Source organism: Balaenoptera musculus, chromosome 10 (assembly GCF_009873245.2).
Source record: "Balaenoptera musculus isolate JJ_BM4_2016_0621 chromosome 10, mBalMus1.pri.v3, whole genome shotgun sequence".
In the NCBI taxonomy this organism is placed as follows: Eukaryota; Metazoa; Chordata; class Mammalia; order Artiodactyla; family Balaenopteridae; genus Balaenoptera; species Balaenoptera musculus.
Window position 1 is genome coordinate 56580210 of NC_045794.1, and position 65640 is coordinate 56645849.

General features: G+C 36.9%; 1 protein-coding gene across 5 annotated transcripts; it reads left to right on the forward strand.

Moving 5' to 3' along the window:
* Positions 1-9784: 9784 nt before the first annotated feature.
* Positions 9785-58055, forward strand: LOC118902507 (RAB3A interacting protein). 5 transcript variants are annotated; one of them, XM_036866923.1, is made up of 11 exons: positions 9785-9933; positions 22259-22534; positions 23241-23499; positions 36743-36838; positions 42629-42706; positions 43385-43588; positions 47551-47679; positions 48929-49041; positions 52936-53035; positions 53404-53473; positions 57695-58055. In XM_036866923.1, the coding sequence occupies exons 2-11, from the start codon at positions 22284-22286 to the stop codon at positions 57775-57777; spliced, it is 1383 nt and encodes a 460-aa protein (XP_036722818.1). In that variant the 5' UTR covers positions 9785-9933; positions 22259-22283; the 3' UTR covers positions 57778-58055. The 5 variants fall into 5 exon arrangements, with proteins under 5 accessions (XP_036722818.1, XP_036722820.1, XP_036722821.1 ...); XM_036866925.1 differs by lacking the exon at positions 9785-9933 and adding an exon at positions 9949-10045; XM_036866926.1 differs by lacking the exon at positions 9785-9933 and adding an exon at positions 10411-10500.
* The last annotated feature ends 7585 nt before the right edge of the window (positions 58056-65640 follow it).

Below are 65640 nucleotides of genomic sequence, written 5' to 3' on the forward strand. Positions count from 1 at the left end.
TTCTCTAGTTGTGGTGAGCAGGGGCTACTTTTCATGGCGGTGCGCGGGCTTCTCATTGAGGTGGCTTCTCTTGTTGCAGAGCACGGGCTCTAAGCACACGGACTTCAGTGGTTGTGGCACGCGGGCTTAGTTGCTCCGCGGCATGTGGGATCTTCCCGGACCAGGGCTCAAACCCATGTCCCCTGCGTTGGCAGGTGGATTCTTAACCACTGCGCCACCAGGGAAGCCCGAATTTCCTGTAATTCTTGCTTTATGAATTTGAATGCTATGTTATTTGGTGCATGTGTGTTCCTACGTGTGACATCTTAATTTTTCAGCTTACACTTTATTGTTATAAATAAATAATCTTTGTCTTTGGCTCATTTATTGCTTTTTCCCTGAATTAAGCTTTGTTTGAGATATAATTTTGATCTTGGCTTCATTTGCTTGGTACCCCTTTGTCTATTTTATTTTGGTTTTAAATCACTTTGTTTTCATTATCTTACGTATATAGCACATAGCTGGGGCTTGGTTTGATATTCCATCTGAGAAAAGTTTTCAATTCATTGGTAAATTTAATCTTTTTATATTTATCGAAATAAAAATTATGTTTTATTTTAGTCTACTTGTCATTTTTTGTTATGATTTTGTTTTATATAACTCATTTAATTTTTTGTCAGTATATGGCCAGTATATTCTCTGTATATGCATGTTTCTTGAACTTGAAAGGCATGTATTTTTGCTCTAGTGGATAGCTTAATAACTTTATAACTATTACTATTTTTAGATATTATTCAAAGCAGAGAGCAGTATATTTCCTGTTCCTCCCCTCCCCATTCACTAACTATACATTTTTTTGTAATGTTTACCTTATTTCTTTTCTCTTTCATCTTCTGTTGGTTGTTTCATTGCTATATTGTCAGGATTTTTAAAAATTTACTCTCTCTTCTCTGACCATAATTCTCACGTTTGCTTTAGACTTAATTCTGCAGATAATTGGATTTGAGGATCACTGCCAGCTTTTAAAATTTTTTTCTAAATTCATGGTTGGCTAAATTTCATCCTCTACTAATGTCCTATACAAGGGCCCATGAAAACCATATTGCTTGCATTTTCAAAAATGTTGTCTATTACATTTATACTTGAACAAGTTTCTCCAGTATCAAATTCTTGGATATAAAATCCTTTGGTTCAGATTTTGATTTTTTTCCCACCTTATAGAGATCTTGATCATTTTTAACTAGCTATCCAAAAGATTTTCATTAGCTTTGAAATCCATTAACTTTACTAGATTATGTCTAGTTTGACTATTCTGTGCCATTTTTTTCTTTGGGATACTATATGCCCCTTCTATCTATAGATTTAGGTCTTCTTATATTTCTGGAAAGTCACTCAAAATATTTATGTAAGCTTTTTTTTCTGTCTCAATATCTAGATTATTTTCTTGGTTTTCTTTCTTAATTATGCATATATTGAATTTCTTTTGTCTCTCTAACATTTACATAATTTTCTTTCTAATCCTTTAAAACTGTTTATTTCCATTTCATTTTACTTGCTTTTCTCAATATGGTATTCCATGACTCTTTAAAAATATTTTATTTTGTTTTTGTTGTTTTCCTTAATAAGTGTTTATTCTCCTTTGTGCTATTTCTAAGTCTGCCTTCATTTTTGAGATAGTTTAATTTTGTTTCCTCCCACTTCTTTCAATTCATATTTGAATTCCTTTTGTGGTTTTGCTTTATTTTTAAAAATTTCAAGTTAAGAGAGTTAGGAAAGTTGAGTTAATCATAATTGTCAGTGCTTGCCACATTAACAGTTGACTCATGCAAGTTCAGTCTTATTTATTTCTTCCTTTTTATTCATATTCCTATACCCCCATAGGCAATCATTCACATATGTTAAATGTGCATCTTTCAATGTGTTTTTGTTAAATGTGTATTGTTTTTATGTATATACTTTTTTAATGAACATACATGGTAATGATCATATATCTTTTTTTTCACTTAGCATTATGTTTTTAAGATCCATCCATGTTGCTTTGTGGCCCTCTAATCAGTTGCTTCTAATGTGGCATAAAACTCCATGATGTGCATTTACTACTTTTTACTTATTCACTCTCCTGGTGATAGTTACCAGAGTGCTTCCAACTCCCTGCCACCACAAATAACCCTGCTGTCTTAACCCATTCGGGTTGCTATAACAAAATACCATAGAATGGGTAGCTCATAAACAGCAGAAATTCATTTCAAAGATCCTCTTCCAAGTTGCACCCTTAACTTTTAAAATTTATGGCTGTACGTTTGGTTAAAATTTTCTTTTGCTTAATGGCAACATTTTTTAATGAGAATTTTAATTTGCCATTTTTTTCCTATTCTCATCTTTTTTTCTTATGGTATCTTTGTATGCTGGTTCCTTTTTGATTGACTACTCATCTTTGAAGGAAAAGTTTTTCAAAATATGCAACTTACCAAAGATTTATGCTGAGGAGGGGCCTCCCCAACCATGTTCCAGCCCAATAGGAATTCTCCTCATGACACAAAGTTTATGTGGATGAGTTCCTTTAGCTTCTACTTCTAAGAGAAACTGGTGGTTGCAGGGCTGCTCACATTGCAGAGTCCATCTTTTCCATCTTGTCTCAGCAACAGAACGCTTCCTGCATACACGGCATGTCTGAATGATTCCTCTTCCAACTGTGCCTTACCTCCTTCTCTTTCATAATAAATCAAATTGAGAGGAGGCATTGCTGCCAATACACATACTTGATTCCCTTGTTTCAGATGAAGGATTTTTGGGTTTGCCCCTAAGTTAAGTCAATTGTTGAAGTGTATTTTGCTGATGTTTTCTGAGATCTGTAGCCATCGACATTTTTTATCAGTCTTCCTGTCCTTCACTGTACCTCTGCACATATTGTAGTTCAGGGTTTCAGGTGTCTCCTGTTTTCAGTGAAAATGGATTTTGCATTTTTGTGTGTCATTATCTTTGCTACTGGGTAATTTCTGAGAGTAGAAGGACTTGTAGAAGATGCTATATTTACTCCACCATTTTAATTCTGGAAGTTTCTCCATAATACATTTTAAAAGTCACTGTTTTATGTACATATTATGTTATCTCAACTAGATCGTAGTTTGGGGACTTTTTTGTATCCTTTTACTTTCCTCATATCCTTCACTGTTGATTCTTAAAGTTTAGCATTATAAGAATTGCTTCCGATGTTTGTTAAAAATTTCAGTAATTAGGCCCAGTCCTCAAAGATTCTGATTCATAGGCCTGGGCTAAACAAACACCTCAGGTGATTCTGATGCTGGTGGTTCACCAACCGCATTCTGTAGGCCCCTCAATAGTATTAACTGACTGAATTACAAGGGCATTTGCATGAGAACTCTTGGTATATGTAGTAGAAAAGATATTGTTTTTATAAATAAGACTGGCTGAGATAACATATGTAGCGCTAGAGAAGTACTGAGGCAGGGATGTTTTCTTTAGAGAATGGAGAAACATTTTTTTTTCCTACCTCAGAAATACTATGTGATCCATTCAATTGAGTGGTATTTAGCACACTAATTATATGCAATAAATATTGATGAATGGCAACATCAAAATAAGGCATAGTTTAATAGGTAGAAAGTCTCAGGCTCCCCAAAAGTGACCCAAGAAATACAAGTTATCTATAGTTTATGTGACCAACCAGGCAAGTACTCCCTTAGGGTCAACTTAACCATATGGTGGATTATCTGTTAATTTGTGGACGTGTTAGATACAGTCCATGTAACTTCGCCCCTCTTCCTCCCCCCAGTATTCTTTGTGGCAGACTGCTAGTTCTCCATTTTTCCTGGGCAGATGACTTTCAATGTAAAGACTACATTTCCCAGCCTTCCTTATAGCCATGTTTGGCCATGTGACCAAGTTCTCATGAACTAATGAGTCCTCCTTTATTTTTCTTCATAGCGTGGCTCATTACCTAACATGTTATTATATATCTATTCCTGTATTGACTGTCTCCTGCACTAGAATGTAAGAGCCATAAAGGCCAAGACATTGTCTTACTCTCTGTCATATTCCCAGCATCTAAATTAGCATTTGGCATGTAAGGGACACTCAGTAAATAAGGGAATGAAGGCATAAAAGAATTACTGCAAAGATATAAGGATTATTAGATATTACAGGTCATGTGGCTTCCCAGTATTCCTATAATGAGGATGACTAATAGGCCTCATAAAGGATATACTTTATGGATATACTTTAAAGGATATACTTTATTCTGCTTTGGATTACCAGTTGAGTTTGAATAATCACTCTCCCTGTGTACACTTATATTCAAATTCATATTTTCAAAGAGAAGGGAATTGACTGGGTTTATCTCATTCAACAGAATGAAGGATCCCTGATGTGGATCCCTGTTGTTGAAGGTTGACCTTCCTCATATCCATTCTAAACACACAGGGTTGCTTTTGGCTCAGGTAACTCTACAGGTCCAGTTATAAATGGTCAACACAGCATGGTTGGTGTCTCTTAATTGTATACTGGCATGAGTCACAGCAACCTTATGCAGAAAGACCATCTATCCTCACAAGAATGTGGTGAATATTGCTGGCACGCCCAGGCTTTCAAATGTTGCTTCATGGGAAGTTGTTTGCGTCGTATTACATGTGTTTTAAATGTATTTGAAAGCATTTTTTAGATGTCCTGTTCTGAAGTGTCAGAATGATACAATGATAATATACAGACTATTATTCCAAAGACCTGGGTTCAAGACCAGCACATATTAGCTCTGTGACTTTGAATACATCACCTCATCTTTCTGAGTCTCAGTTTCCTCATTTGTGAAAACAGGTGATGAGGTGACATGACTTAAAGGTCTCCTCCAGCTCCAATATTTTATGACTCTGTAAGTACTTTTAGAGATTTCATAGCATAATTGTGAACATTCCCAACTATATCAAACATCCTCTCTTTGAATGTAGATTTGATTTTTTGGACCAGATAAAATTTATCAGAGCCAAATCTTTTAATACTATGTATGACAAAGGTAGATGGTACTGCTTTTAAGGCTTGGAATTATCATGCTTGCCTTTATTTCTGTATATTCATTCACAAGTGGCAGAAAACGCAACACAAATTGGCTTAAGCTAAGAGATAATTACTGGCTCATATAACTAAAAAGTTCAGGGTCTCCAGCTTCAGTCACAGCTTGATCCCGGAAGTGAAATAATGTCCTCAGGACCCACACTTGGTTTTCTTATCTCTCAGTTCTGCCTTCTCCCTGTTAGTTCCATTCTCAGGCATGTTCTCCATTGGGTGGCAAGATCACTGCCAGCAGCCTCAGGCTTACATTTAATCTTCTCAGCAATCCTCATAGAAAGAGAGATTCACTTTTCCCAACAATTTCCCATAAGTCCCAGAATTGATTTTTAACAGCCATGCTTGTGTCATTTGCTTATCATGAACTAATCACAAAGACCAGGAGGATTCTCTGACTGGTTAAGCCTGGGTCACATGCTTACCCCTGAAGTGGCGGGAATTCAGTTCTACTTGAGTCACATGTACTGAACATGGTAGGAGGGTACTTCCCCAAGTAAAATCACTGTACCCCTGCCATCCCAAGTACATTCTAGGCATTGCCACCATGTTATTCTTCCTAAAGCATTGGTTCGATCATTTCACTCTCCAGCTCAAAATCTTTCAGGAACTCTCTTCTGACTACTGTACCGGATTCCATATTCTTCAGTCTGGCATTTAAATCTTCCACAATCTGGCTCCCACATATTTCCAGGCTTATCTATCTACCTATGCTTGTCCCAGGTGCACTGTTCACCATCATGTTGTCCTTACAATGCCTTTGCTCTATTTGTACGTTCTACCCTATCACCATTTCTCCCATCCTAAGTCTGATATCAGATGATGAGCCAGATACTGCAGGTTGTTTCCAATATCTGTTCTCCCCTTTTTCTTTAGTATTAGAACCATTGATTTCTAGCTGGACACGTGGCCACTCAATAGAGACTACATGTTTCAACATCACTTATAGTTAAGTGTTGACCAATGTGGTGTAAGTGCAGTGATGTACACAACTTCTGCAAGTGTTTTAAAATAGAGGGATGTTCTTTTCTGCCCCTATCACCTTTCTGCTGCCTGGAATAAGGATGTGATGGCTGGAGCTTGAGCAGCCTGCTTGATGGTAGAAGCTGCATCTTCAGGATGGTGAAGACACAAGATAGAAGGAGGCTGTGTCCATGATGATCAGAGAGCCACCATATCAACCCTGCACTGCCTACACTTACATGAGAGGGATACACTTTATTTTGTTTAAGTTAATGTTATTTTGAGTTTTTAACTGCAACAGAAACAAATCTTTCCATGAAAACATGTTATTTAGGAAAATTTTCTGGTGGCCAATAACAGGAATCCATTCAAAGCAGAATGGGGGAATTATTTTAAGGATATAAGGATTGTTTTCAGAACCCATGGGCAGGAATGAAAGAAGACTCAGGAATAGACCGGAACCTGGGACTGAAACATTGTGGGGAAGCTAGGAGGTCTTCTCGTTGTGTCTCATCTCTCCTTCTCTTCCCTCTTACTGCAGATTATTTATGTACCTGGCATAGAGAAGCAGTAAATAAATATTTGTTTAATGGATGGCAATTTGTGTGTCTGTGAAATAAACTGGATCCAAAGCCAATTCTCAAAACATTTCCTTATAAATATGTAGCTTGTTAAAGTGACTCATTTGTAGGGGATCATACATTTTAGAGTCTAAGCCCTTCTGTCAGCCCTTTCTCTCAGCCCTCTGATTTTTTCAGTTGCCTATTCCGACATCGAAAAAGGGCGTGAAATGCAGAGTTGTGTGCAACTGATCTCATGAAAGATATATTAAAGACAACTCTGCTTTGTACAGGAGTTGCAAAAGCAAATTTTTATGCGACACAAGCACTGACCCACAAGTAAGCATTTTGCTAGACAAGGAAATGATAGGTTATTTTTGGTACATTTTTTCCCTAACCAGCTTTTGTTTGTTTGTTTGTTTCATTTTGCATTGTTATTATTTACTGTCTAGGTTCTTGCTTTTACCTAGTTTTTGCCCTTGAGGGTTTCTTATGTTCTTGTCAGCTTATTGATATGTTTGATAAGATGTTTTATATATTTAATCTAGCATTTGGTGGGAGAATCAGCCAATTTCTAGTCTGCCATACTGCTGGACACAAAGCCCAGTGTGCTTTTAAAAAGCGTTTTTTAAAAAGTTCATTTGTTTGTAGATACTACCCTGAGTTCTGAAGACCAGGGCCCTAACTCTGGTGGTCCAAGCTCCCCATCTGTAAAGGTGAACTACCTTTACACCTACATCAGATTGCTTTTTATAAAAGGCTTATGAGATAATTAATCTGAAGTCAGTTTGAAACCAGAAAGTACCATGTAAACATACAATATTTTCTGAACTTTGAAAATAAAGCAGAGGCAAACGAGCAATAAAAGTTGTAACTAAGGATAACAACCTTAGAATGAATGATTTGTTCAATTTGAAATTTTTAGATATTTGCAGTCCTTTGTTTTCTGGCCCTAGATATGGATGGGAAAGTCTGAAGATTAAAAAAATATATTATTTTATTTGACATTAATTATATAACTTATATCTTAGTGAAAGAAAAAGAAGGCAAACTTGAGCACGCTATAAAATCCATCATCATGTTTTTAGAGTTTGTGGGGAGTCTGTTACTTTAGTATATGGCTGAGCAATCTAACTTAGGATGCGTACAACACTGTATGCATTTTGCAGGCTGAGATTCTGAGTGTGTAACATTCCGTAATGCATCTTGGTCTCTGTGCTGCAAGGACACTGAAGTCCTACTATAGGTAACTACTCAGATTGCTCTTCTCATTCTCAAACTGTGCTAGCAGGTGAAGTATGTGAGAGGAAACACCTCTAAGTCCATTCCAAAGAGCCTTGTGGATGACAGGTGGACCAACATGGGACTCAGGCACATGGCTATTGCTCACTATTTCCTGTAGATGCACGATATCTTAGGTCCTATGTAGAACACAGCATAGGGCCTGTCCTCTAAACATTTATATACCAAGACAGTGTATCTACATGTATATCATTAATTCATTCTGCATTTTCTGAGCCAGTCCTCCTACATGTCAGGCTTTGTGCCTGTTCTCAAAAAGTTCATAAGGAAATAGACAAAACTACAATTACCGTTCCATGTGATAAGTGCTAGAAAGAGATAAAGTGCTATAAGAGTACAGTAAAGGGCACCTAGCCCACACTGGGGTGGGATAAGGCTGGGTAGCAAGGAACAGGGAAGGGTTCACAATGGAATTGATGCCTGGGCAGAATAATGAAGGATAAGCAAGAATTAGCTAGGCAAGGAAAAGATGGAGGGTCAGGGCATAACAAGAAAAAGGAGCAGCATATGTAAAGACAGCATGTACGAAGGAGTTTGGCAAGACTGGAGAACCCAAGTAGTTTGCTGTATGATGAGTTTATTTATTTCACTTAGTTGTTATTGACACATTTGTTTTCTTCACTATGTTTGAGTGCTTGGATGATGGAGATTGTGTGTAATGGTTTCTCTGTTCCCATGTCTAGCAGTAGGCACGTAGATCGAGCATAAAAAATGTTTGATGAATGAATGACATGGTGTAAGGGAGAATAGTTTAGCATTCCATTAATGAGTAGGGTCATGTCTAGTCCCAGTGAATAACAGATGGGGTAGATTTAAGAATTATTTGCAAAATAGGATGGATAGGACTTGATATATTGGAGATGGAGTATAAAAGAGTAAATAATGACTTTCTAGGTTTCTGTTTTTATTATAGGTGGATGATAATAATGATGTTATTAATAATAGCTAATATTCATTAGGCACTTTGTGTCATGAAGTACACTAAGTATTTCACATATATTAAGCCATTTAATTTCTTAACGACTTAGTTACGTAGGTAATCTTATTATCCCCGTTTACTGGGGCTATTAGAGATCAACTAGCCCAAGGTCACTGACACAGCTAGTAGGTGCCAAGCTCAAACCTAGGAATTCTGATTCCTATAGCCATCCACATAACCTACTCTTCTTTACTGCCTCTAATGAATGTGCTCAATATACAGAGCGGGGGTCCTACTCAATATATATATCACACAAATTGCATGTAACTCTTTTACTAAACATAGAGACACATACTATGATGTGACTGCCTCTTTTGGATCAGATTTTCGGAAGCCTGGTTTGTATTTTCACGTTTCCTCTCTGGAGGACCTAAAGTGGGGTGGAAGTTATCTAAGAGTTGACACAAAAGATGAGAGAAGGCAGGTGCAGAAACGACATTCTCGAATGCTCTAGCAGCTGCTAGAATGCTGGGATCTAGGTTCTATCAGACTCCCCCTCCTCCCATCCATCCCCCCAGAGACAACAGACACGCACGAGCGCACACACACACCCACACACAGACACACACGTTGTAAGGTACATATGCACGCCGAGTGTCAGGTTGGTTCTAGCTGTCCTCACTCACATCGAAGGTTCATTTTTCGACTCCTGGAGAGCCCAACACACTCGAAGTGAACCCGAGAACCCAGGGCAACAAGGCTTAGCGCCAGCTCGCCCTGTTCCCAAGGAAACCGCCCGCGGAGGCACCTGGGGCCCGCGCCGGGCACCTGCGAAAGCCCCGGCTGTCGCCAGGGGGCGCGGGAGCGCGTCGGCCCCACCGGCCCCACGCCCGCCCCGCCCCCATCCCCGCCTTCCCTCCGCAGGGCCGGACCGCTCCCGGCTCCCAGCCCCGCTCCCGGCGCAGGCGCAGTCCCGCGCTCCCTCGGCGGCTCCCCCCGGTAGTGCACCCGCCGCGGCTGAGTGTAGCGGCGTCGGCCCGCCGTTCTCCTCCGCTTGCGACTCCTTCGGGGTGCGTTGTGTGCGGTTCTGCGCGCGCCCCTGAGCGCCGGCCGCGGCCGCGGTGGGTTGGTCAGGTGAGTGCGGCCGCGGGAGGGAGAGGCCCGGGGCGCGGAGCACCGGCCCCCTCGGTGCCCGCGCGCCCGCCGCCCGCGAGCCGGCCTGGAGGGGCGGCCGCAGCAGGTGCAGGTGAGGGCGCGGCGCGCGGGGACCCGGCCGACTGTCCTGGCCCAGCGAACGCGCTTCCCCGCCTGGGCTCGCGGGCTCCGGGACCCCGGCGGAGGCGGCGGCGGGGGCTCGGCGCCTCGGGGCATCTGGGCGCCCCCTGGGGCCGCTGGTGGGCGTCGGGCGGCGGCGGCTCCTCCCCTGTCCCCCGGGCCCCGGCGCGTTACTCATTAACTGCGCGGTCCCGAGCGCTGAGGCTGGGAGCCCGGCGCCCAGTTACCTGTCGGCTGGGCGCGCGCGGCCGGGAGCTGGGGGCCCGGGGTTGCGGAGGGGGCTGTGAAGAGAGTTCACGAACAAGTCTGGAGGCCGGCGCTGGACGGGGCGAGGCAGTAGGCATGGACCGGAGGTCTTAGGAGACGGCGAGCGGGGCACCGAGGCGAGGCGTAGAGGTCACCCTCGGGAGGTTTCGGCGAAACCTGGTGGGCAAGAGCCAGCACCCGGAATCGCGCCTTAGGAGGCAGCTCAGTTCAGCCTGACTTTTGTTTCGGGGAGTTGAGGCGAGCTGCACAGACGTAATTGTAATTACACAGCCCTTCCAGCGTGGATAACTCGCTCCGACCGCCCGGGGAAAAGGGAGCTTAATGGACTCTGGAAGTGATGGTGGTAGGTGGAATCTGCAGCACGTGAAGAGTTGTCAGTTGTTATTGGATTTAAAAAAGAAAAAATATCTGTAATGGCTAAAGGGTAAGGTCTTGAAAATTAAGAGCGCTCAGTTAATACTGATTCCGAAGAGGCAGTTTAGTTTCGTGGAAATGTAGCATGTTCCGAGGCTACCTGTTTCCTACTCTTCTGTTTCCCCCTCCAACTTATTCCTTGCAGGGTAGGGAAACAGCCATGTAATCTTTTGCCGTGGAATGATTACATAATTGGAGGAGAGGCCGATAAGAGGATTAAAAACAAAACCGTTCTATTGTAAATCTATTGAAAGACCTGGTTTCTGTTCATTATCCTCATTCGTATTTTGTCGTTCATGCCCTTTTAAAGAAAAAAAAAAAGGTGAATGGCACTTCAAGGAGAAAAGAGGCAGAATAGATTTGTAGACCAATCATAGTAAATATTTGATACTGGTAAATATTCCACCACTTTTATGGGGCCTTGTTCTGTTAACATTTGCTATTTATTTACTAGTGCCGTGCATTTTGATAGGACACTTCATGTTTGGACAGATACGTACCCTAAATATGGTTTATGTGATATAATCCTAAAGCCCTTGTGGAATGTATAGAAATAAACTTAGCAGTTATACAGTTTTACTACAGTAGTGTATGTCTTACTATTAGAAGAAAAGCCTTTTCATTTTTTTCTTTTTCCATTTCAGTAGTATTATATATTAGTACATACCTTTGTGAACCAAAGTGGGTACATTTAGTATAACTCTTCCTTGTGTGTTTGGCGAACACCTCATCTGTGTTATGGAATACCGCTGACTTTTCACCAGGATGGATATTTGATGTTCAGCTGCTATGTGAATTTGCTAATTCGTGGAGTTTCTAATTAGATCCAGCTGTACTTTTTGAATTGGTGTAGTTATGCATGTGCTTCCTTTGATGATATTATTTTCCTTTAATTTACACTAAACCCTCAACCTCTGCAACACACGCATAGACACTCTACAAATAATTTTTTAAATTGAAAGAGTCTTAGAAGACAATCTACATCATCATCTTGTTTTTTGATATGGCAGAACAAAAACTTGTAGGTTACAGTAGTTTCACATGTATTATTGTAGTTAGTTTACTTTTTTCCCCCTCCCTTTCTGAGCAGGACTCGCTGAACCAATTTTAATGAAAAACTGTCTATTTTTAAAGTCTTAGCTCCATTACTTACCATGCATATGACCTTGAGTAAAGCATTTAACCTCTGAGCTTATTTTCTCCATTTGTAAATGGATGTAGTGTTAGGTTGAACCATATGAATTTGCCAGTATTCAGCTGTTTTTAATAGGGCTCAACCTAATATGAACTTCATAATGGTGGGATGAGAATTAAATGAGATACTCCATGTGGGAGGTGGAGGAGAGAAACAGATGTTAACGCAACAGTGTGCCATGCATCCTGCTTGTTGCTTCAAGTACTTTGACTCCTCTAGTCCTCAGCACATTCCTGGAGTATAGGTGGTGTTGTTGCATGTTACAAATCAGGAAATTGAGGGTCAGAGAAGTGAAATAACTTGCCTCTGGTTACTTAGTTGTCAGTGGTCCTATAGTTGACTAATGGCAGAGCCAGGATTAAACACTGGGAGTGACTGCCCAAAATGGAACTCCGACCAGTTTTGCTCCTTCCAGTCCTGAACTACACCTTCTGTAAAAGAGCTTTGTGACTATAAGAAGACACATAGATGAAAAGTGTTATTATTATTTGTATTTCTGGTTAAAAAATATCCAAGTTTTCTGATGATGGTGATACCGGCACTGCTGCTACTACCACAGAGTCTAGAGCTTATGGTGTATCAGATGCTGGTGTAAACAGTATGTCAGCTCATTTATTCTCAAAGTGACCTAGGAGTTAGGTAATACTTTATCCCATTTTATAGTTGGGAAGATTGAGGCACTGAGAGGTTATGGAGCTTAAGGTCCTTATGGTGATGGATGCTTAAGGTCAAAGCTAATTAAGTGAGGGCACTAAATTAGGAGTCTGGTAGTTCGTCTTTGATGTCCATGATCTTAACCACTACACTCTACTACTTCTTCATGCATAGGTTGTAATACTGAAGAATTGGTTTTAATTTAGCTTTTATGAGATACTTAATATTGGTGTAATAAGTAATTCTTAATGTATCGCTGGAGATTTTTAAATCAAATATTCACTGAGTATCTACTCTGCAAGTCACAGTGGGAGTTAAAGGAAAGACTATTTAAGGCATCTGGAAGGTAGGCTGTGTAATCATTTCCATATCTTTTGTAAGTTCCTCAAAATTTAGAAAGCACTTTCACATATGTATGTTGTTGTTGTAATTTTAATGAGTGCCAGATAAGACACAGTGCTAGAATAGTGGGAGAGTAGGGAGGAAGGAAGGATGAGTTGGTAGAGATACTTGTGTGTTGAGGGAAAGCTTTGAGGATATTCTGAGGGGAGCGTACCTTTTCAAACTAAACCTTTGCCCTGTATAGTGCTAGTCAAGATGTAGGTCAACAAAGCGTAGTCAATTGGTTACTAAATGAATTACCTAAATACACCTGATATCCTAAAATAAAATATCTGAGTTTTTGAAAACTCCTTTCTAGCTAGTTTCTCTTTTTTTTTCTGTACTGCTGTCCTTACCTTTGCCATATAGTACGTATCTTTTTTTTCTTTTATGCTTCCAAAGCATGGAGTATATGCCTTTGTTTTGGTATTTATTTTGATATTTACATTGTGTTTGTAAATGTTTGTTGACAATGAGGTGTCTTTTTCTAGTGTACACATGCTTTGGGGGCAGGGCTTTAATTCATCTTACCCCATTTTATAGCTTTAGCATTGGGCCTGGAACCCAGTAGGTACTGTGCTGTTTGGTGATGGATGGTCAGCGAGAAAAAATGTTAGGATGTGTTGAAATTGACCTAGCAGTAAAAATGGAAATGAGTGTTCAAAGTGGGAATTGAGGGGACTAAGGGAAGGGAGGGGTTACTTACAACAGGTAACATTAACTTGCCATCTTTGTTTCCCTTCTGCTTTCCCTTTCAACATAAAGTTAAGTGAGGTAGTTTCATAAGCTTCAATTGTATATACAAAAAAGTGAAAAAGTAAAATTGGTTTATCTTAGGATATCAGCAACACAAAATTCCATAGCTATAACCATAAGCTAAGATTACTTAGATCAGAGGGAAAAGAATGGAAATTATTGAAATAGTTCAAGTTTGAGAGATTTGTTGCTTATAGTTAACAACTGTAAAGGAGCATGCTGATGATAGCTTAGAACCAATTAAATAAGTGAATTGTCATTTGATGTGTCCAGATAATAGTATTGAGTGTTTGTGGGCATCTGACTGACAGATCAGGATAAAGTATAAAAGAACAACTAAAGTAAGTTAGAAAAACAGTAAGTAAATGTGCATTAATTAATTTCCTGTTGGGAAGAGAATTATATTTGAACACTATACCTCAGAAGGACTTGTTTTCCCCTTCCTTCTCCTTTATCTAGGATAAACAAGGATCCCTTCTGTTTTGTAAGACAGACTCCTTTCTGTGCTCTTGTTATTTTCCTCACCATTTATTCCTTCTTAGACCTTTATAGATATTATACATTTGTATTACGCTTTACGATCTTTAGAACATTTTTACATTGACAGTTAAGCCATTTGATTTTCTCAAATGTAGGCAGGGGAGATAACACCACTGTTATAGATGTTGAAACTGAAGCTCAGAGAAATTAAGTGACTTGCCCAAGTTCACACAGCCAGTTAATAACAGAATCTGAACTAGAAAGAAGGTTTTCTGAAGCTCGTTTGATCAAATGCTCTGGTTTCCCCAAACTTTAGAAATTCAGTTTCATCAGTCTTGCTACAGGGTACTTACTGTTTTATCTGTAATTTTTAAAGGTGGCCTGGAGTCACTCACTATCTCTACTCTTTGCTGCTCTGCTATTTATTCCCTCTCTAAAGACTCTTATTGTTTATTTATCCAGTCAATATATACTTCAGTGCCTATTGAATATTTAGTTGACACATCTTCTTACATACATAAGATAAAGAGGCTTCCACTTTTAAGAGAAAGAAACCTGGAAAACAATTATTTTTTACGTTTTTGTTCCAAGAATTTGTAATTAAATACAGTGTTAGTAACCCAGTAAGTTCTGAGAATTTTCTGAAAACCTTTAATTTTAAGAATCTGCAGTAAATAACATCTCTCAATATGTTAGGTTGTACATTTAAATCCTGTAGAATTAGTAAATGGAAATTAATTTGTGGTCTGTTTTAATAAGAGTGGGAAGATTGTGAGCTTGACAGACCATCTGACTAATATTTCCCTTGGGTTATGAATTAAATTCACACTTATAAACATAGCCTGCTTCCTAAAATGTAAATGTGAAATTTTTTTTTTTTACTACAACCAAAATGTTAGTTTGGAAAACCAACTTTATAATTATAGGGAAAGCTAATGAGAAAATTATTTTTTATATATACACCTTTTTGTTTTGTTTTTTCTTCCTTTATATAGTATTTGAATAAATCTCAAAACTTTCTAATTATTGAGAATTTAAAATACAATAAGTAGATGCAAAAGTATGATGACCCTCAAATTTCCCATCATCTAGCCCTACAGCAACGGTCAGTCCTGCCCCATATACTTCCCTGTATTATTCCCCCTCCTGTACTATTTTGAGCAAATTCCAGGAATTGTATAATTTCATCTGTAAATATTTCAGTATGTATCTCTAAAAGATAAGGGCAGTTAGCTACAATACTATGACACACTTTAAAAAATTAACACTAATTCCTTAGTATCAAATAGCCACACTGTTTTTGAGTACATCATAAGGCCACTATAGTAAAATCAGGCTTCTGTTGATTTTTATTTATATGCTATTCCTCCCCTCCCCATCAAGAACTATAAGGGGCTGAATAAGTATTTATTTTAAACCCCAGCAAGGCAGCAAAATAGATAAGGAAATGATGATAGCAAAGAGAATATAGGAAAAAAAATAGAAAGAACACAAAGTAATAGCAAATGCTCATTTCGACAGCAGTGCATTAGAGAAACTTTAGTTTTTTCTTTCTGAAATTAAACAAGCGTTCAGAGATTAAATAGGATTCTTCTATTTGGATTGTTCTCTTCTTACGGTTGGTTGGGTAAGACTGCCTTAGACATCCTCTGTCTTGATGTAACTTTTATCTGAGTCTTACCCCTGACCTCCAATCAGTTTTACCTTTTTTTTTTTTTTAAATTATTTATTTTTATTTATTTATTTTTGTCTGTGTTGGGTCTTCGTTTCTGCGCGAGGGCTTTCTCTAGTTGCGGCAAGCGGGGGCCACTCTTCATCGCGATGCGCGGGCCTCTCACTGTCGCGGCCTCTCTTGTTGCGGAGCACAGGCTCCAGACGCGCAGGCTCAGTAGTTGTGGCTCACGGGCCTAGTTGCTCCGCGGCATGTGGGATCTTCCCAGACCAGGGGTTGAACCCGTGTCCCCTGCATTGGCAGGCAGATTCTCAACCACTGCGCCACCAGGGAAGCCCCCAGTTTTACCTTTTAAGTGATTCTCAGATGTAGTGGAGTCAGGTGTTGGAGTCAGATGTACCAGGGCTTGAATCCTAGTTCTGTTGTTTATTGACTGTTTGACCTCGACAAGATTAATCTCTCTGATCCTCAGTTTCTATACCTGTAAAATAGACATAAGAATCATTTCAAAGGGATGCTGTGAGGAATAACAGAATAATGTACATAATGTATATGTGTATATGTCACACATATAGAATGTAATAACATAATGCATATGTGTGTATATGTAGAAATATAAACGAATTGTTCTGAATGTTTTTCATATATATAGATAAATATGCCTCCGTCCCCTCATTTGCAATGCGTGATCTTGGCATTAGATCAGACCTTCATAATCTCTTGCCTAGCCTGTTGCAATAACCTCTTAACCAATTGCCTCTAGTCTCCTCTCTCTAGTTAAAGTCCTCGGGAGTCATTTTTCTAATGACATCACAGTACATCTGTACTTCCTAAAACGTAGATCCGAGCATCTCTTGGATAAACTCCAAGCAGCATTTTCCATGTTAAATGAAGCTTTTAATTATCTGTCGCATATCTGCCTCTCCAGCCTGATTTTCTGTCACACTTTTTTTTTTTTTGGTTAATTTCATTAGTGCCAAACCCTTATTCCTTGACTGTCCTGTCGTATTTCCTTGCCTAGCCCACCTACAGACTCTTATTCAGCATTTCAAATCTAACTTGTATTTTATTTCTCCTTGAAACATTCTCTTCCTCCTCTCCCCCCAACCCACAGGGTAATCATTTAGTGGCTCATGATAGGCTATGCACCTTCTTTTTACTCCATTTTCATATCTGTGTTCTCAGAACTTAGTACCAGCATTTGCCCTGAGGAGTTGAAGCTGGCAGACATCTTCCATTCCAACTAGAATAAACATAATTGATAAAAATTATTAAGTACACTTATTTTATACTAAAAATAATATATGTATAAAATATATTTAATAAGTATATAAATCATTAAGTTTTTTTTAGGCTTTCATTAAATGAGTTAATACACGTGAAGTTCTTAACACATAGTTAACTGACACATAGTTAACTTTCAGTAAATATTGACTGCTGTTTTTGCTGTGATAGTTCTGACTTCTGCAAAGAAGAAATAACATGCAATGCATACTAGAAATCAGAAACAAATGGTTTTGATCAACTTTTTTAAAATTGGAAATCAGCTTTATTACTTAAAGCTGAGTAATAATAAAGCCACCCAAGCTGTGTTGGTAATTCACCCATAAGAATTTAATGCTGTCATCCTTTTTACTCATTTTTAGTGATCCTTGACAAGTTTAGTTTATGAATTGGGATAACCTCCGTTTGAAATCAGTTTTTTAAATTACTTATTACTTAACGCAAAGAGTACTACTGCTTAAAAATAGTTTATGTTATTCCTATAAGAACTCTGAATATAAAATAAATCTTAAAGCTTCCGTGTACTACTTGAAAGAGCAAAAGACTTTCAGATTAGTCTGATTGGCAGCTCATTACCAGCTAAGTTAAACATTTTATGGAAATTTCACACGCTTGATAAAGGGACTACATTTAATCTTAAAATAATCTCATTTTCGTGAGTGACTGTAATTTAAACAGTGTGTTGTAGGTAGAGGCACTGCTCAGAGGTGCTCTACTCTGCGAAATACTACTTGAAGTTCTCTTTTAATTCTCACCCTGTGAGGAAGAAAACTGAGCTACAGATTTCCAGATGAGAGAACCTAGGCACACATTGGCCCAGTAACTTGATAGAAGCAGAATTCAGACCTGCCACTCTGAGGTTTGGGTCTTACGTTCCTAGCCTGTGCTCCAGTTTATGCAACATTTGTATTTTCCATAAATACTTTGCTTTCATACCTTAGACATGCCTGGAAAGTCCTTCCAGGGGGTTTATCTTTCTCATTATTGCCTACTCTTCTTTGGGTCTTTTCTTTGGCTTCACTTTTTCTGGGAGTCCTTTCCTTCTGATTTATTTGCCCCTCCTGTGTGGTCTCTTAGTAGCCTTTGCATATTCTATGGCATTTATCACACTATCATTGCCACTGTCAGTGTCTCCTACTATATTGATACTATTTGGGAGCAGAGATGATTTATCCTCTCCTTTCCCCAGAGCCTGGCACATAGTAGACTCGCAGTGAATATTTGTTGAAATAGTTGAGTGTTTATAGGAAAAATAGGGTGGATGTTGCAGGGATGATGGATTTTAATTCAGCTTAAGGAGAAACATTTTTACATGAACCATCTAACAGTGGAAAGGCAAAGCAATTCTAGTGGTAATAGTGTGGTGTGGTGGTGAAGAGCTAGGACTCTGGAGTCCAGCAGACATAGGTTTTATTTATTTATTTATTATTTATTTATTTTTAAAGTCTTCTATTGAATTTGTTGCAATATTGCTTCTGTTTTATGTTTTGGTTCTTTGGCTGTGAGGCATGTGGGAGCTTAGCTTCTGGACCAGGGATTGAACCTGCACCCCCTGCATTGGAAGGCGAAATCTTAACCACTGGACCGTCAGGGAAGTCCCAGACATAAGTTTTAATACTGGCTACCCTAAGCTGCAGCTTCCTCAACTGTACATGTACTGGAACTATACCTGATATTTAGTAAATGCTCAGTAAATGTTAGCTGTTATTATGAGAGAAACCACCCTATAATCCTTTGTGACTGCGGTGGACTGGTAGTTTGATGGCCCAGCTCCCCATACCCTCCTTCTCCCCCTGGATTATTTTGAAGCAAATCCAGGTAATTTTATTTCATCTATAAATACTTTCGTGTGTATCTCTAAAAGGTAAGATTTTTTTTTTCATGTAACCATAATACCATTATCTCTAAAAATGGACAAAAATTCATAATAATATCAGTAATATCCAGTGTTCAAGTTCCCTTTATTGTCTTATAATATGATTTTACAGTTGGTTAATTCAAATAAGAATTCAAACAAGGTCCATACATTATATTTCATTATGTCTCTTAAGTCTATAAATTCCCTCTTTTTTTCCACTTTTATTTATTGAAAGAACCAGGTGGTTTATCCTGTAAGAGTTTCCCAAAGTCTAGATTTTGCTGTCTTTGTCCATATGGTATTATTTTTGATATGTTCCTGTAGGCTCTGTATTTCCTATAAACTGATGAAGACGTTATTTTTAGTATGTTCCTCTAGCCTCTTTCCTATAAACTGATAAAGACCTAAAGGCTTGATTGGATTGGGATCTTTTTTTTCTTATTAGGGGGCCAAGAATGCTTCATGGATGGTGGTAGTGTTCATTTCCTGTTTTACCACATAATTCTCATAATGTCTGATTTTCTCCCTTTTTGTGATAATAATGTCATCAGTGAGTTCAGGTACTGTCGTTCTGATCCATTAATTATAAAGTGCCCCAGATTTTACCTTAGGGTTTTAATAGTTATTGATAAGTGTTGCCTAGACTCATTATTTCATTAGGATTGCAAAGTTATATTTATTAAGTGGGATGCTTTTAAAAGAAGGATTTTTCCTCATACACTATTTAGTTCTTTAATGTATAGGAAAGTCAGGGTAAATACTGGATTCTTTCCTTTATTTTACCAGTTTTCAAAATAGTGAATTTGTTCCATAGCACTGATCAAAAGGGACCAGTGAGATTTTTTTGTTTTGTCTCATTTTTAGTATAATCATGAACTCATGGGTTTAGAATTATTTTTTGTTCTTTACAGGTATTATCCTTTTTGATGTTCAGATTGTCCCATCTTTGTTTAGTGGGAGTCCTTTTGATACCACTCCAGTAGTCTCTGATAGCTTTCTTGCTTCCTGGTAAAACAAGATGTTGCAAGGTCCTTTTGTACATTACTGCCCCGGGCTTGGAATCAGCCATTTCTCCGAGGAGCCCTTGTTCTTTTTTCGTAGGAAATGGTATTACTCTGGGCACAAGGGGTACTCATTGCTCCTGAGTTGGTTGCTGTTGTTATACCTTTTCAGTGGATAAAGGTAGACATCTTTTTAAATAGAAAAAATTTCCCTCTTATTTCTCTCTTTTTTTTTTTTTCCCCTCTTATTTCTGATTCAAATTTAGGACTTCAGAGTTTTAAGTTCCTTGATTTTGTATTTGTATCTCTTTTCTCATAGGTTGAAAATCTTAGTTTTGAATGATATTAATATAATTTGTTTTATCTTTTATAATAGTTTCAGAATAGCAGTATCAACATTACTTACTAATATGATTACTGAAAATAGTGTATGATTTTTTTAACTTCCTTTTGACCTTAGAATATATTCCACTAGGGATATACAGTTTTATTACTATGTTTTAAAATCGTTTGAAATAGTTCTTTTTGATGTTGGTTAAAACTACCATGTCAGTACACAGCTAGATTCATTTGTTTTATTTTTAGATATTCTTTTTTTAAAACCTAATTTTGTTTTATCATTTACGTGGTTCCAAGTTCAAATTCAAATCAACAAAGTAGTGTACTTTTGGAAAAGTATAGCTTTTATGCCTGTCTCCTCTTCCTGTTCTCGCCCTTTCCTAAAGGTAACTGTTTTTGTTTTTTTTTTTTAATTAGTTTTTGGTGTATCCTTCCATTTCTAAAATATAAGTACATATGAAAAAGTATATATATAATTATATATATATAAATAAATTTGTATTTTCTTCTTTCTTAGATAAAAAGTAGCTTACTACTTTTACTCGTCTTATTTTCAATGCTTTTTTTTTATTGGGTATGAGAGAGTACAGTTTTTCAGTTTAATGAATGAGGTTTTTTTTTCTGTATTTTATGATGAAATTATATGGTATATTGGTACTTGTGTTTGGGAATTTTTCGAAGTTCTGGGAAAGTATTAGTCACGATTATCAAAGTACTATTGTAGGAAAGAAAAAAATTGGGAAGAGAGATTGGATTCAGATCGTAGAAGACCTTGATTTTCTGGATAACAAGTTTGGAATTTATTCTGTAGACAGTGGGAAATCAGTAAAGGTTTATAAGATTCCTTTATATTTTTCAAGTGAAAAACTTGAGTGGTATACTTTTTAGTTTTCATGTACATTTTTTATATAATTGTGTAGTTGCATGAAATATTTTTTACTGATGGAGAAACTGAAGCATACGTGTTATTATTAACAGCTGACTGATAACAGATGTTTATTTGTACTCTGTGCCAGTTACATAGTACACTACTAAATACTCTATGTGGATTGTCTGCCTTAATCCTCACAGCAACCTGGAGAAGGGAGGGAATATTATTATTCCCATTCTCATCCCATTAGAGGAGACATTTAAGGCTTAGAGAAATGTAATGCATTATCCTGGATTGGATCTTGGGCCTATCCAGAACGTTATTAGGATAATCAGTGAACTTTGATTGGGGTCAGTTGTTTAGAAGGTAATAGTGATCAGTGTTAACATCCTGATTTTGGTGATGGTTTACTTAGGATATATACACTGAGATATTAAGGGGTAATGGGCATCATGCTTAAAACCTATTCTCAAATGGTTTGAAAATGTTAACAGTTTCATAATCTGGGTGAAATATATACAGGAGCTCTGTAACTCTTATGTAAATTTGAAATTATTTCAGAATAAAAGAAAAATACACTGACTCATCCGAAGTCAGAGCCAGTATGAGGCAGAACAGAACAGTTAGTTGAACTAATAAGCACATGTGTCTCTATCTTTACTGCCTCCTCTCCTTATTCTAACCAAAGTCACATATGATAGCAAAGTTAAAAATATCAAGCAAATTTTTATTCATTCCTCATTGTTAAATATTTATTAATTAATCATTGTAACAGTGTTAGCCATCACTTTCAAGTTTATTCTGAATCAGATTGTTTGCCTTTTGTAGTGTTTATAGTCTGAGATCACTTAATAAATTTTAAATGATTGTAGTTTCTTTCCTTTGCTGTCTCTTTTCATTGTAAGTTTATAGTTTATAATGGACTGTTAAACACATTTTATAAATATACATCTTAATTTAATTTTAAATGTCTCTATCTCAAAATAATTTCCTGCTTTTTGTTTTAACATAGGTTATCCTATGATGAGGCATTTGCTATGGCTAATGACCCCTTGGAAGGCTTCCATGAAGTAAACCTTGCTTCACCTACTTCTCCAGACCTTCTTGGTGTGTATGAACCGGGAACTCAAGAGCAGACTACCTCACCAAGTGTCATCTACCGGCCACATCCTTCAGCTTTATGCTCCGCCCCTATCCAGGCTAATGCCTTAGATGTTTCCGACCTTCCTACACAACCTGTGTATTCATCCCCCAGACGTTTAAATTGTGCAGAAATATCTAGTGTCAGGTAGGAGATCATCAAAATGCTTGTTTTAGAGTGTTGTATTAAACAAACGAAGTTTGCTTGGTTAACTTATTTTAAGTTTTATTGTTTTAGAAAATTTGAATAATATAAGGTGGTTCATGAAGAGCAATACATGTTAATCCTCAAGACCAGGGGTCACAAACTTTTTATGTAAAGGGCCAAATAGTAAATATTTTAGGCTTTGTGGGCTACACAGTCTCTGTTGCAACTGTTGGACTCTGCTGTTAAAGTGTGAAAGCAGCCGTAGATAGTATGTAAATGAATAAGCTCCAATAAGACTTTATATATAGACACTGAATTTTGAATTTTATATAATTTTCTTATGCCACAAAATATTATTGTTTTTTTTCAACCATTGAAAATGTAAAAATCATTCTTGGCTTGTAGGCCTTAAAAAACAGGTGGCAGGCTGGATTTATCCTGCATTTAGTTTGCAGACCCCTGTTCTAGAGTAGTACTATCCAATAGAACTTTCTGGGATGATGAAAATGTTCTGTTTCTGTGCTGTTTAATATGATAGCCATTAGACCTATGTGGCTATGAAGGACTTCAAATGTGGTTGCTTTGGCTCAGGACATGCTATTAATTAGATATAGTGGTGAACAGATTGGATAATGCAGTTATAGATGTGTGTTTATGCCAGTTATATTTAAGCACATGCTGATGTTTTTTTAACTCTCCTTTACAGCATCCATGTTACAGACCCAGCATCTTGTTCTACCTCTGGAATCACAGCTGGGTTAACTAAATTAACTACAAGAAAGGACAACTGTAATGCAGAGAGGGAGTTTTTACAGGGTGCTACCATAACAGAGGCTTGTGATGGCAGTGATGATATTTTTGGGTTGAGTACTGATAGTCTGTCCCGCTTACGAAGCCCATCTGTTTTGGAAGTTAGAGAAAAGGGCTATGAAAGATTAAAAGAAGAACTTGCAAAAGCTCAGAGGGTAAGCAAAAAGATATTTTATTCTTCCATATGTTATATTCAAAATTAATATTTATCCATGGCGGGGGCAACTCAAGTGAAATCATTACAGTTCTACACTTATCTTTTGCATATGCACAGTCTTAGCTCCTGTTGGGCAGCATTTAGGAATCTGTGAAATTGAGTAGTAAAGAAGCTCATCTTAGAGTACAAACTAGAAAAAAGAGATTCTTAAGTTCTTTTTGTGCCCCCCCTACATTGCCTGTTCCCTGTCTTGCATTATCTGTAATGCAGATTTGGTGAGTTATGTTCCATGTGTCGGCTTTTTCCTCTCTGTATGTGATTGACTTTGTGATTATTTGCTTGAAGCCATTCAGTCCAAGTCATTATGTTTTGAGGAACTGTTTTAGTAATAGTGCCTTGCCATTCAGCTGGGTTTGAATATTTTCTGTACCTTACCTTGGAGAATTTTCGTCTCCTAGTAATTTGTTCTGTTTCTCACTTGGTCATCTTTTAAATTTCTATTTATTCCCAAATTTGTGACTATATCTCATTCTTTTTCTGCGTCTGTAATTAAATTTTAAAGGGAAATTTGTAGCACTAAGAAAAAAGGAAAAGTTTCAAATCAACAATCTAGTCTCCCACTTAAAGAAACTAGAAGAAGAACAGCAAAATAAAACCAAGAGCAAGCAGAAGGAAGGAAATAGTAAAGAACAGAAATCAATGAAATTGACAACAGAAAAACCAGAGAAAATGAATGAAACAAAGTGCTGGTTCTTTAAAAAGATCAGTAGAATTGACAAACCTCTAATAAGACTGATAAAAAAGAACAGAAGACACATTATCAATAGCAGGAATGAAACAGAGGGTATCACTACAGACCCTGCAGACATGGAAAGTATAATAAAGGAATAATATGAGCAACTCTATGTATATAAATTTCACAACTTAGGTGAAATGGACCAGTGCACATTTAGAAAATTGAGGCAATAGGGAAAACATTCTATGACATGATTTCCAGCATATTATGACATTTTACAAACATATATTCCCATCTTCTCCCCACCAGACTTTTCTCTCAAGAGCCTAACATTGATTTTTGTATCCCCAGTGCCTAGAATAATACAGGACGATGCCTGGCATATATGTCTCTTTACAATGCTTCAATGAATGGCTAATGGTTAAACATCCATGAAGATATGCTAAAACATTTTTGGTTGAATGTATATTTATCAGAAAGAAAAATCAATAGCCTTCTTAATCTTTCCCCAAAGGTAGGGGGTGTAGTGAGATGTGGCTATATTTGGCATCTGTCATTTGGCTCAGACTCTCATCTTAATACAGAGTATTAAGTGAAATAACAATTTATATACAGGTAAACTATTGAACATATATATCCATCTTTGGGAATACATTGTGGTTACTGATTGGTCAGAATATATTGCTAATTTCTTAGCTCAAGTTTGGAGTTATTTTTGAAATTTTTAGTTTGTTGTATTTAGAAGTACTGTCGAGGTAATTGAAATGATAATGATGTGTGAACACATGCATATGGTGAATTTTATTATGAAGAGTATAAGATAGTATTAATACTTACTTAGAGCTCAAGACTTGAAAAGGACTGTTGAATATGAAAATACTTCCTGAATTAATGGCAACTCATGAATCAAAATTATGTCAATAGTCATTCTGTTTATTCTGATTATTCTTTTAAGAGCGGCCAGAAAGTTACCATTTTTCCATCCTTTCACTCTTAACCTACTTTTGTCTCCCTATTTAAAGTGGGCTTTCTTGAAAGCAGCATATTATTAGATCTTGCTTTTCTATCCTTTCTGATAATCTCTGCCCTTTAATGGTGTGTTTATGTTAGACTATTTACATTTAATGTGGTACAGTTTGGTTTAAATCTGCCATCTTACTATTTGTTTTCTGTTTGTCTCTTCTATTTCTTTTTCCCTTTTTTCTCCTTTTATGCCTTCTTTTGGATAAATTCCATATGTTTTTGTGATTTCATCTTACCTCCTTTGGCTTATTGGCTGTATATCTTCGTTTTGCTAATTTAGTGATTGCTTTAGGGTTTGTAGTATACAACTTTAACTTATCACTCTCTACGTTCTGATAATATTATACTATCTCACATACAGTATAAGAACTTTACAAAAGTATGCAGTTGATCCTTGGACAAAGTGGGGTTAGGGGCACTGACCCCTGTGCAATTGAAAATCTGCATATGACTTTATGTGGTTCTGTATCCGTGGATTCAGCCAACCATGGATTGTGTGCTACTGTAGTATGTATTTATTTTTAAAAATCCACATATAAGTGGACACATGCAGTTCAAACCCATGTTGTTCAGGGCTCAACTGTACTTTCGTTTTCCCCTTTCAGTTTTTGTGCTGTGATTGCCATAATTTTACTTCTTTATATGTTTTATTTAAATTCCACAATACATTTAAATTATTTTTTCATTAAACAGCTGGTTATTTTTTAAAGGGATTTAAATATAAGAATCCTCATATTTACCCATATAGTTACTATTTCCAGTGCTCTTCATTCCTTCATGTGGATCCAGATTTCCATCTGATACCATTTTCCTTCTGCTTGGAGGACATCCTTTAACATATTTGTTATGTGTGTGCTGCTGATAAATTATTTTCAGTTGTATATTTTAAAAGGTATTTTTTTTCACCTTTGCTTTTGAAATATAGTTTCACGGGGTAAAGAATTTTAGGTTGATAGTTTTTTTCTTTTAGTACTTTAAAGATGTTGCTCTAGTGTTTTCTAGCTTGCACTGTCTCTCATGAGAAGTCAGCTGTTATCCTTACCTTTGTTTTTCTGCATGTGATGTGATATTCCTCTTTATCACTGGCTGTAAGCTATTTGATTATGGTATGCCTTGGTGCAGTTCTCTTCGCGTTTCTTGAACTGGGAATTTGTGGAGTTTCTTGAATTTGTGGGTTGTTTGTTTTCATAGAAATTGGGAAATTTGGGCCATTATTTCTTCAAAAACATTTACTTACCTCCCCTATCTCTCCTCTCCTTCAGGACTCCTATTATGTGTACAGTAAACTGCTTAAAGTTGTCCCACAGCTCACTGATGCTCTGTTCATTTATTTTTTAAATCTTTTTTCTCTCTGTGTTTCATTGTGTATAATTTCTGTTGCTGTGTCTTCAATGTCACTACTCTTCTTTTTTCCCCCTGTAGTATCTAATATGTTAATTCTATACAATGTATTTTTTATCACAGACATGTTAGTCTTCATCCCTGAAAGTTTGTTTGGGTTTTTTAAGTATTTCATTTGTTTTGTTTAACATGTTTAGTCTGTCTTCTAGCTTCTTGAACATATGAAATACAGTTTAATAACATTTAATCCTTGTCTAATAATGCTTTTATCTCTTCAGGTGAAATGCTGGAACAAATCATAGGCCTCACTTTATTGTTTCCCGTTTCTGGAGGATCACTATCTTTTTTGCCTGATGTCCAATGTCTTAAAAATCATTTCACAATTTTTTTCCTTTTTTTTTTTAGTTCTGTCAGGCAGCGTGGTAAATATGATCCCTGGTACTCTATCTTGATTGAGAGTGAAAGTTCTGTTTCTTTATTTGTATTGTTTGTTCTGCCCCATCCCAGTTAACCCCAACACAGAAGTCTACACTTAAACATACACTTCAATAATTTTGAGCTTCATGAAGATAAGGATTACATGTGTTTTTGCTCATGATTATGTCTTGAGCACATAATGGCTTCTCAACACATTCTGTTGATTAAATGAATATATACATGTGTATGCAGTTACACTGTTGTGTAAGTAGACACACATGCATCATATATTAGTTAGGGATGTGTTAGCTTCTTGTAAGGTACCCCTAAATTTTAGTGACTTAATAGAAGTTCGTTTTTATTCATTTAACACTTTAAAGCAAATGTTCTTAGTTCACAGGCAGTTCTTTGTGAAATAATTTGGGGATCTATGTTTCTTCTGTCTTGGATCTTTGTAATCTTTTAGAGTTTTCTTATCGTATCTAATCAGTGAAGTGAAGGGAAAAGAAAACTTGGAGAAAGCACACCTGCTTCTAAAAAGCTTTGACTTAGAAGTGATACACATAACTTTTACTTACATTCCATTGGTGTGAACCAGTTTCATGCTGACACTTAAATGTGTGATGGGCTGGGAAATGTAGCCTTGGTGGAGTAACCACTTACCAGCAACAAATCCATACTCTGTGTAGGGGGAGCAACCATGTGGTTATTGATTTTCAGGTGCAGGGATGCCAGGGGTAGTGATGTAGTCCTTCACTTGTTTGGCCTTCTACAGGTCATTGCTGAAGAACAACTTTTGGTGGAATCCTGAGACAGAAGTTGGGTTTTAGTACATCACTTTTAAAATGTAGATTCCCGGAGTCTACGCCAGCTTCTGTTGAAACAAAATTATTGTATTGAGGCTCGAGGATATGCATTTTCAATAAACTACGCTATTGATTCTTTTTTTTATATATATAAATTTATTTATTTTATTTATTTATTTTTGGCTGTGTTGGGTCTTTGTTGCTGCTAGCGGGCTTTCTCTAGTTGCGGCGAGCAGGGGCTACTCTTCGTTGCGGTGTGCGGACCTCCCATTGTGGTGGCTTCTCTTGTTGCAGAGCATGGGCTCTAGGTGCACAGGCTTTAGTAGTTGTGGCGTGCGGGCTCTGTAGTGGTGGCTCACGGACTCTAGAACGCAGACTCAGTAGTTGTGGCACACGGGCTTAGTTGCTCCATGGCATGTGGGATCTTCCCAGACCAGGGCTCGAACCCATGTCTCCTGCATTGGCAGGTGGATTCTTAACCACTGTGCCACCAGGGAAGCCCTCCTTTTTGTTTTTTAATTGAAGTATAATTGATTTACAATGTTGTGTTAGTTTCTGGTGTACAGCACCCTATTGATTTTTATATTCACTAAAGTGTGAGACCTACTGATATAAGGTGTTACTTTCAACTTTTAATTATTCTTCCTTAAAAGAGAATGAAAATGACTTAGAAAATAAAATCCAGTGGAATAGCTTGCAGCCAGAGAAAGTCATTCAAAACACATACTCTTACAGATCCATGTTTAGCATGGCCCTACTAACTGTGACCAAGGATGCTTATAAACATTTACTGTGTTCTTTTATGAACAAACATTTCTTGAGTAACCAAAGTTCTCACAGCTTGTATTAGGCCCTGTAGAGGGAAAAATAAATTAGACTTTACCCTACTCTTAAGGTGCTAGTTGGGGAGAAAAGACATGTATGCGTGGTGATGTTTCATTGATCCTTAGTTGTACGTTGTCCCTCATTTTAACATCTCTGAAATCAGTATGAGTTTTAAAATTGCTCCCAGCTAGGCAGCAGTCATAAGAGTTGTCATTGCCTGCTTGCGTGCTAACTTGCCTGTAGCCGTACATGTTGTTACTAAATCAGTTGAATTATGTGAGCTGGGTGCTGAATTACTGGGTTAAATGTCCTAAAAGGATCTCACTATGATAGGACATCAAAACAAAGAGAAAGGTACAAAAGAGAATGACATAGGATAAAAATTTGTGTCTCCATCAGTTTAAAAGAGTTCTTCCTATAAAGTACAAAATGAAAATTCTAAGTGGAAAAAAAAACCCCATCAGATCATAGTTTCATTGCCAACATTTTTTCTTTCTTGATGTATAAAATGTTTATCTTAAAATTAATGAGTCTTAAATTTGATGGAATTTACTTGATCATAGAGTCCTGATTTTCTGCGTTTGAAATATCCCTCAAATTTCTTTTCTCTAATACTACTACTCTTAAGTCTGTGTCTCTTGCCTGAAATACTTCAGTAATCAACTGCTTTCCCTGTCTCCAGTCTTTTTTTTAACCTAGCCACACTGTTCAAGGTACTGTTTTGAATTGCAGTCTGATTGTCACTGTCCTGTTTAAAATCCTTCAGTGACTTCCCATTGCCTTTGGAATGATTTCCCCTTTTCTTTGTAGTAAGTTCCACTTTCTTAGCCAAGGCTTTTCAGGACTCACCATAAACCTAACTTTCTGACATTATCTAACTGTGGCATCCACCCCTCCCCATCTTTAGCCACTGTGGAATACACTGTTTTAGTCTTTACATTTGGCAGGCTCCTACTTTTTCTAATATGTGCACATCACTACGATAGCCCTTATCAGTTTTCCTTGTGAATCTGTTTAAAGATTTTGCTGCCCTCAGTAGGCTATGGCTTTGTGAAAAGCATGGACTGGGCCTCATTCCTTTTCTCTTGCCAGCACCTAGATGAATGCCTGATGCATTGTTAGCACAAAATTAATGTTTGTCGAAGGAGTGAATTTCGAATAGCTATTTTACAGTATAAGGTACTGATAATGAAAAGTACAAATGGCATTCTAAAAAGTATTCCCATGAAATACAAATTTGAGTTCATATGGGTAGATTGATTTAGACCTAGAAGCATAAAGATAAAGAGTCAGAGATTTATGCCCAGTCCAGGTGGATGAGATCAAATTGGGGAATGAAACAGGAATGAATCAGACCAGTTTAACTCTAGTTTTAGAGTATGGATCAAAGGTAATAACTCTGAAAAGGGAAACTGAGCACATATTGTAGAGGGTCTTTAGTATCAGGGTGAGGTTTACTTTGGTAAATGGTAGGGAATGATTCAAGAATTTGCCTTTGTGAATGATATATGTATTGCTCTGAGGATTGGAAGCTTCTCAAGGGGACAGTATCTTACTTGGTTTTGTATCCTGAGGGATTACTGTAGTACCTACATAGTAGGAAATGTTGAATGAATTGACTTAGTTTTCATATATAATTATAACATTGTGAAATTTTAGAGTTCAGAAGGATCTGGAATTAAACATATGCATTTACAGAGTTATAAATTAACTCAGGGAGAATTGGCATCTTTATGATGACTTTCTATTCAAGAACATAATATGTCTTTCTTCCTATTTATTTAGGTCTACTTTTGTATTTTGTATTTGAGAGTATTCCATTTTGCGTTGTAGTCTTTAGCATTATGAAGTTTCCTTTATCTACTTTAATGACTTTTGCCCTGCCTAGTCTGATATCAATATTGAGGTCTCTGTTTTGTTTTTATTCGTATTATATTTTTTAGTGCACTTCTATCCATCCTTTTATTTTTAATCTGTCTGAATCACTTAGTTTTAGGTGTGTCTCTTGTATAGAGAATAGAGATGGATTTTGCTTTTTTAGCCGATCTGAAAATCATTTTCTTTTAATAAGTGAGTTACACACATTTGTATTTATTGATAAGTATTCTGCATTGGGGCTTGTTTCTGTCACATAGCTTTCAAATGTCTACTCTAGGAATACAATTCTTTTCACTCTGTGCTCTGTTTTCTTTGTGCAGTCTTCCTTTTTTTCCTATTTGGTATTTTGGAAGGTTTGATTTCCATCCTAGTTGTTACCTTTAATCAAAGAATTTCTCTTAGCCTTTCTTTAGGTACTGACTTTGTTCCCTACTATAAGCAATACCATAAAATTATCTAGTAACTATTTCTTTCCTTCTCCTCTATCATTTAATTTTAGTTACAGGTATTATCTTAATGTTAATCTCTATGGTGTTAAATATGTTTAGGTTTATACTAATTGATTTGTGAGCCTCAAGTTATATACCTTTATTCCCAGTTTATATTTAAGAAGTTAGTGAATTTAGTTTCACCTTTCTCCTATTTTGTTGGGGTTTTTTTGTTGTTGTTTTTTTGTGTGTGTTATTTTTACGTTTCTAAAACTTATAACATTTATGTAACTGTTTTCTCAACTTTATCCCCATTTAAAAAAACAGACTTTTTTTTAGAGCAATTTTAAGCTCATAGCAGAAATTGAGAGGAAAGTACAGAGTTGCTATATATCCCCTTTCCCCACATATGCATAGCCACTCCCACTATCAACATCTCACCCCAGAATGGTACAGTTGTTACTGTTGGTGAACCTATATTGACATGTTATTATCCCCCATTTACTTTAGTGTTTACATTAGGGTTCACTCTTGGTGTTGTACATTCTGTGGATTTTGACAAAAATATAATAATGTGTATCTATCATTATAGTATCATATGGAACAGTTTCACTGTCCTGAAAATCCTCTATGCTCTACCTATTCATCCTTCCCTGCCCCTCAGTCCCTGGCCGCCCACTGATCTTTTTACCATCTCCATAGTTTTCCCTTTTTCAGAATGTCATGTAGTTGGAGTCATACAGTATGTAGCCTTTTCAGATTGAATTCTTTTATTTAGTCATGCATTTATTTTCCTCCATGTCTTTTCATGGCATGATAGCTCATTTCCACTTAATGCTGAGTAATGGTTCGTTATTTGGATGTACAAAAGTTTAATTAGTCATTTACTTACTGAAGGATATTTAGTTGCTTCCAAGTTTTGGCAGTTATGAATGTGTAAACATCTATGTGCAGGCTTTTGTGTAGATACAAGTTTTCATATCCTTTGGGTAAATACCAAGGTGTATGATTGCTGGATCGTGTGGTAAGAGTATATTTGGTTTTGTAAACAATTGCAAGCTGTCTTCCAAAGTGGCTGTACCATTTTGTATTCCTACCAGCAATGCATGAGAATTCGTGTTGCTCTCCATCCTTGTCAGTATATACTGTTCTCAGTGTTTTGGTTTTTGGCCATTCTAATAGGAGTATGGTGGTATCTCGTTGTTGTAGTTTGCATTTTCCTGATGACATGTAATATGGAACGTCTTTTCATATGCTTATTTGCCATTTGTATATCTTTGGTGAGGTGTCTGTTCAGATCTTTTGCACATTTTTTAATCAGATTGTTTTCTTACTGTTGAGTTTTAAGAATTCTTTTTCTATTTTGGTTAACAGTCCTTTATCAGATGTCTTCTGCAAATATTTTCTCCCAGTCTGTGGCTTGTCTTTTCATTCTTGTGTAATCCTGTCTTTTAGTTGTAGTTCTACAGTTAAATACATTTGCTTCTCACCCCCAGTTCTTAATGTTAAAGCTTCTCCAGTTTTTTTCTTGATTACATGAAACTCATGTGCTACTTGATAACTCAGGCAGGCTCATGGGGGATATATTTTCTAAAGTTTTACAGTTTTATAATTTTCTGTCTCTGGTCTGACATTTGAAGGATACTTTGGCTGGATATAAAATCCTCAACTCACATTTTTTTCCCTTGAGTATCTTAAAAATGTGATTCCATTGTTTTCTAGCATAAAATGCTGTTGAAATTTGATACCTATCTGATTTTCTTTCCCTTGTATCAACAGTTGGCTTTATGTTTAACTTTTTTATTATGGTAACTTCACATATCTTCTGTTTGTTTGTTTTTCATGTTTAAATGAATTGAATTTCCCAAGATTATTAGGAAGAGGTTCCTTTGAAGGAGTAGGATAAACCAGGATAGCTCTCTCAGTCTCATGTTCCAGGGCTTTCCCTTCTGTTGTTGTTGGTGTATCTGTGTAGCCACTTCTGTCTCTCAGAGGTAAGCCTTGTTCAAGGTTTTCTTGAGAAGGTGGTTCAAGATGATGGTGTTGGAAGATCCTGAACCCACCTCCTCCCATGGACACACCAAATCTACAGCCACATATGGAATAATTCCCTCTGAAAAAGAACTAGTTGAACAGCTTCTCCACACAAAGGATAAAAAGGCCACATAGAGACAGGTAGGAGAGGCAGACCTGCAGTCTCATCAGAAATCCCACCCCTGGCGCAGCTGACCCACAAGCAGGAGGGATCTCACAAACACAGAGCTGCTCCCTGAGAAGCAAGGGGTTTGTGCCCCACATAAGGCACCTTAATCCTTGGGACCTGCACTCGAGAGATGAGCCCCCAAAATGTTTGGCTTTGAAAACCAATGGGGCTTACGTCCAGGAGACCCAAAAGGCCATAGGGAACTGAGATTTCACTCTTAAAGGCTCACACGCAGACTCTCTTACCCTGGGACCCAGCACAAAAGCAGCAGTTTGAAAAGTGCCTAGACCATAAGTGAGGACATTCATCTGCTAATCTTAAAGCATCCTCCAGAGCGGGAGGGGCTTATTGGGACTCTCTCTGGGGATGGAAGTGCTGGCAAGCTCTGTTTTTGCATTCTCTATCTTGCAAGCACTGGCAGGTGCCATTTTTGCGCCCTCCCTCTACCTTGCTAGTGTTCTGCATCCCTGTGCTCTCCCACAGCTTCAGGAAAGCCAGTGGGCACATGCCAGCCCCTTGCTCTCCTGCAGCCCTGCTAAAGCCAGTGGGTGCACACAGTCCACACAGAGCCTTGAATGCCTGGCTCTAGAGGCCAGAGGGGGGCTTGTGTTTTTGGGGCCCCACGGGACTGAAACAGTTGGAGAGACAGTTCTTGGCAGACTACCATCCCCAGGGTATGGCATAGATAGCTGACTGAAACACACTCCCAGTCTTCCTGTGAAAAATCCTATTTACTTGTCCTGGAGCTTCAGCCTGTTCTTAAGGGCATGGCATGTTCTCAGGGAATGTAGGCCAGGGGATGCCATCTTTGCTGTCTCCCTTGGCCTTGCTACAGCTCGCAGGTACCTACCAGAAAAGAGCTTGAGCACTTGTCTGGTGCCCTGATTTTTGCAACTGTTGCCAAGGGGACACCTCAAGATCACCTGGTCTGGAGGCTGGCGAGGTTTTCAATTGTGGTCCTGTGGGACTGTATATATTTTCATACTTTAAAAGCTGCTGCCTAAGGGTCTGGCTTCTCATCAGCTTGAAACTAGATGCTGATTAAGGTCTTGCCCTTTGGAACATTGACAGGTCTTGGCAAACCCTCACAACTGGGACCTGTCAAGAATAAATCAGGCTGCCTAGATAGTCACAAAGGTTCAAGAGGCAACCAAGAGCTAGGACTTGAACAATAAAGTTCATTTTTTAAATGAGGCCACTCCTCCAAGACTGGGAAAGGGAGCTATTTTGCATAATACATGGAAACAAACACAGAGAGTCAAAATTAGGAAACAGAGAAATATATTCCAAATGAAAGAACAAGGTAAAACCACAGAAAATAACCTTAATGAAACAGAAAAGTAATTTACCTGATAAAGAGTTCAAAATAATGGTCTCACCAAACCTGGGAGAAGAATGGATGAACATAGTGGGAACTTCAACAGAGAGATAGAAAATATAAGAAAGTACCAAACAGGTCACAGAGCCAAAGAATCTAATAGTAGAACTGAAAAATACACTAGAGGGGTTCAACAAGAGTATAGATGATGAAGAAGAAGAAAGCATCAGTGATCTGGAAGACAGGGCAGTAGAACTCAGCCAAATAGAGCAGCAAAAAGAAAAAAGAATGAAAAAAAAGTGAAGGTAGCTTAAGGGGCCTATGGAACACTATCAAGTGGAACAACATTCACTTTATAGGGGTCCCAGAGGAGAAGGGAGACAGGAGGGGGCAGAGAATTTTTTGAAGAAATAATGGCTGAAAACTTCCTCAACCTGGGGAAGGAAACAGGTATCCAGGTCCAGGAAACACAGAGAGTTCCAAAAAAGAACTCAAAGAGACACCAAGACATAATCAAAATGTCAGAAGTTAAAGATAAAGAGAATATCAGAATCAGCAAGTGAAAACCAGCTTGTTACATACAAGGGAACTCCCAAAAGACTATCAGCAGATTTTTCAGCAGAAACTTTGCAGGCCAGAAGGGACTGGCATGATACATTCCAAGTGCTGAAAGGAAAAAACTTTCAGCCAAGAATACTCTACCCAGCAAGATTATCATTCACAATTGAAGGAGAGATCAAGAGGTTTGCAGACAAGTGAAAGCTAAAGGAGTTCACCATTATACCAGCCTTATAAGAAATGTAAAAGGACTTCTTTAAGCTGAAAAGAAAGGGCACTGATTAATAACAAGAAAACCCATGAAAGTGAAAGAAGGTTTTCTCCATCAGCCTAGTGTCTCTGTGCTTAGCATTACATCCTAAGATATTTTTTTTTTCTAATAATACTTCCAATGATCTGTTTCCTTTGGAACCTTGCCACTCCTTCCTCCTTTAATATCTGAACCTTCTCTCTCGCTATCTCCATTATTCCTGTCCTGCAATTTGGTTTTATATTCCAAGAGTTCTCCCCTTATGGTGGGGCTCTGTCCTTCTGGAAAGGTCTCTTTGCTGGCTGCTTTGAGATTCCTGAGTGTTTAGAGCTTCACTGTACTGTTTGCTGCCTCTGTACTGCGTGTGATTTTTGCACTCATCTGCAACTTGGAGCCTGTGAAAACCTTTCCCTTTTTCTCCATTTGTTCTCACACTTTTTTCTTCCCGTTTTTACCAAGGGTATAGTCCTCTGCTTTTGGGGCGTTTGTAATGATTTTTGGGTTCTGAGGCTTTATAGAGTATCTCTGTAGTCCCTTCCACACAGCTGCTCCCTTCCACACAGTGACTGATCCTGTGGTCTGGGCAGTGTAGCCACATTTTCTCATGGTCTAAGATATGTGGGGATTTTCTTTTACCTAGTTTTGTTGAAGATGTAGTCATTTGGTTCTTCTGGTATCCCAGTTGGAATATTTGGTTGTCAGGAATTGTCGGGGGATTCAAAAACTATGCTGCCACCACAATTACAGCACGACTGTATTTGTGGCTGATACATAGGGAGTTTGGATTTTTTTTTTTAATCTCTAAGTTTGAAAGATAAATTTAGGGTAACATAAAATTGCATATTTAACGTCTTAATAAAGGAATTTTTAGCATCTATTTATGACCTATTGAGGAGTTACGTATAAATGTAGGATTTTTGTCATTAATATTCTTCTTAATTTTAAATGTAATATACACTGTTTGCCTCTGGTTGCAGTGTTAAATGGGTATAGTCCCCTAATGGAAATTTTAGACTAATTGCAGTATGGTACATGAAATTATAGGTAAACAATTTTTAAAGTAAACACGAAAAAACTTCACTGAACATTTATTGAAATGAATCAGCATAATTGAAGAAATTCCTTGGTTGATAGAAATAAATATGTTCAGAGAAAAGTTAAGGAAAAAAGAATGAAGTTATTTAATTGTTTATTTTCACATGTAATGAATAATTATACTTAATCTTTGGATATTTTATGAAAAAACATGAAAATTTAATATGTGAATTAGAATTATTTGTAATTTTAGATTTGCCTGATTGTTTCCACATAGCAAGTACTAAATAAACACTTTCAGTGCGAATGTTGTAAGAGGGGGCAGTATTAATATTTTGTAATTTTATTAGTAAAAATTGTATAGTCTGCTGAATCAAACTTTGAACTTTGGAAATAAAAAATAAAATGATCAATTTCTCATAGGAACTGAAGTTAAAAGATGAAGAGTGTGAGAGGCTTTCTAAAGTACGAGATCAACTTGGACAGGAATTGGAGGAACTCACAGCTAGTCTATTTGAGGTCGGTCTGTTTACATCTTGGCCAAGAGCAACGTCATGGTTTTTATATATTGATAGAATTGTTTTATGAGGGAATCTTGAAAAAGATATGCTTAGCTTCATGCATATTTATAAGTCCTCTAAAAAGATAAAATCTTTAAGAAATGTAAAGTCTACAACTTAAAATGATATGAAAAGAAAAAAACACTATGGGTTACCAGAATCAGGTGGTTTAAAAATGTGTATGTGGAAAGAAAGGAGGTAAATTTTAATTTTGATTTTACCAACTATTTAGGGGCTGCTTTAGAGTATCTTTATATGATTCCGTAACAAAGATGGCAAACCCTTGAGGTAGTCTTCTGATAGGGGATGATTTGAGGAAGGTTAGAAGGCATACATCTTTATTTCCAGCCTGCCACAGGATCAAAATTCCTACCCAGTTCAAGCAGTGTTTCTCAGTAGGGGGGCCATTGACATTGTTGGACATTTAGAATCCTTGGTGTATTAGGGTTTTCCAAGAAACAGAACCAATAGGATGTGTGTATATATACATATATACATTTACATGTATGTAGAAAGAGACTTATGTAAGGAATTGACTCATGCAGTTATGGAGGTTGGCAAGTCCCAAAATCTGGAGGATGAGTTGGTAGGCTGGAGACCCAGGAGAGATGATGGTGTAGTTCCAGTCTTGAGTCCAAAGGCCATAGAACCAGGAGAGCTACTTGTGTAGTTCTAGTCTCCAGTCCAAAGGCTGACAGACTTGAGACCAAGGAAGAGCTAATGTTTCAATTTGAGTCTGAAGGCAGGAAGAATTCTCTTACTCTTTTGGGATGAGCCTTTTTGTTCTAACCGGCCTTCAGCTGATTGGATGAGCCTCACCCACATTATGGAGGGCAGTCTGCTTTACTCAGTTTACCAATTCAGATGTTAGTCTCATCCAGAAGCATCTTCACAGAAACATCCAGAATGTTTGACTAAAATATGTGGACACCTGTGGCCCAGTCAAGTTGGACACACAAAGTTAACCATCACACTTGACCCAAATTCTAGTAATACTCCCTCATCATTTTGACAACTTTTAAATATCCTTGTGGAGGATGGGGAGAGGGTATTATTTCCTTGGTTAAGAACCACTACCTTTAGGTTATAAGACCTTTAGCCTTCAGAAGTTCCTTATTAAAAACATTGATGTGTTACTAGAATGACTAGTGTCATTATCACTTTACCAGTATTTTCTTTTTTTCCCTAAAAATTTGTTCTTAAAAATTTTAATGTAAAAAAAGATTTTGGAGGAAAAATTTCTTTACCTTTTGTTATTTTTGTATATGCAGAATCTTTTTTAGTTTTAGCTATATATTTGCTTACCTAGTTGTAATCCTAATATATTTTGTACGTTAACATCTTTTCATGTTACTACGTAGTGAATGTAATGATAATCATAATCTATCAAGTGTACATTCCACAGTTTCTATCATTACAAGTAATATTGCAGAAGATATTTTCAGACATGTGGGCTTTCCATGCCCCCTCTGCTCCACAACCCTTTGCCCTCTCCCTTGTCTTTTCTGGGGTCATTTGCTTTCATGGACGTTTAAAAACTAACTTATTTTCTTGTTTAGTTAGCTAGTTATCAGAGATGAGAGGAAGATAAATTTAAGCATAGAGGTAGTGGGAAGTTAAAGATCTGGAACAGGAGCTGTGTAACTTGTTACATTTTTATATGTAGAAGGACTCAGAAACATAAGACTTTTCTTCCAGTAATGTCTGGTTAGAAGAAATTTCTATAATATATGGATAGTAGATAAGCGAACAAATATATTATGCTACTTATGTTAATTTTGATTTCCTATCTGCCTGCCCTTAATTTTAGCCCTGCTTATTTCCATCCATCTGCACTTACATGTGCATTTTGTTAGATGAAGTAGGGGGAGAACAAACAAACTTTTCCCTCTCTATAGTAGGATGTGAAGTACCAGAAATGCAGTTCATGCAGTGGATGAAAAAGTTATCTAAAAAACATAGTTTTGGGATCCCTAACTTATCCCCAACCTAACAATGGCTAATAGCCTTAACTGTGTGTACTTTCTGGGAAAGAAACTACACTGATTAAAGATGATTTCAGTAATGAAGAAAGTTGTATTCAAACCAATATGAATTTAGAAAAAAAAGGGCAAAAAGTTTTTCTGTGGTCTCAGTTGTGCCTTCATGATTTCAGTTTACCATTGTCTTATGAAAAGATGTTTTTTGCCTACATTTTATGCATATGTGTGTGTAGTTTTTTTAAGAATTAAAGATTTTTTTGAATAAACTCAATTTGTACAATTTTGGTAAACTTGTAAACTCAGATTAGGAATTTATTATGAATGATGAATTATCTTGAATATAATTATACTTTGTATTTAGCAAACTTGAGTCTTAAATGTATCAAATACAAGACTCTAAAGTTATATATATGTGTGTGTATATATGTATATATATATTTTTTCTTCTAGTATTTTAGATTTTGAGATAATGTAAAATATAAAATGAAGTCGGTTGAAAGAATGCTTTACAAAGTAGTCTACATTTAACATGGAAAAAAAAGATATGTAGTCTTAAGATGTTTCTATATTTTTTCAGCCAGTTTTAATAAATGTCTATGATATGCTTAGTTTTCTCTCAACAATGCTATATGGCACATATAGTATAAATTGTTATTTTGTCTGTGAAGAAAATGAGGCATAATTAGAGTAAGGAGCAAAGTTGGGACTCAAATTCATGACCTTGATCTTGCTTTAAGTGCTATGAAAGTCATAAATGGAACTTCCATTTGTCTCAAGCCACAGAGACAAATTTGAGCATGGACCTTCATTATGATAAAGATACCTGCTATTTATTGAGAGTTTCCTATGTACTAGACACTGCTCTAAGAGCATATGTACTTACTCACAAATTATGCACATACACTAACACACATATAATGTGTTACATACAGTATAAAACACAAAAGTTTTAAAAAGAGTGAGATAACAGAAATGCTTAGATTTTTTATAATAGTACAAAAGTATTTTATTCTCACTAAAACATATTGTTTGTGTGTATATTTATTTAGTGAGAGCAGCGTGATTGAATATGTTACCTTGTTTTTGAAATCTTGTTTTAAATTTATGATCCAGATGAAGGTCTGGTCTAAATTCCATTTTTAAAATTTAGATGTAATGCTGCTGCTGACTCACACATATACTGATCCAAAAGGAACAAGTACTTCTTTTCCTGTAATAAGTCATTATACTGAATTTTCAGTCCCATTGCCAGTTATGTGAAGGCTTTTCCAGAACATTCTCTAGTGAATTTTTGTCTTCTCTAATACCAGCAAATTGTTTTTGCAAATTAATCAGAAGATGTTGACTAAACACTTTTTTTAAAAAAGAGAAGAAAATCCCCTTCATTTGAATCACTGCTAACCAGATAGGAAAAAAATTCTGTTTTCAAAGTTTGTAAGTATACAGACATGAATATTTGTATAGATCAGAGGTCTGCAACCTACAGCCTGCAGGGCAAAACTGGCCTATATATACTTTTGTACAGCCTAATGAGACAAGATTGGTTTTTACATTTCCAAATGGTAAGAGGTGGGGGAAAAAAATCAAAAGAGGAATATTTTGTGACATATGAAAACTATATGAAGCTCTTCAGTGCCTGTGAATTTTTATTGGAATGGCCACACTCATTGTTTTACTGTCTATGGCTGCTTTCACACTGCAGCAGCAGAGTTGAGTAGTTACAACAGAGACCATATGGCTTACAAAGCTCAAACTACTTACTATCTGGCCTTTCTAGAAAGTTTGCTGACTTCTCATATAGATGATACTTATATCATTTTTCAGTTTCAGAATGACAGAGTGATAGAAAAGTTTTCAAACATTTTTGAATATATCCTTTGATGTCTTTTGTCAATTTGCTAAAACCTATGAATTATCATTTTAGACACTGCTCCTGCCTCATTCTAGCTCTTTTCTCTTTCCTTTTTGGACTCCAATAACATGTATGTTATACCTTTTCAGTGTATCCCTTATATCTCTAGGGGACAAGTCACCCCAAATCCCAGCTCACTTTCCTGGGTTTACCTGTTCTCCTGCATCTTGGTCCCCTGATTCTTCACTATTTTGTTAGCTCTCTAATGTTTCAAAGAAATTTTTAAAAAATGTCCCGCTTTTAAAAATTGTTCTCTGTAGGAAGTTTGTTTCAAGTTGCATAGTCCGCTATTTATGAAACCAGAGTCCATTTCCAAACATTTAAACAAATATTCTCTCCTTAGCACGAGTTACTTCTGCATTCATAGTTTAAATGTCACTTATCTTGGTGGGTCAGATAGATATGTTTATTATTTTGAAACTACCTGTCAAGTAGTATTTTATTGACAGCGACATCACAGAAAAATCTAGCACAGCTGAAACATTTGTTATTTTTAAAAGAAAAAGGCTTACCTCATTATTAAATTTGATAGCTCTTACAGACTTTGACACAAGATAACCAGCATAATTGTGCATGGCATATTCTCACAGTTAATCTCATTATAAAGCATTGATAGTAAAGCTTCTCTTATTTAAAATAATATAATCTGTAAACTCACGTTCTTGGGCACGTACAAGCTGCAGTTCATTACAGTACTCTAAGAGCAAATGGACAAATGGGAGTGCCACCGTGGAATTCTGGTGTGGAGAACTTCTACTCTCCCCTGAACAATCAACAGACCTAGTGAGGGTTCTGTTGTCAAATGATTAAATGTCTTTGAAGCTGATTTCCTTCCTTCCTTCCTCCTTCCCTCACTTCCTTCCTTCTCATGAACTGTAAACTGAAGTTCTAAAATACATGTTCTTACATCCTGGGGGATTATCTTGAGCACCCTGTATACTGTTCCAGTCTATTCTTATTCTTTATAGGGATTATTCCATACAGGAGAGTAAGCTTTTTAAAGTACAAGTAAGATCATGTCACTCTCTTCCTTAAAAAACCATAAGGCTTCATAGTGGATTTAGAATAAAATCCAGAATTTGTACTCAGATATTTTATTTGATTATTAGAATGTAATCAGAATGTAAGCTCCTTAAGAGCAGGGACCTTGTCTGTTTTCCCAGTGTATTATCAGCACTTGGAACAGTACTTCATGAAGAGGTGTCATGAATAAGTGTTTGATGAATAAATGATATATGAATAAAGGGGAATTAAATACCTAGAGTTTCATATTTGTGGCACTAAAAAGTTAAGATCTTATTAAAGGGTTAACTCTGATTTGCCTTTTTAGATTGCTCTGCACAAAATTGTCATTTAATATCATTTTGTGAATATTTTTATTGGAAGCTCTAAGGTTTCTCAACTGTTATTCCTATAAAGTGCAACATTATTGATGTGTTAATATTTTTACTTGTCCCTTCTGTATGTCTTTGCTGTGAGTAGTAATATGAATGAATAGTGTGTGTGTGTGTATCAAATTATAAAAACCTAACTGCAAAGAAGTTGGATTTGACATGTGGGTCATCTGTTTTCCTTCATCACATTTGCAGTCCTTACACAGGCACTGATCAGAATGATCAAACTCAACTTGGCTGCCTCAGTGGTAATAGATGCTAAAAGAAAGTACCTATTCCTTATTCCTAATAGTTGGTCTGGCTGAGGACAACTGCTATTTCAGCAGTTTATGCTGGATACTTAATGTTAGGCAAAATTTTGTTAGTGTAGCTTTGCCTCAATCATAGACACATGTTGAAAGATTTTTGAAAACAAATGCTAAATACTTTGTTTCCAAAATTTGAGATGTTAACTTTTTCAGGAAGCTCATAAGATGGTGAGAGAAGCAAATGTCAAGCAGGCAACAGCAGAAAAACAGCTAAAAGAAGCACAAGGAAAAGTAAGTTGTTGCTGCTTTTAATACTATAAAATGTAAAGAAATTAGTGATTACTATTTTAAAAATACCTTAACATTTATTGGATTTGTTCTGATTATAAAAGCAGTGCTTACTTTAGAAGATTTTTAAAACTACAGGAAACTATAAAGAAGAAAATAGCTACTACATATATATAATTAATAATGAATGTTTGGTGTCCATTTATATTAGAAGCAAATGATTTAAAGGCTTGTGAATCACATGTATTATCAAAAGGATTGTATAATCACATTTTAAAGTTAATATTTATTTTCTTAATTCACTAAAAAATAGCCAACTGAAATGTTATTAGATTTTACTATTTTAGGAACGAACAGCAACTAATCATAAGCTATTTTTTAATATATTTTGAAGATTTTGAAAATTCACATAAGTGAAATGTTAGACATTTTGATAATTTAAAAAATTTCATCTGATGTGAATAGCAGCTGAATCCAGACTGTATGGAAACATCAAAAAACTTGGTTTAAAAAAAAAAAACCTTCAAAAAAACCATTTGGTTTTACTTTCCTTTTATTAATCCATAGGAAATACAGATTAAACTTATATTTCATCTTTGAAAGTAACTAAATTGCTAACATTTAGCTGCATCTGTCATAAAACATATTCAGTGTATGTGACTGTGTTGATTTCTTTTCAAGATTGATGTACTTCAAGCTGAAGTAGCTGCTTTGAAGACACTTGTATTGTCCAGTTCTCCAACATCACCTACACAAGAGCCTCTGCCAGGTGGAAAGACACATTTTAAAAAGGGGCATACAAGAAATAAAAGTACAAGCAGTGCTATGAGTGGCAGTCATCAGGACCTCAGTGTGATACAGCCAATTGTAAAAGACTGCAAAGAGGTAACTCGTCCAGGACTGTCCCCTCTGACTCTTTTGATACTTATTAATTCTCATCACTGAGGTGTTGGTTATGATTTTTGCCAGCAAAATTTTTAGTACAAAATATTCAGTATTAAGATGGGGGAGGCTTTATCTAGAGCTGGCTGCTTTCAGGGATTCTTCATTTCCCTTCTCTACCTGGCTGACCTTGGAGTACCTGCTGGAAACTTGGTAAGTTTCTTAATCTCGATATTTCATTTAGGGAGCAAACGGTCATGTGTTGTATAAAGGAGAGTGGGTGGCTTTAATGATATGACTAGTCAAAATTTATTGCTAAGGTGCTCTAGCAAAATATGAATATAAGAATGTGTGAAAATATTTAGGTGATTTTCTTGAAGAATGGCACATTGCTTTTACTTAAATTCTGGGAGAAGCAGAATTTTATATCCATAGGGTAGTCCTAGAGTTCATTCAGATAATTAAGCAACAAAAAATAGAACTAATGGTAGCCTTATCATTTTAAAAGATATGTTATAAAGATAACTGAGATAATAACTGGAAATATTTTGAGGTGTTCTGAGTAAAATAGTTTTTACTTACATATGAGAAAACATTTCCAAGGGGATTGATCACTAATTAATGAGCAGCCTTCTCCCATTTTTTTCTTAAAAGCTGTATTTTACATTGTGAATTCAAGTCCATCATTATTCATTAAGAAGCTGTGTGTGCTTGTTCAGATTTTTGCATGGAAGCCAGGAGTTTATTAAATTGAATAACCAAGGTTGTTACTTATTTTAATTGAATTGCATTTTTAGTTATTAATAAAAAAGATGCTAGTGAGAGAGAAGTTCAGTACTTGGTCAAATCGGAATGTGACAAAATCTAAAATTCACATTGGTTTCTATTAAATATTTAAGAAACTTTTTTAGTCATAACTTTAATTCTGATTTCTTTCAATTTAGATAGCATTTTTTTTTTTGGCTGCGTTGGGTCTTTGTTGCTGCGTGGGGGCTTTCTCTAGTTGCAGCGAGCAGGGGCTGCTCTTCATTGTGATGCTCAGGCTTCTCACTGCGGTGGCTTCTCTTGTTGTGGAGTACAGGCTCTAGGCGTGCGGGCTTCAGTAGTTGTAGCTCATGGGCTCAGTAGTTGTGGCTCGTGGGCTCTAGAGCGCAGGCCCAGTAGTTGTGGCGCATGGGCTTAGTTGCTCCACGGCATGTGGGATCTTCCCGGACCAGAGATTGAACCTGTGTCCCCTGCATTGGCAGGCAGATTCTTAACCACTGCGCCACCAGGGAAGCCCTAGATAGCATTTTTCATTGCTTGGTACAACTTGTATTTTTGCTATGGTTTCTCAGTGTGTGTAATTATGTACCTTTTTTCCCTATTGTGTACACTAAGAAAATTTAAATAGTTTCTCATGGAACATTTTAAAGTCTTGTTTTTAATTTACAAAATTCCTTAAAATATGAATAGGCAGCATATAACTTTTTGCTTCCCTCATATATCCTGTTTTCTAATACATGTGAAAAACTTGTCAAAAAGTTTTATTAGACAGAGGAGACACATAAATTTGACTTGTGTAAGTCTTAGAAAGAGATCTAACAACTGGAAGGAAAATGAAACATGTCCATGTTTCTGCAGAAAATGTGATGGGGGCATTTGGTCATAACGTATCTTCTGAAAGCATTTAAAACACACGTGCATGCATGCACACGCATGTAATGAGGCAAGGCTTTGAGATCAAGTCACTCAGATGTCAACTTTTACTGGTTTCTTGCTCTGTAACCTTGGTCAAGTTATTTTATTTCTCTAAACCCTAGTTTCCTTATCAGTAAATGGAGATTATAATATTTATCTTGCTCAGCTTTTAGGATTAAATGTTTGTGAAGTGCTTACCATAGTTCCTGACACAGAGTCAGCTCTTAATAAATAAATTACTGCCTTTAAACTAGAGTCTTTCCTTAGAACACTACTTACCTACTTTGAGCTTTATATCCATCAAAGGGTAGACTTTACAAAGAAAGTGAGTTTGAAAATGTAAGTATTACTTATCTGCTAATATTTTTATCCTTTTGCCTTTAGCTTTGATTCAAGGAATTTATGGATTGGGATGAAAAATATTCACATTGAGATTGCCATTATACACCTTAAAGGAAAGTCTGTAGGAAAGCTGGGGTACAGTCAGCCTTTTGTTACTTTTGTGAAGACTACCTGCACATCTGATTGAGCTGTGCTAGAGTCCATAGCTGCAGTCAGTGCTTCATTTATAGTGTATGCAGTGTTTCTGGCTTAGAGTGCCAGGCGAGTGAGAGACACTTCTCTGTGTTTGGGTGGCTGTGGGTGGATGTAGCTTTGTATGTTGACAAGTGTTGAGCTGGGCTGAGGGAATCTGTAGAGAAGAATACTTGGGAAAATTTATTAAATTGGATGGGAAGAGAAGGGACAACTGGAAGAGTGAATAGGAAGGTGGGTGCCAGCCTGGATTATTACTGATAATTCAGATGGTAGATACTGGATGTTGAAATGCCAAAACAATCTAAATAAATGTTATATTTTAAGATAGTCAATTTAGGAGGCTTTGTGTGTGCTGCTTTTAGTCTTGCAGCTTATACAGTAAATATTTTGAAAATTCTTTTGGAAATGCCTTAAGGTAATAGCAGAACAATTGGTGTCACTTTTGACCCCAAACGAGGTTTCACGGTTTAGTCAGTCTCTGTTTATTCAAACATGTTATTTTTAAATTATTTTTTTTTAAAAATTATTTATTTTATTTATTTATTTTTGTCTGTGTTGGGTCTTGGTTGCTGCGTGTGGGCTTTCTATAGTTGCAGCGAGAGGAGGCGACTCTTCATTGCGGTGCGCAGGCTTCCCATTGCGGTGGCTTCTCCTGTTGCAGAGCACAGGCTCTAGGCACGCGGGCTTCAGTAGTTGTGGCACGCGGGCTTCAGTAGTTGTGGCACACGGGCTTCAGTAGTTGGGGTTCGCGGGCTCTAGAGCGTAGGCTCAGTAATTGTGGCACACGGGCTTAGTTGCTCCACGGCATGTGGGATCTTCCCGGACCAGGGCTTGAACCCATGTCCCCTGCATTGGCAGGTGGATTCTTAACCACTGCGCCACCAGGGAAGCCCCTCAAACACTTTATTTAATTAACTTGGCTCCAAATTACTTTTTGATTATTTTCACAAAAGACTTATCATCTTGTATATTCAGGACAGTGTGCACTTGTATCTTAAGGGGAGCTCCAACATTACTATTATTTTTTTTGGCGAGGTGGATAATAGTAGTGTCCTTGGACACCATAGTGGATACATTGAAAAGTGCCACCTAGTCATTTGGGAATTTGGATTGTTTTTTAAAAAGAAAAATTGCTGCAATGGAATATTACTCAGCCATAAAAAAGAATGAAATATTGCCATTTGTAGCAACATGGATGGACCTAGAGATTATCATACTAAGTGAAGTAAGTTAGAAAGAGAAAGACAAATATGATATCCCTTATATGTGGAACCTAAAAAAAGATGCAGATGAATTTATTTACAAAACAGAAACAGACTCACAGATGTAGAAAACAAACTTATGGTTACCAAAGGGGAAAGGACGGGGGAGGGATAAACTAGGAGTATGGGATTAACAGACATACATTACTATATATAAAATAAACAAGAAGAATATACTGTATAGTACAGGGAGCTATATTCAGTATCTTGTAATAACCTATAATAGAAAAGAGTCTGGAAAATATATGTATAACTGAATCACTTTGCTATATACCTGAAATTAACACAATATTGTAAATCAACTATACTTCAGTTAAAAAAAAAAGAAAAATTACTACTGTGTATTATAACTAATCAAGAATGGTTCAATTATTATTTTAAATAAAGAGTATTTCTTTTTCAGTAATATTTAAATTAGGTTTCAGTTTTATAAAGTTATTTATGTTTGTACTTTTTAAAAAGTTATTTTGTGTTTTCTTTTGTCAGGCTGACTTATCCCTGTATAATGAATTCAGATCTTGGAAGGATGAGCCCATAATGGACAGAACATGTCCTTTCTTAGACAAAATCTATCAGGAAGATATTTTTCCATGTTTAACCTTCTCAAAAAGTGAGGTAATGAAAAACAAATTTTAACGGAAAAGCATTTAGAGTTGTTCCTATACCTTTTACTAAGTCATGTTACATATTTTAATATCTCTTACATAAATAAGTTATAAAGTGTCATATTTTACCATTTTCTCCATTCCATATTAGGATCATAATAATTTCTTGGCATTCACTTACTGAACCTCTTTCCTTATTTGAGCAGAGGATCACTTACGCTGCAGTGTGTTGCATTGGAGTGAAGTATTAAATATGTAAGGGGGTAGGACTTAATTTTTAGTCCAAGGTTCAGTGCAAGGGAAGTTCTGTACACTCTAAGGTGTTTGTTGGGTTTATCTGTATGTGATTAAAAAGAAGTCCTATTTAGTTTCTTCATCTTTAAAACAGGGGAAAAAAATGCCTGCCTTGCCTGTGTCACAGGATTGTTAAGATAAAATGAAGTGAATTAAGTAGATAGAAAAACTTAAAAAAAAATACTACGAGGCAGTGTACAAATGTAAGGTCATAATTTTAATTTGTTCTTACATGTGGAAAGTTTATCTACAAATATCCTGTTAATCAGTGTTTACGAAAGTTAATCCTAAGAGTCTTATGTTAAGTCTTTAGAGGATTTAATTATATAACACTGCTTGTAAGGAAAAGTTAAGATGAACTGTAAAATGCTTTTGATATGTAGATTTGTTAGTCATTGTGGCTCTGGTTTTAGGTAGGCTGTTCAGTATGAGTAATCTTGCCAGAATGAAATTTGTCTTTCATCAATTGTTTATCAGTTACTACCGTCTCCATCTGGGCATTTAATATTTGATAACTCAGTTAATTCTTTTGTAGACTCTTGTGCACATAAATACATGATCAGTAAATATATAGCTATAATTAACACATATTACTGTGTTATAAATGACCAATAGGAAAAACTAATGCATAAATTTAGCAAAATGAAGCATTAGGATATTCATTTTGCAGTGACGTTACGAGTGGATATTAATTGTGGGTAAGGGGTGGTGTGGAATTAATGTCTTTAATCTCCTTCTAGATAATAAGAAAAGTTATTTGGCTATAACTGAATTGCCTTTCATAACAATGTTTGAATTATAAAAGAATTCAAACCGAGATTATGTGGTTTCTTTCTTTTTCATTAGCTAAGGCAAATCTAGTGGACCTTGGGAAAAATAATTTTTAAAAACTAGTTTATTATAGAATAGAATTTTTATATTTTCCTGCCAGCATAGCATCTAATACTTCTTTGTTTTTTTTGAAGTTGGCTTCAGCTGTTCTGGAGGCTGTGGAAAACAATACTCTAAGCATTGAACCAGTGGGACTACAACCTATTCGATTTGTGAAAGCATCTGCCGTTGAATGTGGAGGACCAAAGTATGTTTTCAAAACCATGTCTTAGGGAAGATACTGAGTTTTTAAAATTTTATGTGTTGTGGTTATTTAATATTTTCTGGTTTTAAATGTTAAATCTCTTGTCAGTTTTCTATTTAAAGTCTGTGCAGCCCAAAGACCAATCCCCGGGCAGTGTGGGGATTTCAAATTTAGCATCAGTGGAGAGCCCTTTTAATTACAGACGTATATGTGGGATCCAGGTAGATCAGGTGTTAGAAACTTCTTTAAAAACCGCATGTTATAATCCATTAGTTGATTATGAAATCTCTTTAGTGGGTCATAAGCAGAATTTTTGTTTGTTATACTTATATGTATAGCTATGTGTTCTGGGCTTTTGTGTAAATTATTTCTTTTTGAGGCTTGCCATCAAAAATAGTTTGAGAAGACAGTGAATTAGACCAAGTCTTACCAAGCATGAAAACAGGGTACCAGAAGGCTTGGTTAGTCCTCTCCTTTACTACTCTCATTATAAAACTTTCTCACTTTGGTAAATAAACAGCTCTGTCTCCCATATGTGAGAGATATTTGGCAGTTGTATACCTTCAGGGGTGACTCCCACATTTCGTAGCAGGGCAAGCTGTCTTCCATCCGGTCCTGGGAGGAGGAAAGACTGAAACCAACAGTACATAAAACGTTTGCCACAGCTGTTTAAAAAGTGACTTCAGAAGATTTTGAGGAAGCTGCTTAGTTGGTGGTGAAGAACTAGATCAGTATAGGGGACCGAAGAGCCCGAGAGAGCTCACAGCAAGCAATAATTGAATCCCATCAGGCCATTTTGCAGGCAGAGGAGGAAATAGCTGGTTGAGATTAACTACTAGGTCTGTTAAAGCCAGTCGTAGGAGTTGTATAGTTCTTGTTTCCTTTTACGCACGTTACACTCTCAGCAGCATCACACAGTGTTGGTATTTGGGTAAATTAGTCCTGTATTTGCTCTGTGAGCCACACGTCTACCTACAGTTATGTCCTGTTTTACACTCTCCCATGCCACACCTGTAGTATGGTGGCCTCTGAATTTTGGGGAAGAGATTTTCATTCCTAAATTCTATCCTTCAACAAACACGTGGGTATTTTTATCCTGGTCATTAATACTTTTTTTTTTTTTTCAATATTCATAAAGGATATTGGTCTTTAAATTTTCAGTTATCCCTACTCGAAGCTTTATTATTATTATTATTATTTTTTAAATTATATCTCAAAGCTCTTAATTTTTTAAATTTTTATTTATATATATATTTTTTGGCTGTGTTGGGTCTTCGTTTCTGCGCGAGGGCTTTCTCCAGTTGCGGCAAGCGGGGGCCACTCTTCATCGCGGTGCGCGGGCCTCTCACTGTCGCAGCCTCTCTTGTTGCGGAGCACAGGCTCCAGACGCACAGGCTCAGTAGTTGTGGCTCATGGGCCCAGTCGCTCCGTGGCACGTGGGATCCTCCCAGACCAGGGCTCGAACCTGTGTCCCCTGCATTGGCAGGCAGACTCTCAACCGCTGCGCCACCAGGGAAGCCCCCATTAATACTTTTTGTACTTTTAATTTCTATGTTATACCTTATTTTAAATATAGCAGTTTTTACTGTAGGATTTTAAATTTATGCTTGTGTTATATATTACACATTAAACGTGCAAATATCAAATGATAACAAATCAGAATCTCAGTTAAAGTAGATTTTTACAGTATTTTAGTAAAATAATTATACAGATTAGGTTTAGAGAATAATTTACATCGTTAAGAATATTGTCGTCTTTGTGGGAATGGGGCCAGAAACCAAGGTGTTTGGGGGGCATATTGTGTGGAGAAAACTAAAGAAGACGTTGTCCTCTTTTTTGAAACGTGAAGTATGGCTCTTGTGGATGAGGTTATCAAGATAATCACTAAACGAATGGCACGGTCCTCGGGGAATTTTGTGGAAGGCAAGATCATTCCACTGGTGGTGATCAGGGACTGTTCTTGGGATTTGATTTGATCTGGGCTTTTGAAGCATGGGTGGAATTGGGGAGATAAGGAACAGTACATATGACTGAATAAAGGAACAAGAAAACAGTGTGTTCAGAGGATGGTGAGTGTATGGAGAGGGAAGACGTGAAAAAAAGGAATTAGAGGTGACTGATTAGAGGGATGCTGTGAACTTTTGGAAATCAATAGGAAGGGCTCTGGTTTTGGAAACAAGATGATAGGTCTAGATTTAGACATGTTGACATCCCTAAGTGAAAATGGCAAACAAGGATTTGAAATCTTGGGACTAGAGCTGTTAAGGGATACTGAGGTAGTGTGGCATGTTAAAAAAACATTGGAATTAGAGGTCAGAAGACTTAGTGTTGAATCCTAGCTCAAATAAAAATATATTGGCTTTAGAAATGAGATAACTTAAACACTTTTTTATTATTTTAAAAGTTGGTGCTTAAAACCACTTTACCTGAGTCCTTTCAAAATTAGAAAAATAGTAGACAAACAGGTATATGTCTGCTTCCAAAAGGTGATTTTTATCAGTTTGATGGTTACTTTTTTCTCTTGTGTAAATTATACTTAAAATGGTATAGTTCCAAGGACTTTTAACACTTGTGCCTTAAATTTCTTGATTGTCTATCCTCCCCAAGCTAGCAGTTAGTGCTTTTAAATATTGTTGTAGATCATTAAAGGAATTTTCTAATAAAGGAACAATGAGGCTAAATCTCTTTGAAAAGGTAAGAATTCTTTTGTGATTTGAATGGCCACTTCCAAAATTACCCTCTTTTGAATGCACATTCTCCATGTGTTTGCTTAATATGGAGGCACATTTGTATCATATTTCTGGTAAGTATAGCTGAAAATTAACGTTCATTTAATATATTTTTCTTAATTATATAATTTATAATGTCGTATAAAATGCTATTCGCAGCTTTATTTTACTTAGAGCTACACTAATCTGGCATTGACAAGGAATGACAGCTATCTTCAGTCAAGCTTCTCATTTAGGGGGTTGACAACTGGGCTGCTGTGAGTCCAGCCTGATCCTGTTGAGCAGTGGAGTGACGGGTGGCCTGTCACTTAACCAACAGTCACTGAATGTCTGCTGTGTGCCAGGCGCATGCTTGGTGCCAGGCATTTAAAGATGAATAAAGTACATTCACTGCTCTCAAGAGGCTTTCAGGGGGACTTCCCTGGCAGTCCAGTGGTTAAGACCCCTGGTTAAGACCCCGCACTTCCAGTGCAGTGAGGGCAGGTTCAATCCCTGGTCGGGGAACTGAGATTCCACATGACAAGTGGTGTGGCAAAAAAAAAGAGGCTTTCAGCCTAATCCCAGCCAGAAAGCCCTCATACCAAATTTTACATGTTGTAGTATGCAAAGAGAAAGGTTGGTATGTCTAAAAGTAGTGTACCCTTTGTGTAATTGTTAAGATTCAGTGTATTTGTACGGTAGCTTATCCTTTGTATTTCTTAGGCCTAGGTGCCACATTAAATGCGTATATACCAACCCAACACACCAAAAAGTATCCCATCTGAAAGCTGTTCTCCTGCAAGCTGTCAATAACATGTTTTGAGACTTAAGCAGTCACTTTTAAGTTTTTTTCAACTGAGAGAGAAGTTGAAGTCCCAATGGAAAGCTGAGAGCTTCCCTGCAGCTGATTACTCATTTGTAAATTTGCTCCAGGATAGGACATATATTAACACATTTAGCTTCTATTTCTAGAACCATGGTTAAAGCTATGCCTGTAAGCTTATACTAGAATGTAAGCCCCAAAGGGCAGGGATTTTGTCTTTTTCATCATTATAGCCCAGCGTCACAAAGTGTCTGGTACATGGTCGGTTCTCATATATTAGTTGTCTTAATGAATATACAACTTGTCCAGAAGGTAGGGGCAAAATGCTTTTAATTTAAAAAACTAAAATTTATCCTTATTTTACAGAAAATGTGCTCTCACAGGTCAGAGTAAGCCCTGTAAACACAGAATTAAATTAGGGGACTCAAGCAATTATTATTATATTTCTCCTTTTTGCAGATACAGGGTAAGTAACTTAACCACAAATTTCTTTTTTTAATTTATTTTATTTATTTATTTATTTTTGGCTTCATTGGGTCTTCGTTGCTGTGCGTGGGCTTTCTCTAGTTGCGGCGAGCTGGGGCTACTCTTCGTTGCGCTGCGTGGGCTTCTAGTTGTGGTGGCTTCTCTTGTTGCAGAGCACGGGCTCTGGGTGCACAGGCTGCAGTAGTTGTGGCTCGTGGGCTCAGTAGTTGTGGCTCGAGGGCTCTAGAGCGCAGGCTCAGTAGTTGTGGCGTGCGGGCTTAGTTGCTCCTCATTAACCACAAATTTTAATAAAGCTTGCTTTGATGTGAGATATTTGACTGTTTAACATTTTTTTTCTTTTTGGCCTAGATCACTTCTGTATGTAACTTTTTCACGTACATTCGATATATTCAACAGGGACTTGTGAAACAGCAGGATGGTGAGTGTTCTTAATTCATTATAAAATATTTGCATGAAAGTTCAGTAAAAAGTATGGAACATAATAGTAAGCACAAGTAAACTTTATTATTGGTACATTTATATTGAATCTCTTTTGTAGGTCTAATAAAATGTGTGAAGAATTTGGGAACAAATGCGTCTTTTAAACATGTTGTATTTAATCCTTATATTTGCCTCATTTTACTGTAATTTTGAGTTTTAAGCAGGATCAGTTTTAACTTTTAAGGGGTATATGATAAACCAGATGGTAAGTGTGAGAGGAGCATATAAAGCCCATTGAATTTACTCCTTAAGAAATAAAAATGAACAAGCTCTAGACATGGTCAGATTTATTTTATTTTATTTCATTTTATTTATTTTTTAATAGATTTTTTATTTTTGACCATGCCACGTGGCATGTGGGATCTTAGTTCCCTGACCAGGGATCAAACCCGTGTACCCTGCAGTGGAAGTGCAGAGTCCTAACCACTGGACCGCCAGGGAATTCCCCAGATTTATTTTAATTACTGGAACCCACAAGGCACTAACAATAAATTTTTTTCTGTATTTTCTACTTTCATGTGTGAGTTAATAAAGCAGTCCTGAGTGTAATTCTGAGTGGAATAAAGATTACTGTGTTGTAAATCAGCTGAGACATGCAGATGATATATCCAGGGGAGTCAGCCCAGGACTCTCCTGGATATTTTTTAATGTAGTCTTTCATGGCATTTTTAATGTAGTCTTTCATGATTACTTATGGTTTTATAGCCGAATGTCTTAAATACCAGGCATAGAAACTAATATGGCCTGACAGCTCCAAAGCAGTGTTTTGTTTTGTTTTTGGTTTTTTTAAAATATGTATGATTGTTTTAAAACAGAAATAGCAGATACTAGGCTAGGGACAAGTCCATGCCAGTTTTGTATTTGAATTTGTGGGAAATTTTCCTGTTTATATTTTTCTGAACACTGAAAATTTTCTTATACTTAAAAACTAGTAGATGCCTACTATCTTTCTGTCATGTAAACCAGTGAATCTTAATTCTTTGGAAAAATCAGTCGTGTTGATAAAAACTTAGTTTAGCGTTTTCAAGCTCTAGTACGTTGAAAACAGTCATTTATTTATAATCCCATATAATTAGGTTTTAATGCATAAAAGAAAAGGGGTGAAACCTGTCTCTAATTAACATTGAATTTCAAAAGGCCACAGAGCATAAAAGCAGTCTTTAAACTATACAGTACTTTTTATGACTTTAATAAAATTTAAATCTTTTTGAATACCTATTGGTAGATAATATGATTTAAGCTGAAGAACAGATGATTTGTGTTAAGTTGTCAAGCATATTTTTTCTCCTTGTTAAAAAAAGAAGTTTTATGTAAAAGAATGAAATTAGAACACTCCCTAACACCGTACACAAAAATAAACTCAAAATGGATTCGAGACCTAAATGTAAGACCGACACTATAGAACTCTTAGAGGAAAACATAGGAAGAGCACTCTTTGACATAAATCACAGCAAGATCTTTTATGATCCACCTCCTAGAGTAATGGAAATAAAAACAAAAATAAACAAATGGGACCTAATGAAACTTCAAAGCTTTTGCACAGCAAAGGAAACCATAAACAAGACGAAAAGACAACCCTCAGAATGGGAGAAAATATTTGCAAACGAATCAACGGACAAAGGATTAATCTCCAAAATATATAAACAGCTCATGCAGCTCAATATTAAAGAAACAAACAACCCAATCCAAAAACGGGCAGAAGGCCATTATAGACATTTCTCCAAAGAAGACATACAGATGGCCAAGAAGCACATGAAAAGCTGCTCAACATCACTAATTATTAGAGAAATGCAAATCAAAACTACAATGAGGTATCACCTCACACCAGTTAGAATGGGCATCATCAGAAAATCTACAAACAACAAATGCTGGAGAGGGTGTGGAGAAAAGGGAGCCCTCTTGCACTGTCAGTGGGAATGTAAATTGATACAGCCACTATGGAGAACAATATAGAGGTTCCTTAAAAAACTTAAAATAGAATTACCATTTGATCCAGCTATCCCACTACTGGGCATATACCCAGAGGAAACCATAATTCAAAAAGAGGCATGCACCCCAATGTTCATTGCAGCACTATTTACAATAGCCAGGTCATGGAAGCAACCTAAATGCCCATCGACAGACGAATGGATAAAGAAGTTGTGGTACATATATACAATGGAATATTACTCAGCCATAAAAAGAACGAAATTGAGTCATTTGTTGAGACATGGATGGATCTAGAGACTGTCATACAGAGTGAAGTAAGTCAGAAAGAGAAAAACAAGTATCGTATATTAATGCATGTATGTGGAACCTAGAAAAATGGTACAGATGAACCGGTTTGCAGGGCAGAAGTTGAGACACAGATGTAGAGAACAAACGTATGGACACGAAGGGGGGAAAACCGTGGTGGGGTGGGGATGGTGGTGTGCTGAATTGGGCGATTGGGATTGACATGTATACACTGATGTGTATAAAATTGATGACTAATAAGAACCTGCAGTATAAAAAAACAAACAAACAAAAAACAACTAATACTAAACTTTCTTTGGGTTATTTGTATGGAAATATGTTAATATAAATGTTTCAGACATTACATGAAATTTCTAAAAATCTTACATGTTCTGGTATAATGTTATAAGTCACAATTTTAGTCATTACTTTAAAATGTATATCTCAGAAATAACTAAATTTCCTTGTCAATTGCATTATTATGAACTTTCATCAAATCTTTAACCATGGTCATTTTAAAGTCTTTTGTCATTTACGGACAGTTCTGGGTGTACTCTGATGCTTTTTCAAAATTGTTCCTATAAAAGGGTTTCATCTTCAAGGAATTCTTGGAAAAGACTGACAAGTACAAGTTTCTGGTAACTGACTATACTGCTGAACTGAATGAATAAGCATTTTCAGAACTCTAATGGAAAACTGATGAATTCATAAAAGTGCTAACAAAAGATCAAGATGGAAAAAAAATTAATTACATGGGACTGAGTGAACTGATGAGGATGATTATAATTTTTGTGACTTTCTGTTTGAATAAAAAAATAAAATAAAATAAAAAAAGAAGTTTTTGTAGGGAAGAATGAAAGGTACTCTACTTTGTGAAAACAGGAAGAAGGGATCATGAGTGGTTGTGGTGATGGTGATAAAATTGATATCTTGTCTGGTTCCTCTTACTCTTTCACTTTACAGCATTTGTTACACATTGTATACTGAGTGAGTTTGTAGTAAATTATTGTTAGTTTTACAATCTGTTTATTATCTGTGCCTTGTGCTAAAAAGGATTTAAGGCAGTTAAATATAAAGCAGGGTTTCTCAGCCTTGGTACTATTATTATTTTAAACTGGATAATTCTTTGTTGTGGGAGGCTGTCTTGTGCATTGTAGGATGTTTAATAGCATCCCTGGGCTTTACTCACTAGATGCTAGTAATGAAAAATGTATCCAGACATTGCCAAACGCACACCTGGGGACACATTCTCCCAGGTTGACAACCACTGATCTAAATCAATCTAATCTGATCATATGTAGAGAGAGACCTTTTATTATCTAAAACATAGAGCAAATTTCTTCCCACTTATAGAGGGGACTTTCAGAAGCACAGGTAATTGAAATTTACAGTTCATCCTATGCATTTATTTTTATTTCTAATTGAGCCATACACAAAATCTTTCCCTATTATTACAAAGAATGTTACTAAGTTCTCTGGACTGTCTCTTGTTTTCCTTTTTTTCCTGTTTACTCTGTTAGTTTTAATGAAAAGTGAAAAATGGCCAAGATACAGCAAACTATAGCAAGAAGATGCATAAGTTAGATAATAACTCTTGTGTAATTGAGCACTGAGTGTAGTTACTCAAGAAGGCAGCAGCATTGCCAGTTACTCAGGACACTGAGATGCCTACCTTCTTTTGGGCTAAAATGGTAGTCAGTCATTGATGTTTCTAACAAATCGTTGTAGCAAAATTGGTAAATACTGCTTATTTATTCATAAAACTGGGATGCTCACAAGTACATGGAGAAGTTAGTGTGAAATAGTGATAGCATGTCTAAGCATTAGGTACATCATCAGGAGATGCCCGACTGGCATTTCAGCTAATCTGAAATTTTCAGTGAAACAGATTAAAAATTAAGATAATAGTTTATGATTTATGTGTTTCTCTTTTCTGTCTGTGTAGTTGATCAAATGTTTTGGGAAGTTATGCAGTTGAGAAAAGAGATGTCATTGGCAAAGCTGGGATATTTCAAAGAGGAACTGTGATGCTCTGCCTGGGACCATGCATGAACCTCCCTGAAGACCTGGAAAATGACTGAATATTTTTATGGTTACTTGATATTTATTTCCTTCCAAGGAGTGGGTCCAAAACTTTTTCCCTCTTTTGCAAATTACACTGAGAAGTACTGTGATTTCTTTTAAACTGACCTATGCTGTGTTTGCTTATTCTTTAGTTGAACACACTATAAAGAATTACAGGTGTACTAGTGATTGTAATTTATAGTTGCAAAAAAAAAAGCTAAATAAATAAATATTAGATTGAGTGTGTTTTTGCTTTCTCTTCTAGCTCTGACATGATACGTAGGGTCAGCTGAATATATTGAATTGTAGTTTTCAAACTTCATAGCAGCCTGCAAAAGACAAGGCTAAGTGAACAGGATCAGCTTCCTTCCCCCTCACTAGAATGACTCTATTTTTGTCAGTTTTATATGTTAGGATTGAAAAAAAGATTTTATTTAAAGAAAGACTTCTTCTGAAAAGAAAGTCACTTTTGTTCATTCTGTTCTCTGTAACTTAAAGAATCCCTTTATTATGGTGATTAATAGAGGACAGTCACATTTTATTCTAGAGATGCAGTCTTGAACATCTTGATGTAGTGTATTTATACTTTATATACATTGAGCACTGTAGTAATCATTGAAAGGGTATAAAGGTAAAGTAGGAGTTTGATGTGTGCTCTGGGGAGTTGGAAGGGGTGTGGGTTGAAAGAGTGATACTTGCAAAGGATACACTGATCACAGAGCCACTCGATCTGTCATTTTCAAATTGTAAAACAAATTGTATGGAAAAACTATTGATTAATATTAATTATACAAGTAAATAGTTTCATGATAAAGTATAGTGAAGTACAGAAAAACAAAAAGAAGAAATGAGAAACCACTTTAGTCCGTCCATCTAGAGAAAGCTACTCAATACTTTTGAAGAATAGACTTACAGATATTTTCTACCTATGTGTGTACATTTCTGAAACAAAAAGTAGACTTTCTTTTTTTTTTACTTAAAAATTCTACAAATCTGGATCAATGTAAGGTTTTGATTATAGGATGGTAACTAATTGTGTTTGGAGATTAGTTTGTTTTAAATTTCTTTTTCATGTCATAATGCTGTGATGAGGATCCTTGTGTATACTTCTTTGAACATTGTTGGGTTATTTCCTTCGTATAGATGCCTAGAAGTAAAATTGTTGGGTCAAGCAAGGTACATGTGTATTTTAAAATATTTGATCTGCATTGCCAAATTGCCGTCTAGGAAAGTTGAACCAATTTATATTCACAGCAGATGTGTATGAGAGAACTGGTGTTCTGAAGGTGGTATTACTTTCAGTCCTGTCTCAAAGGTTTGGTCAACCTTACGTATAGAAGACTCAGTCACCAGGATGGATGGAAGCCCACAGACTAAAGGATATTTGAGAATGGTATGGCAGAAACCATCATTACCATGCCCAGCTCAAGAATATGAAATTGAACATGAAAAGAAATTTGAAACTAGAATTTTATGTCTTGATAGTTCTAATGTGAGGGCATAATAAACATGCACTCAGACTTTCAGAGCTTCAGAAGATTTTCCACACAAAGATGCAAATTAAAAACACTTTGGGGGGACTTCCCTGGTGGCACAGTGGTTAAGAATCCACCTGCCAATGCAGGGGACACAGGTTCGAGCCCTGGTCTGGGAAGGTCCCACATGCCGCGGAGCAGCTAAGACCATGCACCACAACTACCGAGCCTGCGCTCTAGAAGCTGCGAGCCACAACTACTGAGCCCATGCGCCACAACTACTGAAGCCTGCACGCTCTAGAGCCCACATGCCACAACTACTGAGCCTGCGTGATGCAACTACTGAAGCCCATGCACCTAGAGCCTGTGCTCCACAACAAGAGAAGCCACTGCAATGAGAGGCCTGTGCACCGCAATGAAGAGTAGTCCCTGCTCACCGCAACTAGAGAGCCTGTGTGCAGCAACAAAGACCCAGTGCAGCCAGAAAAAAAAAAAAAAATTAGGGAGCTTCCCTGGCAGTCCAGTAGTTAAGACTCCACACTCCCAATGCAGGGGGCACAGGTTCGATCCCTGGTCGGGGAACTAGGATCCTGCATGCCGCATGGTGTGGCCAGTAAATTAAAAAAAAAACACACTTTTGGAGAAAATACTAAATTTAAAAGAGAAACAAATCCAGGAGATGCTTTGAGATTTGGGAAGAAAAGTGATCAGATACGTAGAGAAAGTTTGTTGATAAAAAGAATAAAAAAGTAAGGCTAAAGAGAATTTTAAAACGTCAAGTATATCCATAACAATCTAGAACTAAAATTCTTTACAATATCAACACAATGGGAATGGGAGGAGACCAGAGAGCATGGGGATATATTAAAGTTCTTGTTAGATGAAAAATGGAGATAATTAAAAGTGAAGAGACCAAGTAGAGAAAGAGTATGATATGGAAATAAAAAGTAAGTAAAGGGCTTCCCTGGTGGTGCAGTGGTTGAGAATCTGCCTGCTAATGCAGGGGACACGGGTTTGAGCCCTGGTATGGGAAGATCCCACATGCCGCGGAGCGGCTGGGCCCGTGAGCCACAACTACTGAGCCTGCGCGTCTGGAGCCTGTGCTCCGCAACAAGAGAGGCCGCGATAGAGGCCCGCGCGCCGCGATGAAGAGTGGCCCCCACTCGCCGCAACTGGAGAAAGCCCTCGCACAGAAACGAAGACCCAACACAGCCAAAAATAAATAAATAAAAAAATTAAAACAAAAAAACAACAACAACAAAAAAAGTAAAAAGATAGTCAAATTGGATTAAAGTCTATGATAACTAAACAAAGCATGACGACATGGAAATGTTGGAATAAAAGAATGGAAAAAAGATACCAGGAAAATACCAAAAGAAAGCTAGAGTGGTTATACTGTTATCAGAAAAAAACATGATAGGACAAAAATATTATTAGACATAGAGATGGGTTTTACATAATACTAAAAATTGAGTGCACCAAGAAGACTTAATGAGAAAATAGAAATAATAAAAATGGAGAAATTTAAAAATACTAAGAGCTGACTAATAATATCAGAACTTACAAGGATACAGAGAAAGTGCTTCCAGGAAAAGTTTATAGCTTTAAATCCTTGTTTATATTTTTTAAATGAGCTGAGTGTCCAATTAAAGAAGTTATAGGAGAACAAGATGAAGGAGATAAGAGCAGAAAGAGAAGACAAGAATGCAGTAGAAGATCATAAAAGCTATTGAGTCTTTGAAAAGATGAACAAAACAGACAAAAATTTCTGGCAGGTTTATCCTGGAGAAAGAGAAAATGCACAAATAACCCATACTGGGAATGAAAAGGCGTATGTCACTGCACATACTAACGGATGTTATAAACAATATGGCAATAAGTTTCAAAATTTAGGCAAAAGGGAAAATTCCTAGAAAAAATGTGTTATATTTTGGTTAAGAAGAAGTCAGAAGCCTGAGCAGTACTATTGCTATTAAAGGAAAGGAAGTAGTTAGAAATCCTCCCGTGAAGAAAACTCTAGGCATAGGTGGTTTTACCAAACTTTAAAGAATGGGTATTCTAATCTTAGATATATTCTGGAGAACAGAATAAGTATGTCTCCTACATCAAAAACCAATATAACTGATAGTAAAACCAGATGGGGGCAATACAGAAAAGGAAGATTATAGGCCCGTTTTGTCGTGAATATATGTGCAAAGGCAAACTGAATTTATAAATATTTGCTGCATTTACAGAATAAAAGTGAAAAAACATCTGATCCATAGATGGAGAAAAACATTTGATAAAAATGCTCATTAATAACTTTAAGTAATCTGTAGACGAAAGGGTGCTTCTCAGCTTGGTAAAGGGTATCTTCAAGCATCCTATAATAAACATCACCCTAAGAGAGGAAACATTAGAAACATTCTCTTTGAAGTGAACAATAGGATAAAGATGACCACTGTCTTCACTTTTATTCAGAATTGTACTATAAATGTTAGCCAGTGCAGCACCATGAGGAAGATAAAGATATAATGATTGGAAAGGAGAAAGTAAACTGTCCTTATTTGCTTATGATGTGATTGTCTACATAGGAAATAAAAAAAATCTTCCATCAACTTATTAGGTGGCTAAATAAGGGATCAGTATATAATTGTGAATTATACTTACATACACCAACCTCAAACAATTGGAAAATAGACTTTTTAAGACCAAACAATTGCAAACATAATTCTAAAGTGCTAAGTAATCTAACCAAAGATTACTGTGTAATCTGTACACAGACCTGTGTGCAGAAAGTTATAAAACTTTACTAAAAGACAATAAAGAGGACTAGATTGATCCTATGTTCATGGATAGAAAGACAATATAAAAGATGTTGGGCTTTCCTGGTGGCACAGTGGTTAAGAATCTGCCTGCCAATGAAGGGCACATGGGTTCGAGCCCTGGTCTGGGAAGACCCCACATGCCGTGGAACAACTAAGCCCCTGTGCCACAACTACTGAGCCTGCGCCCTAGAGCCTGCAAGCCACAACTACCGAAGCCCGCATGCCACAACTACTGAGCCCGCATGCCTAGAGCCCGTGCTCTGCAGCAAGAGAAGCCACCGCAATGAGAAGCCCTCACACCGCAACGAAGAGCAGACCCCCACTCGCCACAACTAGAGAAAGCCTGCATGCAGCAATGAAGACCCAACACAGCCAAAAAATAATAATAAATAAAGCCTGAAAAATCACATTAAAAAAAAAAGATGTTAATTCTCTCCAAGTTGATATATAGATTTAGTGCATCTCCAAACTAAATCCCAACATTTCTCCTTGAATTGACAAAATGAAATTTATGTGACGTGGTAAAGGATGAAGAATGACCAAGGCACTTCTGAAGAAAAAGGAGGAATAATTTATCCTGTGAGAAGGACTTCTTATAAGGCTGAAGTATTTAAGAGTGTGACGTGAGTGCAGAAACAGGAAAAATGGCCAGTGGAATAGAATAGAGAGCCCCAGTGCAGACCCATGCATAGGTGTAAATTTCATATTGACAGAGAAGGCATGGTAGATCAATGATAGAAAGGACTATTAAGTAGAGCTGACAAAAAAAGAGGAATATACAGAATTGGATCTCTTCTTCACACCATACATAAAAACAACTGTTTTAAGTGTCCTGGAACTTCAGAAATTTTGATGTAGAAAATATAGTTAAAACTAAAAATTTTGATATAGAAAATATAGTTGAAACATATTTCAAAAATGTAGGTGAATATCTTCCTGATTCTGCTTTAAGAAGGACTTCTTAGGGCTTCCCTGGTGGCGCAGTGGTTAAGAATCTGCCTGCCAATGCAGGGGACACGGGTTCGAGCCCTGGTCTGGGAAGATCCCACATGCCACGGAGCGACTAAGCCCGTGAGCCACAACTACTGAGCCTGCGCGTCTGGAGCCTGTGCTCCACAACAAGAGAGGCCGCGACGGTAAGACGCCCACGCACCACGATGAAGAGTGGCCCCCGCTATCCACAACTACTGAGCCTAAGCGTCTGGAGCCTGTGCTCCGCAACAAGAGAGGCCGCGACGGTGAGAGGCCCGTGCACCACGATGAAGAGTGGCCCCCGCTCTCCGCAAATGGAGAAAGCCCTCGCACAGAAACGAAGACCCAACACAGCCAAAAATAAATATAAATAAATAAATAAATTTATTTAAAAAAAAAAAAAAAAAAAGAAGGACTTCTTAAACTGGAAGCAAAAGAGACCATGAAAGATAAATAAATGTAAAAGAAAATAGTGCTTTGTTATAAATTGTTAATTTAGACATATTAAAGCCAAACTGTAAACTGTAAGAAGAAATTTGCAAAACTCATAACCAATAATAGATTAATATTAAGAATATATACAGAAATTCTACAAATCCATAAAGAAAAAAACCTAACAGAAAAATGGATGAAAGACTGAAACAGGTCCTCCACAGAACTGGAAGTGCATATGGGCCAATACACATATTAGGAGGTTTTAATTTCTGTTAATAATCAGATAAACTAAGTCAAGACCTCAGTGATATGTTTAAATTTATCCAACTAGCAAAAGTTAAAAAGCCCAACACAGTCAAGTTTTGAAGAGAATTTCAGTCAATAGGATTACTCATATATTGCTAATGGGAATGTCAATGTGTATCTACTACTGAAAAACCATTCATTTGAAAAGTTGAACATTAGTTGCCCATAGCCTAGCAGTTCCACTTTTAGGCATATACTCAAGAGAAATACTTGCACAAAGTGCCCCAGAATACATATATAATAATGTCCTGGGAAAAACCCAAATGTCCATCTACAGGAGGGTAAAGTATTGTGTGCTCACATGGAACATAGCAACATAAATTGAAAAAGTAAAACATTCAGAAGGCTACACATGGCATAATACTTTTCTCATGATGTTCAAAAACTACTAAAATGAATTGTTTAGGCATCTATGTATATGAGACAAAACTACTAATAAAAAACCACAAGATAGTAATAAACACAAAGTTCAGGATAGGGTTACCTTTGGATGAGAGGGAGATAAGGAGAGAGAACTGGGAGCCGCAAATATATGAGTAAATCATTGATAATGTTCTAGTCCCTGGATTGGATGATTGGTTCAGTTGTCATTTAAAGTAAATGCATGAACAAATGAATTAATAGAATCATGCACAGACCATGATAGTGGGGTGTTACAAACCAAGGATTATGATTAGTCCAATTATATAAACCTGAATTCCAAAAACTAAAAGGGATAACAGGACCTGTTGATGAATTGGAAGAAGGAAAGGAAAGAGAAATCGGTTCTGAAACCTAGGCTTTTGGCTTTAGCTATTGCTGCAATTTATTGAGATGAGGAAATCTGGGATGGGGCATATTACACATGGTGGAATAGAGACAAGAATTTAGTGTCTGACACATTGTTTGAGATGCCTGTTAAGGATCAAAGTGGAAATGTTAAGTAGGTATTGGATATACAGGTCTAAATTCAATGATACAGACAGGCCAGCAGATAAATTTGGGAGTAGTTAGCCATGAGATCAGACGAGAGCTTTAGGGATACTTTGGAGTCAGAGCAGTATGACACTGAGCCCTGAGCTACTATGACAGAGAGAGGAAAACCTACGAAAAAGACTGACTACAGAGGAGCTAGTTGGAATGACAAGGTGGAGGAGAGGGAAGAGTTAGGGTGCTGACTAACAATTTAGATTCTTGAGAGCATTTCTACACAGAATTTAATCACCCTGATTACCAATTCTGAAAAAAGAGGGAAAGGCTTTGATACATTTCTATAAGTTCAGAGCTGGGGAGAGAGCCTGGCCCAGTGGAGAGAACTCTGGATTGGGAGTTGCTCAGAAGACATACATTCTGGTCCAGGCTTGGTTCCCCAAAACCTGAGAGGTTAAGCAGGTGGCCACTCCTCTCTGACCTCCTCCATAAAGCTGGATCAAGCATTCTCCAAGCATCTCTCCCAGCTCTGAAAACCCACAGCCTTTGACTAAGCATCTACACTGAAAGAACAAAAGTTTGTTTGTTCAGTCCTGGAAAGAAGTTGCAACTACCAACCTACCCACTTCCACCACCACCATGTAAATCCTGTGTTTTTTTGTTTTGTGCACTCAGTCTAAAATGGGTTTGCTTTTATTCTCAAAGATTTTCTTCATTGTTTTTCCCTACATAGATTTTTTTTTTCCTATAAGGCACGATGTTTAAAACAGTCCAAAGCAGTGTGAATATGTATTTGTATTTAACGTTTGTGCTAGAAAATACTTTTTTGTTTTCCTCATGGGATGCAGTACCATCTTAAGAGATGCTAAGTTTCTTGTCTTTGACATGTGGGCAAATAAAGACCCAGTAATATCTATAATTTG

Excerpts from the sequence above, each read along its gene's own strand:
- LOC118902507 (XM_036866923.1), top strand. The coding sequence starts at position 22,284 with ATGGCTAATGACCCCTTGGAAGGCTTCCATGAAGTAAACCTTGCTTCA. Across the intron at positions 47,680-48,928 it reads TAACCTTCTCAAAAAGTGAG|TTGGCTTCAGCTGTTCTGGA; the intron begins GTAATGAAAAAC and ends TTTTTTTTGAAG. Across the intron at positions 49,042-52,935 it reads GTTGAATGTGGAGGACCAAA|AAAATGTGCTCTCACAGGTC; the intron begins GTATGTTTTCAA and ends CTTATTTTACAG.